This window comes from Antechinus flavipes, chromosome 3 (genome assembly GCF_016432865.1).
Source record: "Antechinus flavipes isolate AdamAnt ecotype Samford, QLD, Australia chromosome 3, AdamAnt_v2, whole genome shotgun sequence".
NCBI lineage: Eukaryota > Metazoa > Chordata > Mammalia > Dasyuromorphia > Dasyuridae > Antechinus > Antechinus flavipes.
This window is the reverse complement of record NC_067400.1, coordinates 244,002,988-244,063,935: the sequence shown is the minus strand read 5'-3', so window position 1 is coordinate 244,063,935 and position 60,948 is coordinate 244,002,988. Positions and strand designations below refer to the sequence as shown.

Genomic DNA, 60,948 nt, shown 5'->3' with positions numbered 1-60,948 from the left:
ACAGGGTGGGGTGAGCCTCTGGAGATGAGATGACACAATAGGGAGGCACCCTGGACATGGGGAGAGGCATCTTGATAAGACAATATCTGACATTCCAATAGTTTGGGATAGGGAGAGGCATTCTGACATTCTAAAACATAAGATCTTTTATCCTTATCAAATATTCTGATAAAGAGGGAAGGGAGGTTTTGCAGGACTGAGCTTTGAGAAGCAGGGAAACTGAGTACTGGGTCAGGATAATTATGGAAACTGAACTGTGTCATAACAGCATATAACACACAAAAAGAAACAAAAGTGGGAAGAGACCAGCAGCACAGTTTGGAGCTGATGGATAAGAACTGAGGTAAAGAAGCTTGGTTCTGGACAAGATAAATTGAAAATCTAATTCTCAAGGCCCAAAGTGCCATCTGAAAAAAACTGCTTCAAAAAATTAATGATTAGATTTAAATTTAAATAATTCTGAAGTTTGTTGGCAAAAAGAATAAGGCAAATGACAATTGTTGGAAGTGCCATGGGAAGATGAGCACACTAATGGATTTTTTTTTTTTTTTTGGTTTATTTAATTTTAAAACACATTGTTTTATGGATTATGTTGGGAGAGAAAATCAAAGCAAAAGATAAAAACCATGGGAGAAACTAAAAAAAAAAAAAAAAAAAAACAACAGAAAAAAGAAGTGAACATGCATGTGTTGGTTTACATTCAATTTCCTCAATTTCTGGATGCAGATGGCATTTTCTGTCCAAAATCTATTGGAATTGCTTTGAATCACTGATCCATGGAGAAGAAGCATCTGAAAATTGTCTGTTCATATCTTTGACCATTTATCATTTGGGCAATGATGTCTATTCTTATAAAATTGACATAGTTCTTTATATATTTTAGAAATGAGACCTTTATCAGAAATATTGGGTGTACAGGATGAATACAGAGAGGCTTGGAAGGATTTACATGAACTGATGCTGAGTGAAAAGAGCAGAACCAGGAGATCATTATACACTTCAACAACAATACTATATGAGGATGTATTCTGATAGAAGTGGATATCTTCGACAAAGAGAAGATCTAATTCAATTCCAATTGATTGATGATGGACAGAATCAGCTATACCCAGAGAAGGAACACTGGGAAATGAATTGCATTTTTGTTTTTCTTCCCAGGTTATTTTTACCTTCTGAATCCAATTCTTCTTGTGCAACGAGAACTGTACGGTTCTGCACACACTTACTGTATCTAGGATATACTATAACATATTTAACATGTATGCCATCTAGGGGCGTGGGTGGAGGAAGGGAAGGGAAAAGTCAGAACAGAAGTGAGTGCAAGGGATAATGTTGTAAGAAATTTGTGTTTAAATTTATCTAGTTCTGATAAAGGGAAATTGAGATTCCCCCACTGGTATAGTTTTGCTATTTCTTGCAACTCACTTAACTTCTCCTCTAAGAATTTGGATGCTTTACCACTAGGGACACATGTTTAATATAAATATTATTTAGTTGTCTATAGTATCCTTTAGCAAGATGTGGTTTCCTTTCTTATCTCTTTTAATTAGATCTATTTTTGCTTTTTCATGACCTGAGATCAGAATTGCTATCCTTGCTTTTTTTTTACTTCACCTGAAGCATAATATATATTCTGCTTCATCCCTATATCTTGTTGTGCCACAGTTCTCTTTTAATGTATTGACCCAGTTTCCCTAATTGTCCTATTCAGTTACTTTGCTTCAGGTTATAACCATTCCCTCTTAATGTTTGATAGACCTTAGGCCTCTTAATATTTGATGGGATAAAGGTCTTTATCCATTTTAGACATCATTAGAATATCAAGAGCCTTTCTGCTACCTCCCTCCATTATGTCATCCTAGATGTCTACCTCCATTATTTCATCCTTATCCTAGGTTCCTCCCCCCATTGGGTCATCCCCATCCAGGTAGCTCCCCCATTATGTCATTGGTCTTGTTGCCCTATAAAAGAATCTTGTATTCGAGATTCACTGTTGGATTTCTTTGAGATGATAGTCTCATTCAGCCCTGGGACCAAACCATGGATCCATTTGGTCCCAGTAAATCTCTCCATTAAATAAATTATTAAATTGTTCTCTAATCTCTATCTTGCTCATTTTTCCAGCATTACATTTTGGAGCTCTCCAGCAAGATGTTAGAAAATGAGCAGGATTAGAGATAAGAGACTTTCCAGTCTTTGCCTTGGGCAGGGGGCTGCGAATTTGAATTCTTGGCCTAGAGAGGCCAGGCCCTCCTGGATTATTTTTTCCAGAGCCTCTGGGAAAGAGAGCAGTTTCCAGCCACAACAGCCTGATGGTAGACACCCCCATTTCGGCCACAGGAAAGTAAGTCTGTCTGGGTATCTTTTGGGGTACCATCTGGTTATGTCTTAAGACCTGTTCTGTTCTGTCTATATGCTAGCATCTGTATTCCCAGAATTATGAAATGCTGATGGGCATAAATTCTGGGAATAATGTCTTCTGGATGCAGGGAACCCTACCTGGGTGTCTAAGACACATCTGTGTGCACTTGGTACAACTCTGGCCATTCCAGAATATAAATCTGGGTGGGTTTTTTTTAAGACATCATGTGTTTTTTTTTTTTTTTTTTAAAGGCTCCATTTGGATTATGGGAGGAAAGACTGGAGCTGACAACTTCCCTTGGGACTATTCTTTCCAGATAGCCCCTGGTCTGTGTTAAATGTTTTGACTGTGCAGTCTTTGTGTGTTCTGTTTTCTGTGTGATTTGTCTGTTTTGTTAATTTTAAGAGCTCTGTTAAATTTAAGAACAATAATCAGATTTGGTAATTGGCTATTTTAATACTGAACTCCAGCTGGAAAAAAGCATTTGATTAGGAATTTTAAGATGATTCTAAATTTGGGAAATAAATTTTACTGTTGCCTATGCAGACTAGATTTACTTATCTTTAAGTACAAGATCTTAAAAGAACAATAGCTTGTTAAAGAAGTTTTGTTAACTTTCCTGAAAGGGGTCACATGCCTCTAATTAGGTAAAGTATATAACAAAAAGGATCTAATTTTTCTGAAGGCTTCAACTCTGGCCAAGTTGGAGCTTAGGAGAAGTCCATTGGGAATAATGGCCACATGGGGTCAGAGGGAGAGAAAAACTACCTATATTATAACATTGTAAATTATACTTTAAATCTAGCTCTGCTGGACATGTGGGTTTTATGGAATCTTTCCCACCTATCCCCCCACTGATTTCTGCTACTTTAAATGTTGGATGGGGTTGGCATCTTTTGTCTTCAAAGGTGAAGATTAAACTTACCCCTCACTGCTCTCTGCTACTTCTATAGAGCATCTAGTTATCCTGGAGTGCAGCTTAGTTCACCTCCTCTCCCTCCTGCCTCTTTGGAGGTGGAGTGGGGGGTAAGGGTGACCACAAGGAATTCTTTCCTCCCTGGCCCCCCACCCCCACCCCCACCCCTACCTTTAAACTGTTCCAGACTTTTTTTTTTTTAAATCAAGTTGTAGCCCCCTGGTTTTGGATAAAAGGAGCAAACTGATTTGTATAAATATAAGGTTATGGTAAATATCTGTTTAGGATTTGTCTGAAACTTTGGTTAATGGGATTTGTTATTGGAGATAAAATTTCTTGGGTTTGTAGTTAATATGTCATTGCATTGTTTCCTCCTGTAACTGATTTCTGTAATCAGAGCAATAGTCAATAAGAAATTGTTAATGCAATTCAATTATATCATACCTTGCTGTTTTCATTCTGGATATCTGTAATCAGTAATCTGTAATTTGTAAACCCTAAATACTTGAGCAAATAAGTATTTAGTCCGGTCATCTATCAGTTACTAGATATTATGTTTGGATATTCAAGGTTTTTTTTAAGGTTTATAACTAATGAGAGGCCACATATTGTAACAGTCCTTTTGGAGCAGTCTTTCTATTCCAGACTTTTCTAACTTTTCTTTGTTAGATTTGTTTTTGTTTCTAGATTTGGTCAAATTACAGATATATTGACATGTTTTTGAGACCTAGATCTGAGCTTTGATTGTCAGCTTTGATTGATGATACACCCATCCCCCTTCTTGGACTGAGCATCTCCGCCCATCTTCATCAGGAAGCAGTTTTTGAGAAAACCATTACCCCTGCTCCTGATGTAATTTGGACTGATATGGGAGAGTAGGAAAGTGGTTGAATTGTTAAAACTGTATTACAGTGTTTAAGTAATAAGTGTTGGGATGGAAATTGTTAAACTTGTGTAACTATTGCTGTTATGTTTGAGGGATTTTTTAGTCTGTCATATATATATATATATGTATATATATATATATATATATATATACATATATACATATATATATATATATATGATTTATATGTGGGATGGTTATTTGGTAATTCCTTTCCATGAGAAAAAAAAAGGGATGAAAAAATAGGGAATTGGGGAAACTGGTGTATTTTCTTAGGCACTTCTGCCCCACCCCCTATCTTACTAGTTCAGGTTTAATTGGAAGTCCTTTAAATAGTCCTTTTCATTTTTTTACTCCTTGCTTAAATTTACTGGACTGATTTTCTGGTTATACTTTAACTTTGGAACACCTTATTCTGTTGAATTGCCCTGGCAGACTCAGTTTTTGGGATTATTTTTTAGAAACAATTAGAAATCAGACACCTGTCGTGGGACTGGCAGTCTCTCTGATCTATTTCTCCACTCCTGTTACCCCAGGTCCTTAATTAGTATTTCAGCATATTTAAAAGGACCTTGCAGTTTGGTATCAGGCCTCTAAAAGTTTGGGATTTGCCTGCCTTGGTCTAACTGCCTAATCTGCTCAGAAATCTGATCCTTTCTGCAGCCCTGTCTGTTCCTCTGGGCAGGGACAGGTAGAACTACTCCAAGCCTCACCCTTCTCCCCTGGAGTGGTTTGCCCCTCTGAATGGGCAGCCCTTGAGCCCTGCTGCTCTGTAAACAGAAGCTGAGTCATAAATGAACACAGACCTAATTCAGTGAACTGTCCATATGCTCCCCAACTGCAGAGGACTTGACATGATTGCAATAAGGAGCTTTGTGTATTGCTGATTAACTCTGGGGTTATCAGGGAGAGATTTGACCTTGCCACAAGCCCTTGCATTGTTCTAGCTTTATTTTGGTTTTTATTTGGTCTATTTACTTCACATAGTGTTGGTCAAAATTATGGTGCTAAGACCTTTCTTTCTTAATGTTTGATGGGATAAAGGTCTTTATCCATTTTCGATATCATTAGAATATCAGGAGCCTCTTTGGTACCTCCCTCTAGTATGTCATAGTAGGTGCCTGCCTCCATTATGTCATACTCATCCTAGGTTCCTTCCCCCATTAGATCAGCCATTATGTCATTGTTCTTGTTACCCTATAAAAGAATCTTGTATCTGACATTCACTGCTGGATTTCTTTGAGACAATAGTCTCATTCAGCCCTGGAACCAAACCATGGATCCATTTGGTCCAGTAAATCTCTCCATTAAATAAATTATTAAATTGTTCTCTAATCTCTATCTTGCTCAGTTTCTCTGGCATCACAACCTTTACTCTATCTCTTTGCTTCAAAATTGTTTATTGTAAACAATATATTATAGGAATCTTTTAATCCACTCTGCAATCTGTTTCTGTTTTATGGGAAAGTTCATCTCATTCACATTCACAGATAATATTACTAACTCTGTATTTCCTGCCATCCTATTTTCCCCAGATTATACTTTTCTCTCCTTTTTCTCCTTATCAGTGCTTTGTTTCAGACTACCACCTCCCTCAATCTGCCCTCCCTTTTTGCAGTCCCTCCTCCCTTTCTTATCCCTTTTCTCTTCTACTTCTATCTTCCCTTCTATTAGCCTTCCTTTTTCCTTTCCTTCTTCCCCCTCCTATTTCCCCACAAGATGACGTTGTGGCCAGCACAACACAAATGCTAGTGGTGGTTGAAAATAAGGACATGGGGTTGCTGATAATTCAACAGAGCTGTTTATTGAGAGAAATCATGTCTTTGTTATTACTGTGTGTGTTTTAAAAATATCTTAAAAATCATATGTTACTATGAAAGGTTCTATGACCAATCTTGGTTTCTGTTTTCTATGATCTAATTCTCTGAAGCATGTTGTTAGTTTCTAGGGATTCAGTCTTCTCTAAAGTTCACAATGCCCCAGTAATTTTGCCAGGACCTTATGTTTTCCATTTCAATCTTAAATGTACCCTTGATTAATCTTAGAAGGAGGGGAACATCCCAGTTACTGAAGTTTCTAGCTGCCTGGGAGTTCTCTATAGAGTGAGACACATTTCTATACCAAACTAATATGTTTTATTCCCTTTTTAAGTCTTGGTCATGTCTTTGGAGATCCTTCTGATTGTAAGCCCTTTGTATAACCTTGTACTGAGAACAGAAGAATATGCTTGCAATTATTTGATAAGACACAAGAGACCACTTTTCCTTGTGCTTGATTTAAGACCTTCCTTTGAGCCTTGGTATATTTCATCCCAGAACCCTGGCTAGTTCCCTGAGTGAAACTAGTTAGTTTAAAGAAATGAGTGAACTACTCCCCCTGGTGGAAGCCCCATATCTGAGAAGCTGTTCAGTCCAGAGGATCATATATGACATAATAAATTTGGCATAGTGCCTACTTTGTTCTCAGTCTGTGTAAACCCCATAGTGGGGTAGACACGTCAGAGTTTCACCCAAGGAGGGGACAACTTTCCTAGGATTTTTCCCTTTTTGGGTTTCACTCTGACTAGCTGTGTGATTTTGGGGCTCTCCCAGCCTGAAGAGTCAGGAAATCATGAATCAATGATGATATATATTACATGTTTGTCTGTTTGTGTTATTACTCTAATAACAATGCCTGTTGTTTATTCTTTCTCTATTACAAGTTTCCTCTTCCCTTGTGTCTTATTTGAATCAAGGTTCTGAGCAGAATTAACTTGTACTCATCTGCTTTAAATCTGTGCCAGTTAAATGCAAATTCCAAACCTACATTAACCTTACACCTTTGTAACAAATCTGATGAGATTAAGGTCCAAACCATGTTCAAGCCCTTCCCTTCTTTCCCTCAAGTTTAACAGGACTTCTGTGCTTTTTCATGTGATGTAATTTACCTACTGTATATACTCGAGTATAAGCTGACCCCAATATAAGCTGAGGCCCCTAATTTTAACCTAAAAATCTGGGAAAACTTATATCAGTAGGGTTAGGTAGTGCACCGGTGCCCGCAGAGGAGGAGAGTGGGTGCCGGTATACGTAAGTAGAGCGGTTGCCAGCATTAGTATACAGTCCGGTTACCGACTGTGATAATACAAGAAGAGCCGCATCACCGTAGCAACGGCCGACCCTGTAGTATCACAGTTGGCACTCACGCTGTATACTACACAGCAGGGGGGGCATTCAAAGGGATATTTACACATGTTTTATCTAGTGACTCGAGTATAAGCCAAGGAGGGGATTTTCTGCCCAAAAATTGGGCAGAAAAACTCGGCTTATACTCGAGTATATACGGTATTTTACCTCCTCTTTTCTCTCATCACATTAAAGTCAATTTATACCTATAGTTTCTGTCTACTATATCCCTTCTAATTGGCCTGACAAAGGTACAATTTTCAAAAGTTACAAGTATCATCTTCCCATGTAGGGGTGTAAACATTTTAACCTTTAAAAAACATAGTTGCTTTTTTTCTTCCATTTACCTTTTTATGCTTCTCTTGAGTTTTATATTTAAAGACCAAATTTGATATTTTATTTCTTTCTGACTGCTTACAGTATTTTCTCCTTAATCTGATAATTTTGGAATTTAGCTACAATATTCCTTGGAATTTTCTTTTTATTGTCTCTTTTAGGAGATGATCAGTGGATTCTTTCAATGTCTATTTTACCCTTTAGTTCTAGGATATGAGGGTAGTTTTTCTAGATGATTCTTGAAAGATGTCGTCTAGTCTCTTTTTTTCACATGGCTTTCAGAAAGTCCAATAATTCTTAAATTGTCTCCCTTGGATCTACTTTCCAGGTCAGTTGTTTTTCCAATGAGTTATTTTATATTTTCTTCTTGATGTCTCATTGAATCATTCACTTTCATTTTTAGTGAATTGTTTTCTTCAGTTGGCTTTTTTACCTTTTTTAGCATTTGGTCAATTGTACTTTTAAAGGAGTTGTTTTGTTCAATGGACTTATTTTTTTCCATTTCACCAATTCTATTTTTTAAGGAGTTGTTTTCTTCAATTTCTGTCATTCCTTTTCTAAGCTGTTGGCTTTCTCCTCACATTTTCACATTTCTCCTACATAGCTCTCATTTCTTTTCTTCATTTTTCTTCTATCTCCCTTTTAAGATCCTTTTTTGAATTCTTTCAAGAGAGCCTTTTAAACGTGAGATCAGATCATATCCCCCTTGAGGCTTGACCTATAAGCATTTTGCCTTTGCTGTCCCTTCTGTTAGTGTCCTGACGTTCCCTGTTTCCATAGTGGCTTTCTAGTGTCAGAGTTCTTTTTGTTCATTTTTAAATGAGCATTTTTAAAGGAACCTTTGTTCCTAGGGCACAGAGGAGATTGTCTTAAGCTTCTTTTGTAGGGGAACAGCACCCTCTTATTGATTGTGCTGGGACCAGTGATGCTGTAGCCTTTCCTATTGCATTAGGTGGGCTTGGCCATGTTCTGCCTGTGTGGGAAAAGGTGAACAACTTACAGATTAAGCACATATTGCTCAGAGATGAATAGCTAAAGTAGAACAAGCCTAAAGGCCTCGGTTTCTGCTTCTCCAGAGTCACGTGAGTTTAGGTAAGACCTGGACTACATTTCATTATCCAAAGAAGGAATTACATGGTTGAAGAAGCTGTACATCATCTTATCTATTGCATTCCACTGACCAAATAGGGGAACAGTAGACTTATGTGACCAATCATAACATATAGAGGGTGGGATTTGGGGCGTTCTTTGTCTGAAATGTATAAAAACTGTAATCATTTTCAAGGCTCTGAGCCTATCCTGCTATGAAATTTGGCTCACAGACCAGGATGGGGCCAGATTCTAATAAATAATTCTGCTTTCTATGAGTGATCTCTGTAGTAGTCAATTTGGGTAGGTCTTTTTGTCCCAAACATGCCTGTTATGCTAGAGTTTGAGAGCACATAATTTGCTTTCTGTGGTTGCAATGGGGGTCTCACAGCTGGATTCTGATCCACTTGCCTTCTGAATGAGGATAGAGTAGCTAATGCTGATAAGAGCCTCTTCTGGATTCCCCATGCTAGACCTGCGCTGAGCTGTGTTCCCCCTGCCCAGTTGAGACAAACCTTTTCCGAAACCCTTCCAAGATATCTTAAGCTGAAAAATTATTACACTTCAAAAGTTTGTGAGTTCTGTCATTCTAAAAATTTGTCCAGAGACTTGATCTAGCATTGATTCTGAGGTACACTGGGGAGAGTTCAGCAATGCCCTGTCTACTCTCCATAATCTTGGTTCTGCTCTCCTGCCCCCTTTTCCCCCCAAACACAGGACTAATGGAAAATTCAGCATTTAAGATCCAGGAAATATATTAAAAATATTAAAGTTCAATTTTAAGGAACTCAATAAGATCAAACTATTTACTTCTTATATGTAAAAATGTTATCGGTATTCTTAAGATTGTCATCAGTACTTGAATAGTTTGAAAGATTGTGACTGAGCCAAATATAATTGGTATGAGTCTTTAAAAAATTGGGTAGGAAAGGTAAAAAGGAGCAATTTATATAAATGAGCCCTAAGAGGAAGAATTGATACAGCAGAAGCAAATCAGGGTGGAGGGATGATAGTGCTAGAACCTTACTCTTATCAGATCTGTGTTAAAGAAGGAACTACATAAACATCTAGAAGGATATTAGTCTTTCAAATTTATAAAGAAATAAAAAAGTAGGGGCAGCTAGGTGGCGCAGTGGATAGAGCACCAGTCCTGAAATCAGGAGGACCTCAGTTCAAATCTGACCTTAGACCCTTCCTTAGCTGTGTGATCCTGGGCAAGTCACTTAATCCCCAATTGCCTCAGAAAAAGAAAAAAGAAGAAATAAGAAGGATAAGTGGGGAGGGAGTGGAACTTATAGAATGGCATGTAGATTAAAATATAGGAGGATAGCAGAAAGGGAAAAAGGAGAGACTCTTAGAGGAGTAGGTAAAATAAAGAATAGGTGGGTAAGTTGGGAGGATAAGGGAGACATTTTTTTTTTAAATAACTTTTTATTGACAGAACCCATGCCAGGGTAATTTTTTACAGCATTATCCCTTGCACTCACTTCTGTTCCGATTTTTCCCCTCCCTCCTTCCACCCTCTCCCCCAGATGGCAAACAATCCTTTACATGTTAAATAGGTTACAATATATCCTAGATACAATATATGTGTGCAGAACTGAACAGTTCTCTTGTCGCACAGGGAGAATTGGATTCAGAAGATATTAATAACCTGGGAAGAAAAACAAAAATGCAAGCAGTTTACATTCATTTCCCAGTGTTCTTTCTTTGGGTATAGCTGCTTCTGTCCATCCTTGATCAATTGAAACTGAATTAGCACTTTTTATTGAAGAGATCCACTTCCATCAGAATACATCCTCAAACAGTATCGTTGTTGAGGTATATAATGATCTCCTGGTTCTGCTCATTTCACTTAGCATCAGTTCATGTAAGTCTCGCCAGTCCTCTCTGTATTCATCCCGCTGGTTATTTCTTACAGAACAATAATATTCCATAACGTTCATATACCACAATTTACTCAACCATTCTCCAATTGATAGGTATCCATTCATTTTTCAGCTTCTAGCCACTACAAACAGGGTTGCCACAAAGATTTTGGCACATGGGTTCCTTTCCCTTCTTTAGTATCTCTTTGGGGTATAAGCCCAGTAGGAACACTGCTGGATCAAAGGGTATGCATAGTTTGATAACTTTTTGAGCATAATTCCAAATTGCTCTCCAGAATGGCTAGATGTGTTCACAATTCCACCAACAATGTATCAGTGTCCCTGTTTTCCCACATCCCCTCCAACATTCCCCATTATCTTTCCCTGTCATTCTAGCCAATCTGACAGGTGTGTAGTGGTATCTCAGAGTTGTCTTAATTTGCATTTTTCTGATTAATAATGATTTGGAGCATATTTTCATATGTCCATAAATAGTTTTAATTTCTTTGTCTGAGAATTGTCTGTTCATATCCTTTGACCATTTATCAATTGGAGAATGGCTTGATTTCTTATAAATTAGAGTCAATTCTCTATATATTTTGGAAATGAGGACTTTATCAGAACCTTTGACTGTAAAAATGTTTTCCCAGTTTATTGTTTAAGGGAGAAATTTTAAAAAGAGTATTAGGGAAGTAGTAGTTAGAAGTAAACTAGAGGAGCGTTAGGGTAAAAAGAGAGCCTGAGTAGAGGGAAATACACAAATAGTAATTATAACTCTGAGCATGAATGGGATGAGTTTGCTCACAAAATGGAAGCAAATAGCATAATGGATTTAAAAAATCAAAATCTGACAATATGTTGCTTATAACAAATATTTTTAAAAATAAGAAATACACACAGAGTTAAAATAAAAGGCTGGAGTAGAAGTTATCTTGCTTCAGCTGATCAAAAAAAAATAGGGATAGCAATCATGATTTCAGACAAAGTTAAAATGAAAATAGATTTAATTAAAAGAGATAAATAGGGAAACTACATCATAAAGCAATATCAGTATTAAACCTATGTATACCAAATCTGAAACTACATTTTTAAAAGAAAAGTTAAATAAATTATAGGTGGAATTAGATTGTAGTTTTACAATAGTGGGGACTTTTAATATTCTCTCAAAACTAGATAAATTTAAACAAAAAAAGAGAAAGAAATCAAGGAAGTGAATAGAATTTTAGATAAGATATGATAGATATCTGGAGAGAAATGAATGTGAATAGAAAAGAATATGCTTTTTTCTGAGTGGCATATGGTATCTTTACAAAGAATGAGGATACAGTAAAGCACTAAAATTTTATGACTAAAAATAAAAAAAGCAGAAATAGTATGGTTTCCTCTTCAGACCACAATGCAATTCAAACTATATTTAGTAAGGTACCATGGAAACATTAAATAACAGCAACAACAAATTCTTTAGTGAGTAATCAACCTAATCTTAAAGAATGGGTTAAAGAAGAAATCATAGATACAATCAATACTTTCATTAAAGAGAGTGACAATAATGAGGCAGCATATCACAACCTATAGGATACAGCAAAAGCAGTAATCAAAGGAAAATTTATATGTCAATAGAATGGAGAAAACAACTAGGAAAAAAACACATTTTAAATTCCTAATTAAGTATTAAATTGAAAAAATTAAACATGAAATTAATAAAAAATTAATGTAAGAAACTATTGACATTAAATAAAACAATAGGTGGCATTATGAAAATTTATTATATAATTATAAATTAAATATAATTAATAATTCTATGTAACAAATTATTAAAAAACAAAACTATAGTTGATATTAAGAAAAACAAAATAGATAAACCATTGGTTAACATAATTTTAAAAAAGAAGAAAATCAAATTGTGCGGAATAGAGAGATAAGGTGAAAAACTTACAGGAATGTTTAAATTCTTTTTCTGTATTTTATTTTCTTTATTTCTGTGTTTCCCCTATGACCTGTATAATATGTGCAGGCCCATATTTACTTGAGCGTTGGCCAGCAGTAAACATATTTACTTAACCTGAGCTGATGACATTTATTGGTATTTGACATTTATCGATATTTAGTCTATTAGCTTGACTACTATCTGCTTGATTAAGCCAGAAAGCCTGATTTTCAGTTTCTTAGAAATCAGGAAATTTTTGGGAAACAGAAACCTTCCATTCCAATCTCTCCGAATAGCAACAAGCAATTAGATGCCTCTGCATCCCCTTCTCAGTGCTCTCTTACTTGTGATGTAATCTCTTGTATAAAAGCTATGTATCTTTACTACTTCTTTAGCCCTCCTACCATGAGCTTTCTCTTATCTCATGATAGGGCAGCTCATGCTCTGGAGGTTTTCAATAAACAACTTTTCTGCTTTTTACTGAATGATCTCTGAGTAGTCATTTTGGGTAAGGGTCTTCTACATCCTTCACAAAATCATTAGTATTAAAAATGAAAAGGAGACTATATCACTAATGAAAATGAAATTGAAACAATTACAAGGATTAGTTTGCCCAATTACATGCCAATAAATTTAACAATCTAAGTGAAATGGAAGAGTATTTCCAAAAATATAAACTGCCTAGATAACAAAAGAGGAAAGGGTGTATCTAAATAGGCCTATTTTAGAAAAAGAGATTGAACAGGTCATAAATAAGCTTTCTAAGAAAAATTCATCAGGACCAGATGGATTTACAAGTGAATTCTATCAAACATGTGAAAAGCAACTTACTCTAATATTAAATAAATTATTTGCAAAAATAGGCAAAGAAGAGGTTCTCCCAAACCTTTTTATGATACAAAGATGATACTGATATCGAAATAAGGAAGAGTAAAAACAGAGAAAGAAAAATATGTACAAATTTCATTAACAAATATGAATGTAAATCCCAAATAAAATACCAGTTAACAAGATTACAACAATATGTTTCAAAGATTATACATTATGACCAAATGGAATTTATACCAAGAATGAATAAATGGTTTAACATAAGGAAAACTATTAATATAATTGAATATATCAACAGTAAGAGTAACAAAATTATATGATTATGTCAATAGATGCAGAAAAATCATTGATAAAGTACAACACTCCTATTAAAGCATATAAAGTATATAAGAGTTAAGAGATCGGGGAGGAAGACAGAATTCAAGATAGAGATCCTAGTGGCTCTCCTGCTTCCTGCATTCCCCCACTGAAATGATTCATTCCAGAGGGCCTCCAGAAAGCTAGCCCGGCCCCAGACTGTGAAGGAGGTAATAAAGACTTTGGCCATTCTTGTGGTTATTATTCTTCTGAGAACAAGGCTGGTCCTAAGACCTCCAGGAAGCCAACAGGACATAACAGTATATATGTATAAGATATGTGTATTCAGTCATTTCAGTCCTATGCAACTCTGTGATCTCATTCGGCTTTTCTTGTCAAACATACTTTTGTGTCTGGAAATGGTTTTCCATTTCTTTCTCCAGTTTATTTCACTGAGGCATACAGGGTTAAATGATTTGCTCAGTCACATAGCAATTAAGTGTCTGAGACAGATTTTGAATTCAGGAAGTTGAGTCTTTTTGATTCCAGGGCCAGCATTATATCTACTGACCTATCTAACTGCCTTATATAAGATATGTACACATACATATGTATATGTTTATATATACATACAAAAGTTACTCCACAATAGATAAGTGTGGCTTGAAGAAGAGCTATGTTAGTATTTCAAAATCTATGATCCTATGATCTGTAATCATAAAGGTCTCTCCAAGATTCAATTTAATTACTCCTTTGAAATTAATAATGGTTGATAATAGAGGATTTTTCTGAGTTTGATGAGATTAGATTCAGGGAACCAAATGATGAGATTAGGGTTCCTGGTGGTCAGGGAGTTAAATGATGACGTTAGTGGCAGGTTTGGGGTTCAGGGAACCAAATGAGGATGTTTGGCTCCCCTAATTCCCTTTGGGATTCTGCGCATAGGTAGGGAGTTTTGGGAACCCCCTTCTGGTGGCAGAGGTCCTTCATTGTAGTGTTCTTCTCTAAAATGTGATGTTCTACTGGGAAACGAATGTGAACTATCTGCATTTTTGTTTTTCTTCCCGGGTTATTTATACCTTCTGAATCCAATTCTCCCTATGCAACAAGAGAACTGTTCGGTTCTGCAAACATATATTGTATCTAGGATATACTGCAACATATCCAACATATAAAGGACTGCTTGCCATCTAGGGGAGGGGGTGGAGGGAGGGAGGGGAAAAAAAAATCGGAACAGAAACGAGTGTCAATATAAAGTAATTTTTAAATAAAAAATTAAAAAACAAAAACAAAAAACAAAACAAAAAAAAATAAAATAAAATGTGATGTTCTCTGGAGCAGGTTTCTCGGGGAGCTTCTGGGAGCAGCCTTCGTTTCAGTTCAGTGTAATAATCACCTCAAATGAAGCCAGGAGTTAAAGTCCAGATCCTTTATTTTCTCCTTCCAAATCTTGTCTCTTTTCTTGGGCCAGGTTAGCTTTCTTAGAGGCCTATCTCTCTCCTTGGTTCCAAGAGCTCTTGCCACTAATCCTTTGTCTCTTCCAGCTTCAACCTCCAACTCCCTCTGAATCCAAAGCCTCTAGCCAGAACAAAGGTGGAATATGGAATGAATTTGACTTCGCCTCTGAGAGTGGGCTTATGGGCTTCTGATTTGTGAATCTCCCAAAGTCTCTAGTGGGCCTGTCCTTTAGTGGGCTCCTAGCTTATATATGCTCTCTAAAGGTGTGAACTCTAATGTGTGAACTAATTATGAACTCTCTTAAAGGTGTGAACTCTAAAAATGTGAACTAAGTACATAAGCATTGTCTCTATCAATTCCAGTGACTTAGCACCTTGTTTCAAGTTCTGGCCCATAACACTTCGTAAAGGAATTTATGAACTCGAAAAGCTAGACTGATAAAAAGAAGTTTATTATAGGCAGTTGGAAGTCAGTCTTTGCTATGCAGGAATAGAAAGACTGACTTCCTTAGTGGCAAGGTCCTGATAGAGAAGTAAAGTTTCTAGTAAAGAAATCCCAACAGAGAGATATAAAGTCTCGTTAGGGAAATAGGTGAGGATAAAGAGAGGGTACTGCTGAAAGAGAATATTCCAGTGGGCAGAGGTTTCCTTGGCATAGCATAGTATGGCATGGCATGGCATGGCATGTTAGGTCCTCTGCAAGAAGAGGATTTAAAATTGGCTCCTTTATAATAAAAGCCTTTGGTTACAAGCCCAGGCCTGCTTCTCCTCCTGATGCGGGCTGGTGGGTGGAGTTTGAGCTGGAATTGAATAGAAAATCTTCAATTGAATAGGGTTGGAATTCTTCATCTCAGGACTCAACCAGCCCCACTTAGATAATAGAATGAAGCTGTTTGTCCTTGGGGGGCGGGGTGTCTTTACAGCGGCAGGATTCTTTTTTTTTTTTTTTTTAATAGCTTTTTATTTACAAGATATATGCATGGATAATTTTTCAGCATTGACAGATGCAAATCCTTTTGTTCCAACTTTTCCCCTCCTTCCCCCCACCCCTTCCCCCAAATGACAGGTTGACCAATACATGTTAAATATGTTGAAGTATAAGTTACATACAATATAAGTATACATGTCCAAACAGTTATTTTGCTGTATAAAAAGAGTTGGACTTTGAAATAGTGTGCAATTAGCCTGTGAAGGAAATCAAAAATGAAGGCAGACAAAAATAGAGGGATTGGGAATTCTATGTAATGGTTCTTAGTCATCTCCCAGAGTTCTTTCGCTGGGTGTAGCTGGTTCAGTTCATTATTGCTCTATTGGAACTGATTTGGTTCATCTCATTGTTGAAGATGGCCATGTCCATAAGAATTGATCATCATATAGTATCGTTGTCGAAGTGTATAATGATCTCCTGGTCCTACTTATTTCACTCAGTTTCAGTTCATGTAAGTCACTCCAAGCCTCTCTGTATTCATCCTGCTGGTCATTTCTTACAGAACAATAATATTCCATAATATTCAGCGGCAGGATTTAAGGAGAAAGTCTCCTTGAAGGAGCTTCTCAAATGCTTTACCTCATGGCTCATTCCCAAAATCAGAGAGAGAGAAAGAGAGAAAGAGTTTTGGGGATCTCCTCGTCAAGCTGGCAATAGTGCTTAGACTTTCTGAAAGGAAGCATTTGGGGTGAATTTATTAGCCAATTCAATTTAATCGACATGAATTAAGATTCTCCAGCCAACACAGCATTGTGGGAGATAGTATGGAAGCTGTGCTCCGTTTTTGCTAACGCAATATTGAGTCTGCTTTGGAATTTACGAAGCTGCCGCAGTGAGAATGGTGGTGAGAAATAAATATCGTATAACTCTTGAACTGCTCAGATACAATAAATTAGCAAGATTCTTCTTGAAAACTCAGTAGGAAATTGATCTAGATAGATCACACTATCCCACCCCCGGCGCTTCGGAGGCTGTCCAGATGGTGGCGCTCTCACTTTTTCACGTGACGTCGCGCCGCTGTGACGTCATTTCTGCATCGACCCTTTTTTGTCGCGCTTTTATCTCCCCGGTGCTTTATGAATTTTTCGGCATCATGGCCCCGGCCCCGGCTCTTCCTTCGGAAATCCAGCTGGCCCAGCGGCTGGCCGGCAACGAAAAAACTATCCGAGACCGTGCCGTCAGGAAGCTCAGAAGATACATCCGCGCCAAGACCGAAGCTGCTTCAGGTGAGGCCCCCAGAGTACTGAGCGGGGGCTGCACGTGGCCTGGGGCGCTGCGGGGAAGGCGGAGGGCTTTGGGGGTACGGGTTGTCGCGGAGGGAGCCGGAGGAACTTTCTGGTTCTGTTAGAAAGGATAGAGAGGGGAGAAAGAAAGCGGGCGGGGGAGGGAGTCGGAGCCGATAGGAGAAGAATGCTGAAGTCGTCCACGTGGAGCTGAGTGTCCTAAAGGAGAATAACCAACCCAGGTGGGCAGGGGGAGTCTGTGAGTGGTTTCGAGGCAGCGCCGGATGTCACCATCCCAGACCAGATTGGGAGTTTTCAGATCGTTTGACTATCCGTTAGGAATGCTTACCTTAAGCTTTGGTTTAAGGATTTACTGCCTCCCTCTCTTCCAGTTGTAAGGACTTACTGCCCCTTTCCCCTTTCCCCCTCTCGTCTCCTCCCCCTTCACTTCCCCCCACGTTGTAAGGATTTACTGCCTTCCTATCCCTCGGTTGTAAGGACTTACTGCCCCCTTTTCCCCTTTCGTCTCCTCCCCCCACTCCCCGTGTTAAGGATTTACTACCCCCTTACCCCGGGGTTGTAAGGATTTAGTTCCCCCCTCTTTGGCCCTAAGGGTTTAGGGCACTTATCGCTTCTTCCCCCTCCCCCAGTTTCTTGTAAAGACTCCGAAGGGCAGTGACTTCTCCAAAGTCTTTCATTTCAAAGCAGCTGAACCCGCCTTCTGACTTCTTTCCAATCAGTGTTGTTTCACCTCTAAGTCAGTGAGGTGAGAATGCCATCCTTAGATTTCTGGGAACATTTTATCTTATGACACTGATGCCATTTTCCAACTGCGGGTGGTGGAGTCACTAGCTAGCAAGATAAAAACGGGTTATTTTTTATTAGCCTTCTAATTGAAAAAAATTTGAGTTACTAAACAAAAATCCTAAAATGTCATTTATGAATCAGTCAATAAGCATTGATTAAGCCCCTATAATGTATTAGGTACTGTTCTTCAGAATACAATGAATGACCAAAAAACTCCTGATTTCTAGAAGCTTTCAAGCCAAGAGGCCAGGAGGGGGAGGTGAGGGGAGACATATAGCATGCAAACTGCTATTCGCAAAGAACATTTAATACAGTATAAATGGGAAATAATCAAAATATTATTAAACCTGTTAAGTGCTGCAGATTCAAAGAAAGGTGAACAAAACAATACGGGGATGGAAGCATTTAGATAGGTTTCTGATGGTGATAGTAGTGGTGGTGAAGATAATGTTGAAAGTAACATTTATATAATACTCCTAAGTTTTGCAAAAAGAAAATTTCATCCTCATAATAACTATTAGAAATGTCAGTGAGGAGTGAGGAACATCAGAGAAACCACCCTTATGGAATTGTAGAGTATTTGAGATGGGGAGTAAGCTATAAGAAAATTGGAAAGATAATAAGGGACCACATTATGAAAGGCTTTAAAAACCAAAGAGAACAAATAGGAAGCCTCTGGATTTTATTCACTAGGGGTGTGTGTGATGTACAAGTTGAGACATACTCTTGAAAGATCACTTTGATAGGTGAAGAGAATGGATGGGATTGGGGAGAGATATGAGGCAGGAAAACCACACAGAAGGCTATCCATTTTCATTTTATGTTTTGTATGTTGCATTGTTGTTTTCAAATTGTCTTCTCTATTAGTTCCTTGAGGACCATCTTTCTATCTGGCTTACACAGAATAAGTGCTTAATAAATGTTTCTGGAATGGCCTACTGACTGACGATTGCAGCAATTCAAATTTGAGATGATGACCTGCACCAAGAAGGTGCCAGTGTCAGAAGAGGAAAGGAGCTGCTTATATTATTAAGGCACCATATGACCTTTGTTTAGAACATAATCCCAAACTGTCATTCAAGAATTATATTTAATGGACAGTTGTTTGAACTTCCTAAGACCCCTTAGTAACTACAGCTGGCCCAGACAGTTGTAATTAGAGGGGTTTTGGGGAAATCCCCAAATGAATTTAATGAGAGACACTTCTCATCCTCTTGACCAATCATTTTGTTAAGATTTTAGTTTACTATGGACAGAGGTGAGGCATTAGTCCTAGCCTTTGTTGAAAGGAAAGGGCAATTCCACTGGTCTTCTGCAAATGAGGTTTTCCAACATCTTTGTCAGTCTAATCATAGTTTCATAGCTCCAGTTTGAAAGATTTCTTAGGAGTCACATAGGCCTCAGTTTTTCTATAGAAAATTAAAGAAAAAGATCATAGATTTGCCAAAGTTGCAAACAAAAAAAGTTAGTTTGCACCAGAGGCAGGATTTGGAATCTCCACGTTTTCTGATTTCATAGCTGTTTGATACCTCTCAGTCCATTAGGGAATATGGCTGAGATTCCCTTGATTTTTTTCTTTTCTTCTTTTTCTCCGTTGGCGTTTCAGATCCAAGGGAAAGGGATGGGAGAGAGATGTCAAGGGAGGGGGGAAGACTGTGATTTCTTTCACTCCCTACCTCTGTAGGAGCAGAAAATGGTAACTCTGGTGAAGTAGATGGCCCACAAGCTATGTTTGCTCAGGCAAACCTAGACAGGAGATAGGGTGCGGGAAGAGTGGTTCTTGCTTCTTTATTTCCTAACTGTTGCCTTCTACTGTTGCTTCCATTGCAGTAATTCATTCCTTTCGTAAATTATAATTTTATTTAGCCATCCTTCAGTTGGTGTCCAGTTCTTTGCAACAAAAAAATTGTAATCATATTTCTTATGTCTTTGATTTCCTTTGGACATGGTGTTGCTATCCTGGAGTCAAAGGAAACACACATTTTTCTGACTTTGAGCGAATAAGTCTAAATTGCTTTCCAGAATGGCTGAATTAATCAATATGCCACCAGTCCATAAGTATGCCTGTCTTTCTATAGGTCCTTCCAACAATCGCCTTTTCGGGTTTTGTTTTGTTTTGTTTTTGTTATTTTTGCCAGCCAATAGGTGTGAAGCAAACTTTAAATTACTTTAATTTGCCTTTCTCTATAATCATTCATCTTTTGGAGCATTTTTTTTTCATATGGCTTCCTGGACCCAAAAAGTTAGGTTGCCCAGAACCAAAACGCTTTATCTCATTTCCTAATCATCAGCTCCAAACTATGCTGCTAGTCTCTTCCTTCCCATTTATGTTCCCTTTTATGTGTTACATGCCTGTATTAAAATGTAAGCTCCTTAAGGCTAGAGATTATCTGACTAATTGTGTGTTTATCAAGCTTAACACAGTATGCTGTGGATCATAAACAATTATTAAATGCTTTATTTCTTTAGCTCTCTAGCTCTGTCCTTTTTTCCTATGTATGGAATACACTCTGTCCTCAATTTGGTCTTTCTGAATTGGGGTAAACAGGGTGGTTAGTGATACTGATAAAGAAGAGAGTATCACTTAAGTATTTTTTTAAGTCTCTACCATATTTTAGCTTAAATGCCACCCCTTCTGTGAAGTCTTTCCTATTTTCTCCAACTATTAGTGTTAAATCCCTCATCAGTTTTTCTTAGAGTACTAATCAGTCTTTGTGCTGCTTTATATTATAGTTTATCTGTAAATACTGTGTCCTCTTCAAAAGACTATAATCTCTTTGCTGGAACATTTTGTCTTTATATGCCAGTAAGTAGCAAAGTGCTTTGCCTGTAATAAATACTTAATTCAGTTGAATTTGAATTATCCCAAATGCATAGTGGCTATTCTGCCATATTAATGTTAAGGTCATTCTGCTATATTTAATATAGAGTCATATTGCTGTTTAATTTTTTCTAAGGAAAAAAAATTTATACTCAATGAATTTGGGATCAGCTTGGGGTTTTATTCATTTATACACATAGAGATAATAGTAAAAATTTATATTGCTTAAGGTTTTCAAATAGCTTTAGATGTATTGTTTCATATTATTGTGTGAGTTAGGTGATATTATGTAATTTTTACAAAGAAAGAAACGTTTGAAGCTAAGAAGTTAAGTGACTTATTTAGGGTAACCTAGATAGTAAGCAGCTAAAGTCAGGTTCAAATTTAAATCTTCCCAACTGTCTAAAACTGTTCACTGTGTCATTCTGATGCATATGAAACTCTGAACACAGTGTTTACCTGTTAAATTATTGCTTTTGTGGTGCATGTGTGTGTGATTCCTCAATATGTTATAGTGGTTTCTTAATTTTGTTTTTTTTTTTTTAATTTTATTTTATAATAACTTTTTATTGAAAGAACCCATGCTAGGGTAATTTTTTTTTTTACAACATTATCCCTTGCACTCGCTTCGGTTCCAATTTTTCCCTGCTCTCCCTCCACCTCCTCCCCCAGATGGCAAGCAGTCCTATACATGTTAAATAGGTTATAGTATATACTGAGATACAATATATGTGTGCAGAACCGCACAGTTCTCTTGTTGCACAGGAGAATTGGATTCAGAAGGTATAAATAACCCGGGAAGAAAAACAAAAATGCAAGCAGTTTATATTCATTTCCCAGTGTTCTTTCTTTGGGTGTAGCTGCTTCTGTCCATCTTTGGTCAATTAAAGCTCTCTTTATCGAAGAGATCCACTTCCATCAGAATACATCCTCAAACAGTATCGTTATTTAGGTATATAATGATCTCCTGGTTCTGCTCGTTTCACTTAGCATCAGTTCATGTAAGTCTCACCAGTCCTCTCTGTATTCATCCTGCTGGTCATTCCTTACAGAACAATAATATTCTATAACATTCATATACCACAATTTATTCAACCATTCTCCAATTGATGGGCATCCTTTCATTTTCCAGCTTCTAGCCACTACAAATAGGGCTGCCACAAACATTTTGGCACATACAGGTCCCTTTCCTTTCTTTAGTATCTCTTTGGGGTATAAGCCCAGTAGAAACATTGCTGGATCAAAGGGTATGCACAGTTTGATAACTTTTTGCTGCTGGTCATTTCTTATAGAACAATAATATTCCATAACATTCATATACCACAATTTACTCAACCATTCTCCAATTGATGGACCAATGAAATTTAAATGTCTTTTGTTTTTGTTTAGGTGGGTTCAGTCATGACGAATTGTTAAAAATATGGAAAGGGCTTTTTTACTGTATGTGGATGCAGGACAAACCTCTCCTACAGGTGAGTTATTTTTTAGTTTGGGTTGAGTTGGGAAATTTGAAGGAATTTACCAAGTCATTGAGGGATCTAGTGCAGACTTTCCAGGGTGATCAATGCCTGTGTTAATGCAGGGAGAAAAATTGGGTCATAGTTGTCAGCATCATTGGTTTTCTGTATGTCTGGAATAACTGGGACTTTAGAGTAGACTTACAGAATTGGTTCCAACTGTTGTTTTTAGAAGAAGAGACTGATTCTCAAAAAGCTTAACTCACTTGCCTCAGGTCATCCTGGGGAAAAAAAATCAAAGCTCAGAGTTGAACTTAGGTTTTCTGGTTTTTGTCTATTGCACCATTGATCCCATTGTGTTTAGGATTGATCCCTTTCTTAATCTACTTTTCCTATAATTTCCTTTTCTTCACTTTCTCTCTTATTTTCCTGTTGAGTGAAATGGATTATGTATTCAGTTCTTTGTATGTGAGTTTATTTATTTTTTTCCTTTGACCAGTTCAGATGAGAAAAGGGTTTATATCATTTATTTCCCCCCCAAACTCCCACCCCATCCCATTCCCTCTTTCTTATTTGTTTGTACACTATGGTTATAAAGTTTTCCCTAACCTTTCTTCCCTCTGTCTCCTTTCTCTCACCATCCCAGGTATATCCTGTTCCCCTTTCTCTAATTCCTTTGTTTAATAAGATTTCAGAGATAACACGTTTCATATCCTCATATTTCAATGTATACTCATTTTATCCTTATTGCTCATGCATGCTTGCCTTTTTATGTTTTTCTACATTCCTGTTTGAACTTCAAGATTCTGATATTTTCATCAGGAATACTTGGAAATCAAGTCAATCTAGGTTAAGTGACTTGCTCAGGGTCACATAACTAATAAGTATGTGAGATTTGATTTGGACTCAGGTTCTCCTGATTCTAGGGCCAGTGCTCTATCACTATAACACCTGGCTCTTCCTGACCATTTTAATTTTTACAGAGCTTGTTGCTTGGTCAGGGTATTATATCTCCACTGTTTCCAATTCTTTCTTCTACAATTTTAATTTCTCTTTATTTCATTAAATATTTCCCAATTACATGTAAAAAAATCGGGTTAGGGTTAGAGTCGGGAGGCATTGAAATATGTTTTTGATTTCCAAATTCTTTACTTTCTTGGTGTGCCCTTCCCTTTCTTAAAAAGTTTGATTTCAATTGTACATGTGAGGTTATGCAAACATTTTCCATTTTAGCCATGTTACAAAAGAAAACAAACAAAATAAAATAATAAAATTAAAGAAATTTCTAAAAATATGCTTCAGTTTACATTTAGAGCTCATCAGTTTTCAAGGTGGATAGCATTTTTCGTCATGGATCTGATATTGTATACATAATTTAATCCACTGATCCACCTTTTTACTTCTTAGCCAATACCAGGTTGTTTTCAGAATTACTGTTTTGTGAAATAGTTTAAAATTGGAACTGCTAAGCTGCCTTCTTTAACTTTTTAAAATTTTTTTCATTGATTCCTTTGATAATGACCTTTTGTTCTTCCAGATCAATTCTGTTACTATTTTTTCTAGCTTTAGTTTACATTTGTTAGGTTGATTGATATAACCCTGAATGAATAGAATTGTCATTTTTCTCTAATTATTTAGAACTGTTAGTTTGAAAATTTTTTTGTAATAGTGTTCAACTCTTTAGGTTTGTCTTGAGAGGTGGTCTCTCAAATATTTTATATTGCCTGCAGTTATTTTGTTTTTGTGCCTTAGATTTTTTTTTAAGTAGCTTTTTATTTGCAAAATATATGTAAAGATGGTTTTCTACATTTACCCTTGCAAAACTTTGTGTTCCAAATTTTTCTCCCTCCCTTTCCTCTATCCCCTCCCTTAAACAGCAACTAATCCAATATATGTTAAAACATGGGAAGTTCTCTACATATTTCCACGTTTATCATGTGGCTGCAGTTATTTTAAAAGGAATTTCTTCTTTCTGCTTGGTTTTGTTGATAGTATAATAGAAATGATGATGATTTAATGTGTGTTTTTTTCCCTGTCCCACTAAATTGCTTCAAGTAGATTCTCTAGGGTTTTTTAAGCATATCATCATATCATCTGCAAATGAAGTATTTGTAAAATGTTCAGCACAGTGCTGGTACATAAGCCATTGGAGGGAAAATTTTTTTGGGGGAGCTTCAATTCTAAATTCTTCCTCTACTCCCTCTTCCACACGTTGAGAGTACAAGAAATTCTGATTTTTGTCTATTATATCATAAATCACGTTGGTTTAGGATTAATCCTTTCCTTAATCTACTCTTCCTATAATTTCCCTTTATGCATATGAAAAAATGCAAATCCTATTTTCACATTAGCCATGGTGCAAAAAAAACAAGAAAAATAAAGTAAGAAAAATGCTTTGATCTGAACTCAGAGTTCTTTTTCTTTGGAACTGGATACCTTTTTTTTTTTTTTTTTTTTATCATGAATCCCTTAGAATTCTCAAGAATCATTATATTGATCAACATAGCTAAGTCTTTTATGGTTGATCATCATTACATCTTCTCAGTTTTTTCTGAAACCATCCATTTAATTGTTTTTTACAGCACTACAGTATATACATATACCATAACTTGTTTAGCCATTTCCCAATTGATGGCCTCATGGTTTCCGATTCTTTTCCACCACAAAGAGCAGCTGTAAATATTTTTGTACATATAGGCTCTTAAAAATATTTGTCCCTTCTTTCTCTCTGTTCCTCATTCCCTTTTTCCCTTCTTTCCTTCCTATTTCCATCTCTTTCTTTAGGTGTAGTCATCTGACTTACTCATGTAACCCAAGGACTCCTTAGAACTGCTAGGCTTTTCCATCTTCCCTGTAGCTGAGCTCTTTTTTGATATGTTATATCTTCCAATTAGAGTGTGAATTCCTTGAGAACAGAAACTACCTCTAGGTACAGTATTTGTCACATAGTAAGCAAATTTTTTCATTCACTAAAGTTATGTTCAGGTAGTAATCGGAGAATTTTTTTTGTTTGTTTGTTTCCTGTACAGGAGGAACTTGGAAATACAATTTCCCAGCTTATTCATGTTTTTCAGAACACAGAAACCCGTGAGTATGTTGTGGTCTTCTTTAAGAAGTATTTTAAATGCTAAGTTCTTACTTTTGTGGATCAGAATAAAAAAATAAATTACCAAATAAATTGTCTTCTGAAATTTATGCTAATCAATACACATTTGTTAGATTTTCTCCTACTGGAAAAACTTGGCCAGAACCTGTAGAATTTCTTGGGGCCAGTGGAATTTTGATCTTTCTGATTAAATTCTATTTGTGTTGCTTCTTTTTATCATGGTTGATCAGTATATGGCTGATTGACATTGAAATCCTGAGGCCTTTGCTATCAGGGTTTGTTGTTTAAACCTCAGTGATATAACAGACTTTTATTTTTTAGTGAGGTAATAGCAGGTGATATTTTATTGTCATAGGAAATAATGATTTTACTAAAGTTCTCCTTAGGTATAGTTGTCCAAAACCATAGTTACTGGTAACTAGAACCAGGACTTCAGTATAATCAAGATAATTGACTACTTAAGTCATTCAATAAGCAGTTCTCCACATTAAAACGGAACTGGGAATATTACAAAATAAAAATACAGTAGAATATAAATAATATTAATACATTTTTTTAAGTCACTATACAGCCTTTGAGGATCCTAATATAAGTAAGGTTTAGTAACTGTTTTCATTTGAGTTTAAAACCACTGACTTGTCCCGAGAGACGGTTTTTATTATTGCTTTGTGTATATATTAAATTGTTTTTTTCCCCATTACATGAAAAGATAATTCTTAATAATTCATTTAAAAATTTTTTTGAGTTCTAAATTTTTTCCCTTCCTTCATCCCTTTGTTCCCCTTTAAAACAATAAGTAATTTTATATAAGATATATGTGCAGTCATGTAAAACATTTCCATATTAGTCATTGTCAAAAAAGAAACAGACCAAAAAGAAAAAAACTATAAAAAATTAAAGTGAAAGTAATATGCTTTGATCTATATTCAGACTCCATCAATTTGTTCTCTGGATGTGGAGAGTGTTTTTCTTCGTCATTCTTTTGCAATTGTCTTAGATCATTGTATTGCTGAGAAGAGTTTAGTTATTCATAGTTGATCATAATGCCAGAATATTAGGTTCTTTGTAGGATGTATATATATTGTAATATGTCAAGTTGCATGCATTTATGATGAAGGTTCAAAATTTTCAATAGACAGTAGCATAAGGGAATAATTTTTTAAACCTTGCCTAGGCCTCTGAAATGTTATGTCACTGCTTTTCTGGTGATCTTATACTTTCCTTTGAGAACCATTGGAATTATGCTGGGAGTAGTAGGTAAATTGTTTTTTTGTCTTTCTTTTTTGGGGGGATGGGGGAATAAAAAGCATACTGTACTCCCTGTCTTTGGCCCACATATGAAAAACAGTGGTCTTAAAATCACATGTATCACAGGGAGGTTTTATTATTGATAAAATTCCTTGTTTTCTTTCCCGCTTCCTCCTGTTACTCCTTAATTATTATAAATTTATTTTTTATTCAGGAAAATAACATCAAGTTACAAGATAATAAAAGTTAGTGAATAAACCAGGATTGCAGACTATATTCACCTTTTTTTTTTTTTTTTAATAAAAATTAGGTTTTTTAAATGTTCTTTCTTTATATAATTGTTACTTTCAAGTGATTCTCCACTTAATCCCAGCCTTGGTCCCAGTCTTAGTCTAGTTAGGCAAAACAAATCAACATATTGGCCAAGTGTGAAAATGTGTTCTTGATTCTATGCTCCAGTCATGTATCATTATCATCAGTCTTCTGAAGTCATGGTTGGTCGAGGCATTATCAAAGTATTTTCTATCAATTATTTTACAGATTGTTGATAATCATTCATGTTAAAGCTTAGAAATTTTTATTCTCCTATAGAGCACCTGTTTGTTCAAACTTTTTGGCAAACCATGAACCGTGAGTGGATTGGAATAGACAGATTGCGCCTGGATAAGTTCTACATGGTAAGAGATTTGCTTATATGTGGGCTGTGGCTATGTTTGTTGGGGAGAAGATTAGCTTCCTAATATGCTATCTCGTAGTTATTTAGTTTTTTTTTTTTTTGCTGAGGCATTTGGGGTTAAGTGACTTGCCTAGAGTCACACAGCTAGGAAGTGTTAAGTGTCTAAGGTCAAATTTGAACTCTGGTCCTTCTGACTTCTGGACCAATGCTCTATCCACTGCGCCATCTAGCTGCCCCCAGTTATTTAGTTTTAATTAATTGTTAAGAAGAGAAACGAGAATTGGACTATAGCTGGTAAGAGAATTATTGAAATATAAAATGGCTAATATTGATTATTTTAAATTAAAAATTTCTTCTATAAAACCAATGTAGCCAAAAATAGAAGAAATGCAAAAAATTGGGCAAAATACTTTCATAGTCAGTCTCTCAAATGGAATATGATTGAAATTCTGCTGTGGTGTAGGAAATGATGAGCTGGTTAATTTAGAAAAACAGAACAACTTGGATATATGAAGATGTATGCTGTTCACCTTCAGAGAAAGAAGTGACAAGTGGAAATATGCATAATATGGACTTACAAATATGTTTATGAGTATATTGTATATAAGAATATGTTGATAGATATTTCTGTGTGTGCGTGTATGTTGATAGATATCTGTGTGTGTATGTGTATCTATTGTGTACATATCTATATACATATATCTCCTATGGGAGGCGGGGGAGGAGAGTGCATAACAGAGAACAAAAGAACTGAGAAGAAAGTGGGGTAGTTTGGCACAGTAAATAGAATACTAACCCTAGAGTCAAGAGGACCTAATTTCAAATACTGCCTCAGACACTTGACACCTACCAGCTGTATGATTCTGAGCAAATTCCTTAACCAGAATTGCCTTGCAAAAAAAAAGAAAGAAAGAAAGAAAAGAAAAGCTGGGTAACTTTATAAAGAATGTATAGTGTTTATTATATAGGTTTCCTTGAAATGTAAATTTATTTCTTTATATTGAATCTTATTTTGTATTTTCTGTATACATGGAAATGTTTTTTTTTTCTCATTTTAAAATGGAATTTCTTATATTTAAAATGAATAAAAAGTTTCAGAAAAAAGAAGAGAAAAGAAACTGAATGGTTCTTGCTGAGATGAGGTGACCAAAATTGATGTGTTCTGGTCTTATCTAGGAGCCTCTGGTGGTTGACCACATAGCATAAAATGGAAAAAAAAAATGCATAAAATTGATTGTAAAAGACAAATAGGGAAGTAGCTTAATAATTATCTTGCTACCATATATGAGCCCAGGTCAGGAAAAAAAATTGCTTAAGCATTTTGATTGAATTTAAGTGCTAGATAAAAAGGCATATGAGAAGTTTCCTCCCCAAGCATTAAGAGGAGCCAGTCTCCCTCCAAGAAGAAAACTGATACTTGTTACCTTAGTTATGGTATCAGTTACAAGAAAAATTTCCCCATCTGACCATGACCTTAAAGCTTTTAACATTGAGAAGATTGTAACTATTAGATAGATATTCTAATCATGTGGTGATGACTGCTCTGCTTTTTTATTTTTCTATTTAAGCTCATATTTCTATTTTTCTTATATCAATTCTTCTTTTGTATCAAAGCTAATGCGCCTGCTTCTGAACCAGTCCTTTGAGGCATTAAAAAGAAGTGGATGGGAGGAAAGGTCAGTAACTTATATTATAGATTGATTAATACTATCAGATAATGGAAACTCTAGGGTAAAACACTCCTTTAAGACTTTGCCTAATTCAAAGTTTATGTATTTTAAAGATAGGATCACAAAAATAGCTGTGAATTTTGGGTTGGATGATCTGAAATATTTTTAGAAAAACATGATCCAGTCAAATCTGAATTATGATAACTTTTCTTTCATGCCTTATGTTTTTAAAAAAGCACTGTCTTCACAATTCCTTATGAGATAAATAGTAAAAATATGATTACCACCACTTCATATGAGAAAACTGAACCTCAGATGGGTGTAATGAATGGCTCCCTCATGATCACATAATAATAGAGAAGATTTGTAGTTAGAACCAGATGTTGAAACTCTGCCATGAAATTGTATAGTTTAGGGAATGGTTAAATAAATATAGTCCATGAATATAACTGAATATTTCTGTACTATAAAAAATAATGGGGGGCAGCTATGTAGCACAGTGGATAGAGCACCAGCCTTGAAGTCAGGAGGACCCGAGTTTAGATTTGGCCTCAGACACTTAACACGTCCTAGCTGTGTGACCCTGGGCAAGTCACTTAACCCCAATTGCCTTACCAAAAACAAATGTTTGTGATGAATACAAAGAAGCATAGGTTTATATGATCTGTTGCAATCAAGAAAACAATGTATACAGTAACACAACAGTATAAATGGAAAGCATAAGTATATACTCAGAAGCAATATGAGATATTCCAACCCTATTTCTTTGCAGAGGTGGGAGGTCCATGGGTTTAGAATACTACATGTATTTTCAGATTTTTTTAGATATAATCTTTTTGATTCTGGATAGCCGAATATCCTTAGTCCCTTCTCTGTATTATCATAGTCCAATTTAAATAAACAATACAGTAACAACCAAAAAAAAAAAAAAAGATATAATCTTTCTTTGTTCTTCCCTTTTTTTTTCCTTTAAAAAAATTATAATATAGGATATCTTTGTGGGAAGGGGAAGGATGTTGGCAGAAATTTTGGTTGTTAAAAACAAAATATGTCTGTAAAAATTAATTTTTAAAAGAAAATACTTTAGCATTTAGTTTTCAGCTAACAATTCAGACTCATAAAATGAATTAAATGATTGGTTCATCAAAAAAATCTCCTTTAAATATTAAATAAGGACATTGTGAAATATGAGCGTAAGAGGCAGCCATATAAACTGGAAAGAGCATGAGTAGTCATGAGTGATCTGGGTTTGAATCCTACTTCTAAATACCATGAGCAAGTCATCTAATCTTTCTTCCTCATCTATAAAATGGAGATAATAATGTCTATCTTATAGGGTTTTTGCAAGGATTAGATGATTTATATATATAAACACTACGCAGACCTTATGGACCATATAAATGTTAGCTAATAATCTTATGAGCCTACCTCAGATTTTATTTGTAAAATTCAAATTTCCATATGTTTAACTTTGGTGAATAACCCTTTTTCTCTTTTAGTCTTTCTCTCTTTTATCTAAGTATCTGTTAATAATCACCTTACTCCCCATATTTGCTTAGTATTTTTAGAATTTGGGATTGGAAGGCTCTCTGATATCTGCAACTTCTGTTTTGAGGTATAGCAATAACAACAGCAATATAAATTGATGGCAACAGAAGGAAATTAGCTTCCCTTTCTGTTATTCTCCCCATGGTGGTGCTAAAGAGCAGTGAGGTAACAAACGGGTTGTCAGGAAAGGAATGAAATTGAGTAACCCATATTTCCCAATGGGTTCCTAAATGTTAGACATTATAGTATTATTTGTATATCAATCTTTTTCTCCTTTAAAGTTATAGAACTAGAAAGAGACTTTGATAAATATTTGAGCCTTATTGTTAATTATTTGATGGTAAAGAAAATTTTGAGTGCATTTTTGTATCTCCCACAGTATCTAATAGTAGATTCAATAAATAATTTAAAATTTTTTGATTACTTTCCAAAGAGTAATAGTAGGGTGCAAGTAAGGAAAGATGCTAAATGATTTGTCTTTCTTTAATGTAATATAGTAAGGAACTAAGAATATTCTTTATTTCATACAACAATTAAGTCAGGTAATAAAAAATAATAATAATAATTCCTGTTTTCAAGATGGAGAAACTGGGATTCCAAAAGATGAAATGACTTACCGTAATTAAGTGATAGAGGATTCAAAATTACATCTCTTCTGATGAGTTCATATGCCTGGCTTTTGTTATACTGGGAAAAGTCTCATTGAGTTAGGAAGGGATTCTTAACTTTATATTCATTTCAGCAAGTTAAGTATTGTGTTAAAATGTGTGTAAAGGACATGCTAGGCACTCTTCATATAAAAATAAAAAGGGATACCAGGAATTGCCCTCAAAAAGCTTACGTTCTTTTGGGACTGGAGGAAGGGATATGACATAATTAAATATGCCATGATAATATGCAAATTTACTGGGATAAAATTGTTCATTGCTTTATAACAATGATTAGCAATTTTTTTTTTTAAACTGCTCTTGATAGTCTTGCTTTGAACTTCAAGAAATCTAGTCCGCACTGTTAAGGAATCTATAACCCACTTGCTTTTTGAGGAATTAATCAGGCTGTTTTAAAATAATTTTTCACTTTTTTGTGTTTCTCTTTTTCAACCATGTTTTCTTTGGTGCTTTGGTTTCAGTGCTTTTTTATCTTGGACTTGAATGATTTTATTGAAAAACTTGACATATATGCTAACAGCTATTGTAATATCTCAAATAGTCTTTGAAAAGTCCTCTTTAAGAGCTACAAGTTTTACATACTTCCTTTCTTAAAAACCACAGAATTAAAACTAGAACAAGGGATATAATGAAGTACTTGTTTATGGCACAAAATCTAGAAGTGAACTGACTTAATTAACTAATGGTGGGGATAATAGTTCAATCTAGATTCATTTTGGTCAGTTTTCAGATTTCTGAGTCACCCTAATATTGGTAAAATTACACTTACACAACTATTCATTATATCACAAAATGAAATCATGACAAATATTATAGGTCATCCCAAGTAATATAACATTTTAATTGTATTCAACTCCGAGACCCTATTTTGGAGTTTTCTTGGCAAAGATACTGGAGTGGTTTGCCATCTCTTTCTCTATCTCATTTTACAGATAAGGAAACTGAGACAAATAAGTTTAAGTGATTTGCTCTGAATCACACAGCCTACTAAGTATCTGAGGCCAGATTTGAATTCAGGAAGAAAAGTCTTCTTGATTCTAGGCCTGGTATTCTATCTACTGGCTTAGTTGCCAGTTGCCTTACTAGACAGAGTACTCTGGCAACATTTGAGGAGAAATTAAACACTTTTGGCTTCAGGAATCAGGAAATGCTTCACAGAAGAGTTGGCTTTTTTTTTTTTTTTTTTTGCATTTAGTAAGTTGCACATTGCCATAATTAATATTTATACTTTTGCTGTGTGTATTTCAAGACTAAATTGAAGAAAACTCTAGCAATGATTTAAATAAGTTAATAGATGTGTTATTTTGGCATTTTCTAAATTTTAAATTAAATCTTGGAAGATAGGCAGAATAGTATTTTAATTTCTTAAATGTGTGATTCATCTAATTCAGGATTATTGTGAGGAAAGGGGCTTGTGAACCTTAAAGTGCTGAAAGTGTGAGTTCATTTAAGTATTATATTAATATGATTCTTTACAATAGAATAGAAATAAGAAATTTGATTTTTGAGTCTCTTTGTCTTGCTTTTTTGGTCTTTAGAATTTTTTTAATGATTAAATGTTACCATTTTAGTAGTGTTTTTTAAAACCTGTCTTTAATTTTATTTTAATAATTTTTTCTTGATTAACTGACTTAAGATTTGAATGCAAGGAAAGAAAATTCACTTTTCAATTTTAACAATGGGTTCTTTTTCTACCATCCTCCTTCTGCCTTCCCCAGTCAGGTTGAACTACTTCTGGATATCCTAATGAAAGAAATTTTGCACCCAGACAGTCAGGCACCTTGTGGAGTAAAGTCTCACTTTATTGACATATACTTAGAAGAACTGACTAAAGTAGGAGCAGAAGAGGTAAGAAGGACTTAGATATTGGGGCTAAGGAATTATCTCTTCTGTTTTTTAAACTTCACTTAAAGAACTTTTATTGTCTTTCTTTAATAGCTTACTGCAGATCAAAACCTGAAGTTTGTTATTCCGTTCTGCAAAATAGCATCTAGGACAAAGGAGTAAGTTTACATGTTGTCTTTGTTGGTCTTGACTATTCTTTTAGTTGCTTTTGAGCCATTCTGGACACTGTTTTTCTGAAATAATGTGAATTATTGTGGGAGGAGGGGGGAATAATGTTCATTTGTGAGGGAATGCACTAGTATAGAAAATAACCAGGACTCCATAGAGTTGTGTCATTAGTTAGGGTTTAAACAAAAGTTTACATGGGTGTGATCATATTTGAGCTTCACTTCACATTTATAGTTCATATCTCTCCTTTTTAGTTCTACTTTGCTGTATAATATAGTTGGAGGTATTTTTGATGCAATTTTGGAACAAGCTCCCTTTGCCATTGAAGATTTAATAAGAGAATTAAATGCAAACCAAGAAGACAGTGAACTGTTAGAAACTGAATCAGATGATATGACATCTATAAGATTACATGGGAAGCAAAAGAAAGGTAAGACTAGCATAAATTTAAGTACTCTCTGTCTGGCTCTCAGTCTTCCTCTCTATAAATACATATAATTACATTTTAAAATAATTTTTTCTGCCATATTTTGTTTTTATATTCCCCTTTCCTTCCCACAAAGCATATCAAAAATTTTTTTCAAAGAAAAAGAGAAAGAGAAAAAAGTAAAACTGATCAATATATCCCCAAAATATGAAAATATATGCAATATCTGTGCCTTCTCTCCTCTCGCCCCCTCCCCCCCCTCCCCAGCATATGAGGAGGTGGTGATGGATGGTAGTGGTGTTTTCTTATATCCCTGTTCTTTAAGGATGCACTTGTTCTTTATAATTTTGTAATATTCACCTTCAATTGTTTTGTAATGTGCTTCTTTCCATTTTAAATTGGTGTAGTAATTGTGCTTTCTTGACTCAGATAACTTCACTTTGTATCAGCTTATAGTTTTTTTCATGCTTCTTTGTATTTATCATGTGTTTTTTAATTTAAATATAATTGCAAATTGCTTTCTAAAATGCCTTTACTAATTCACAGCTCCATGCACATTATATAAACTTATGTAGCTAAGAACTCACAATCCCTCCAACATTGATTATTTACATCTTTTGTAATTTTTTTTCAGTTTGGTGATTTTAAAGTATTTTTTTCTTCAGGCCTTCATTATGGCCTCTTTAGGTTAGAGCATTACTAGAACTGTCAAGAACTTCTGGTTTAGTTTGTATTGTCTTGGTAAGAACTGTCCAGCAGCTGTACATTTGGATACACTGTTAAGAGATCTAATAACCTGGCTTTCAGTTAAATTTGCTTTACTGTAACAGAAAGGCCTGCCTGCCTCAACTGTTTACATATTACTTTGACTAGATTATAACAAATCCATACCTAGTTAGCCTTGTATTTTTAGCACAGTGCCAGGCACAGGTAGGCCCTTAATAAATGTTTATTATTGTACTTCATTGTAGTGGTTCCCATGTCTTCCTATTTATTTTACATTATGCATTTTAGAATATTTTGAGAAAGGTCTGGAGGCTTTTGCACACTAAGTGGTCCCATGACAAAAGAATTAAGGATCCCTTGCCTACATAATATCAAACTAGCAATATTATTGATTGTTGTATATTGCTAATGATTATTATATGAGACTTTTGAGTCAAGATGTTGTGCCCCTTACATATAACAAAAAGGCAAGAGAATTGTTGATCAGTGTGGGTTAAAATACAGGATTTACAAAGGGGAAATAAAGTAAAATAAGAAAATAGGTTAAGACAGATTGTAGAAAGTACTAAATGCTAGGTTGTTGAAGAAACTTATTGAAGTTTTTTTTTTTTTTTTTTTTTAATTAGGACAGAGCAGTCACATAATCAGTCTTTTTGATTTAGAATTATTTTTGCTGCTGTGCAGAAGAATACATCGGAGAGAGGAGATCCTTATGAAAGAACAGGGAGCCCTTATAATATGTAGGTTAAGAAATGTTAATGGGTTGAATTAGATTAAAGTTAATGTAAATGGAGCGAAGGGCATAGATACAAGATGTTGCAACAAAATTAGTAGGACTTGACAACTGACTGGATGCTGGATGTGAGGAAGGAGAAAGAGTTAATAATGATAAAATTTTGAAACTAGACAGCTCAGCTTATAATGACAAATTTAATTTGGATATATACTGAGTCTGAAATGAATTTGGGTCATTCAGATAGAGATGCTCTGGAATTAATCAGGAGAGGAGGTAAGGCCAGTAATAAGAGATAGGCATTGAGGTGATAGGGGATAAAGTATTGGACTTGTAATTAAGAAGATCTGAATTTGAATCGTGTCTTAGGCACTTTGCAATTGTGTGAAGCTGTGTATTAAGTCACTTGATCTTAGTCTCAGTTTCTTTATTTGTATAACAGCACTTGCCTCATATGGTTGTTGTGAGGATTGTATAAGATAACATGTAAAGCATTTTGCAAACTTTAGAGCTCTGTGATTATTGCTTGCTATTAGTCTAACCTCAAAGTTGTCTTCCCAAAACACTTTTAGCCATCTCATTTCCTCTTTCAGAAACTTAAAGGATAAAGTCTAACAATCCTTAACCTGAAATTAATGACCATTCTCATTCCCATTCACAAAGCTTATCTTCTCAAATGTATTGTCCATCAATCCCCTCTGTGCAGCCTTTTATCCAAAAGCAATGGCCTACTTGATGTTCCCTGAACGTGATGTTTTTAATCACTCTTCAATAGCTGGTATTTAATCTTTCTTCTTGCTTGCTTTGTTTTAATTCCCAATTTTCCCCTTACCTGGCTATTTGAATTTCACTTGAAAAACATTTTAGGTCAGCTTGCATGTCCATAAGCATTCTTTTACAACATTTCAGTAATCTCTCTACTTTGAAAATCTTGTAGCCTTTACCATTTAGCTGCGGCATTTATGTAATGCCTTTGTATGTTCTCATAGATAGTGTACTTAGTTAATATCCTCTCAATAAACCATTGTTGAGGACACATATATCTATATTTTCAGGAAAGAAAGGCAAGGATTCCTTCTCAAGCGAAGATAAACCAAAAGTGAAAAAGCAGAGTAATGGAAAGGGACACATCGGGCTTGTCCTTCAGGTACATGTTGGGAGGGTCAGCTTTTGTGCCACTGAGGTCTCATTACCCAGACAGGTGCCAAGAATAGAATCCTTTGCCTCACCTTTGCAAGTAAAGGAATGTCAATATGAGAATTTATTTTTCACATTTTATTACCTGTATAGTTTTCAATATTTCCCTGCTATTTATTTCTCTGGACACTATAGAAAAGGTGTGGGTGGGTGAGGAGTGGGGTTGTAGGTTTCAGTTTTTGTTTGTTTATTCTTAAGTTGAAGCAGGTTAATTAGAACAAGCTGGAGATGATAATATGGTCCTGGTATATGAATTTTCAGTGGCTTCTGAGAAATGGAATCTTCTATCAAAGCTCAATTTAAGGCAGAATTAAAAATCAGAAAATGGTTGTTGTTTTCTTTTTTCTTTTTAAAATTCTTCTCCTATTACCTTTCTGTACTCCATGTTCCTGCCTTGGGCTCTTGGGGCTACCTCAAAGTTAGTATTTCCTTTACTACACCCCACTAATTTCTCTGAGGAGTCACCTTAAGATCATATTCCAGAAAGTCCTGACATGTAAAGAGACCCTTTTGAATCAGAGGTCTTGTAGTCTTCTCCTTTCCAGTTCTTCCCATATCAAGAACAGTATTTGGTGGTTATTTTTGTTGAGGCAGAGAATAATGTTTGAAAGACTCCATCATAGGAGAAATTTAATAGGGAAATAGGATTCTTTTGACGGAAACTAAGCTTCTATAAAACTTTCTAACCATAAATATTGGCACACTTTGTCCTATTTCTTTTTCCAAACAGTAGAGATACAAAAAGTTATCAAACTCTGCATACCCTTTGATCCAGCAGTGTTTCTATCACGCTTATATGCCAAAGAAATCTTAAAGAAAGGAAAAGGACCCACATATACAAAAATGTGGCAGCCGTTTTTGTAGTGGCTAGAAACTGGAAACTGAGTGGATGCCCATCAGTTGGAGATTGGCTGAATAAGTTATGACATATGAATGTTATGGAATATTATTGTTGTATAAGAAATGATCAGCAGGATGATTTCAGAGAAACCTGGAGAGATTTACATGAACTGATGCTAAGTGAAATGAGCAGAACCAGGAGATCATTGTACAAAGCAACAAGAAGATTATACAATGATCAATTCTGATGGTCATGACTCTTTGCAACAATGAAATGATTGATGGCAGTTCTAATGATGTGATGAAGAGAGCTGTCTACACCCAGAGAAAGGATGTAGGAACTGAATGTGGATCACAACATAACATTCTTACTTTTTTTGTTGGTTGCTTCATTTTGTTTTCTTACTCATTTTCTTTCCTTTTTGATCTGATATTGTACAGAAAGAGAATTGTATAAATATGTTTACATATATTGGATTTAACATATGTTTTAACATCTATAATATATATTGGATTACTTACCATCTAGGGGAGGGTTTGGGGGGAAGAAGGGGAAAATCTGAGACAAAAGACTATGCAAGGATCAATGTTGAAAAATTATCCGTGCATATGTTTTGAAAATAAAAAGCTTTTAAAAAATAAATTTAAAAAATAGCAAAGTGGAGATAACTAGGACTTAGCCAAATGCGTTGGATTTCTTTTTTAGTGTTTCTCTAATGAAAAATTGAATTACTATTTTTTAGAAATAAACTCATTGAACTGTTGTAGTTAGATAAAGGGTGACTCAGTTGCACGAATTTTCAATGAATAAGTAGAAGAAGAGGGAGAATACTCTGAGGTAGGTGTAATAAAACTTGTTTCCTGTGGAAGAAGACATTGCTTGCCCTTCCACTAAGTAAGATAATGGGAGAAAGTAGATTTGCTACTCAACATGAAGTGAATGTGCACAGCTTATCATGTTAATGTGGGCACATGAGTCAGAGATTGTCCAGAGAAGTTAGCATTCCTGACTAAACAAATTTGTAAAATTAAGTGCTCACTGGTTTAAACAAAACTTACTTTTTGTTATTTTTTAACTTTGATTTTCTTTATCTTTCCTTTTCCTTGCCACAACCAAAAAGAAAAAAGAAAACCCATCTTAACAAATGTACATAATCTAGCAAGCAAATTCCCACATTGGCCATGTTCAAAAATTTTATCTTCTTTCTCCATCTTGAGTTTGTTACATTTCTTTCAGAAGGTAGTTGTTTTTCTGTATAATATTATTAAATAAAATATTCTTCCAATTCTACTTTATTCTGTATTAGTTGAAATACGATCTTGTCTATTTTCTCTGAAAATGCCTATTTCTCATTTCTTATGATGCAATGATATTCCATTATATTTATGTCTCATTTGTTTAGCCATTCTGTAATAAATAAGTAAATCCTTCATTTCCAGTTTTTTGCTGCTATACAAAAGCTTGATATACATATTTTTTATACGTAAGGGTCTTTTTTTAATCTTTGGGGTATCGTTAGTGTTATTTCTGGATTATATTGGTATACACTGTAGTAAAACTCCCATTGTGCTATGAATAGTTTCTTTCACATTAGTAATTTCACACCTGGGGGTGGGGGGAGGCAGAAAAAAGTAATTGACTTGTTTTAAGTAAAAAAAATTTTTTTTAATAGTTTAACTATGAGGAAATTGCTGATAGACTGTTTGAAATGGCCAGCAGGCAAAGCACTCCTTCCTTGAATAGGAAGCATCTCTACAAATTGGTCAGAAAGTAAGTACTTTTTGGAAACAGGTTAGAATTCTCTTCTGCAATCTTCCTGACTATATGTGTACTTTGGGACCATTCTTTTTACCCCTCCTTATTAAAAGCTTTATATTTGTAGTGAGTGAAACCCATTCTCTGAATTGACTAACTTGCTTTGAAGGTAGAGAGGATTTTTGACATTATTTTCTTCTTGTCTTACTGCTCCTTCTCGGTCTTCTTTTCTGAATCATCTCTATGTCTGTCCCCTATGTGTGGGTTTATCCCAGATCTGTGTCCTTTGAACAACTTTCTCTATATTCTCTTATGTCAACTCCTATGAATTCATTCAACCATTATCACTATATTGATGACTCTTAGATTGACCAATTCGTTTTTCTCTCTGTCTGCCTTCCTCAGTCAGAAAGCATTTGTGCAAATACACAAGTAGATATTCTATCTGGGTTTTAAAACTTAGCTACAGATAAGAAAATGCAGGTTATATACCAAATAAAAACATAGTGAATGAGGGAAGGAGTTACTAACAATTGGGGGAATTGATCCTTGCGTGGAGCTATTCATAAGGAGAGGAGGGAGAAAATTTTAGCAGTGCTGGCTAATTTATTCAAAGGCATGGAGATAGGAGATGGAATAGTGTACTGGATATAAGCCATTTTGGCTGGGTAGAGTGTAGTGCTTGATGAGGCTAGTTATGTTGACATATGTCTGGAATCTGTTACTAGAGGAGGCAGGGACAAGTTGGTAGATTGGGAATTCTTAGGAGCAAATTTAGGGATTTGCACTAAGTCTTGAATCAAATTATTGAGCCCTCTGAGAGTAGGGTGTGGGTGGGAGTGCGGAGGACCAAGAGGGATGGACCCAGGAGGTTGAAAAACAGGTCAAAGCTTTCATACTGATCAGGATTGGGTCAGGCTATTACATTTCTAGCCTGGGTGAGATAGGGAGAATCCAATCTCTTAAATTTTTAAAAATTGCTTGTTTTGAAATAAAACTTACAGTTTTTGATATTTTTCCATAGACAGTATAGTTAAATAATGAGAATTCTAGGAAGGGCTATCTGGATAATGGTTTGAGATGCTATTTTATGTGACAATGTAGTGCTGTTTCACTATTCTGAAGATAATGACTTTTTTTTTCTTTTTCAGGTTCCAGAGCCTAGCTGAAGGTAAGGATTAAATGGTGCAGAAGTAATAGATCCCTTCTTTGAGAAGTAATACTTTAAGGAAAAAAAAAAAAGAAAGATTGCTGCTACTCTCTAAATTGCTTTTTTTGTGGAAAAAAATACTTTTTGTCTTTGCAAAAGTATCTAATAACACTTCATGTAAAAAAGGCATATTCCTTGGATCTGAATATCATGTGTGCTGTCCTTTTTGTGGATGACACTACTGACCTGTAAATAAGGAAGAGTTAATTGAATTGTTTTTAAGTTTGTGGGATCACAATTCTTTCACTCTATCTCTTGTATAAGATAACATATATATCTAAATCAATTGATCAGAATTAGGAAAGTGGTGTTCTCCTCTTTTGTATAATATAATCATTCTCTCTGGGAGCATCCAACAGGAAAGAGCTAAAATAATTTCAAGTGAAGTTAACCTGGAAGTGGAAAGATATTGACAGAAGTTTTGAGCTTGTCCTTTTGGACATTTCCTTGGCAAAGCGTTTAGTTCTTATTTCTAGGTCAAGATAGAAATATACTCTGGAATCCATTAGTACTGAAAAAACTATTGGATTTAGAGTTTGTGAGTGGTAAGCACAAGTGTTGAAGTTTGCCTATCACAGCTCACTATCCGTTTAGATTTTAGAATTTCCTTGTTTTTCTGTGGCCTGTAAAGGTAGATATGGATGTGTGGATTTATATTGTTTTAGACTTGGTTATCTGTCCTGAATTTGTTTCTAAAACAAAATATTAATTAGAACAAGCTAGAGACAATAATTTGGTCCTAGCAAGGAACCTAGGTTCTTTTCAATGCTACTGTGATGGGTATCCCCTTCATTTCCACTTAGTAGTGCTTTAAATTTTGCAGCCCTGGGAGAGATGGATGTTATTTTATAGATGAGGAAACTGAAGTTGAGATATTAAGTTGGCCACTGATATAGTTACCACCATGATTTAGGTCTTTATCACTTCTCACTTGGACTATTTCATTAACCTTCTAAACAGTCTCTTTCCCTTAAATTTTTCCCCACTCTGTGCCATTCTCCACTCAACTGGAAAAGTTGAGTTCAAGTGAAAAAGTATATTATCAAATATAAAGTTTTCTGTTTGGCATTGAAAATTCTATGCTGAAAAAAAAAAAATAAAATTCTACACTTCCTGGCCCCTTCCTACTTTTCCCAGTTCTCTTAAACCTACTGCTCTCTATCTACCTTGATTTCATAGAATCATTACTACTAGGATTCTTCTCCCCTTCTTCCCCTTCCTAAACTTGGTTAGACTGGGTTTTTTTCCTGAAAAGAGCCAAGGCCATCCTTGGAACTTGATTGGTCTAAATTCAAGTGGTACCTCTCTTGACACAGCTTCCTGACAATCTCTGGCTGTATAAAATGGCTTTGAGATTACTTAAGGACATAAAAGGCCCACCATCATGGAGTCAGAGCATTTCATATTTGGTGGCTGCTCTAAGGCCATACAAGTAACCATACCCTACCTTGGTTAAAGTATTTCCATATGGAATCCAGGGGTGCCTTGTTTTAATTTAATCTTTTTTATGCAATAGCTTAATAAGCCTCCTTTCATTGACTATTGAACAACCCAATAGTACTTCATTTTGGGTTTCAATCTGAACTACTGGGCTAATGGGTTGAGTCAGATCTACCAACATAATCTAATTTACTTGATATTCCTTTAAAATGATACTACATTTCACAATTCCACAAGTCTTGACACTTGCTGTACTCTAGGCTTAGGAATACTCTGCCCCTTTGCCCTCCAATTTTTAGTTAACCTTGACTCAATTATCTTAACTTCTTCAAGAGGCCTTTTCAAATTTCCACAGTTGCCAATTAGTTACTTCCACTTTCAGATTACTTTTGTCTCTCTCTGCTTCTCTGTGTATACCTTCCTAATTATATGTTGTTTCTCCTGTTATTATGTGGAATCCATAGACAAGGACTGTTGCTTTTTTCTTTGTGGTTTCTGTACTTAACCAAGTGCCTGGGGCAAAGTAAGCATTTATTTAATAAGTGTTTGGTGACTGACTGACTTAACTGTATAATGAGTAAAATACCCTACAGACTGCAGTTGGTGCAACTACAGACTATATTTTAGTGATCAATATAGCATTAATGCTATAAGTTGCAAAAACTATCATAATTTTTCAAACCCAGTGATTTTATTGATAGAAATTTTTAGCATCTTTCATCCTTTACCCTCACCTTCCTCAAAAAACCACCAAAGAAATAGGAAAACAAACTATCTGCAAAAATATTCATAATTACTTTAATTATATTGGAATCATTCTGTATATGTAATAAGTGCATAGTAGATAAAAGAACTAAGATTGTTTACTGAATTGGAGCACTTCAAAGTCACCAAAAATAAAGGCAAATAAATAATTAAATGCATGAATGAGTAAATAAGGGGTAATCAAAACGTAATATGGACAAATCTATGTGTGGTGTTAGTGAAACCCACAAATTTAAAACTATAGACATATTTCATGCAACTAAACAAAAAAGGTGCAAAAATTTTGAAATTTTTAAGTCTTTCAATGAGATGTTGAACAAAACATTTTCTTTGTTGGTTCTGCCTTTTTCAAGACTTAGTGTTTTATATAAGATTTACTTCTTGTTTGTTAAGTATTTGATTATTTTTTGTAAATATTAAAAAAAGATCTAATTTTTTTCTCAGTAGCTTAATTTGAATCTCTAGATCCTCTAGATTATTTTTCAAAACTGAGCTTTTAAAAATCTTATGGTTTAAGTATAAATCTTTTTCAGTGCTTCAGAAATATCACTTTATGACTGTAGTCCCAGTTCTATTTGACATATCTTGCCTTAGATTTTGAAGATTTGAATGTAAACGTTTGTATATACAAATATATTAAAATTGTACTTGAAAAGCTACATAAACTACCATATAAGTGGTTTTCTATTATTGATAGTATCTTTAGAGAGGTTGTTATTTTATTATAGGACATAATTATGTAGAAGGTTTTAGATTAAGATGGGAGAGATAAGGTGAATAGAAAGCAATCTGCTGAACTTGACTTCTGATCTAACAGGCATATTCCCTCAAGATGGCCTTCCTCGGCGGAAAAAGTTGAATAAGAACAGACTTCAACAAAAGAAGACTCGTCTACCAAAATCAAAATTGAAAAGAGAGAAAGGTAGGAGGCCAACTCCAAAAATTGGAGATAAGCTATTTGTGGTTAGAGATGGCCTTAAGCTTCTGGCTTTTAAGTTCCTGGGTTAGCAAACAAAGGGAAATCTGAGATTTCACTGTCAAGGCCATTAGCCTATGATTCGGTTGAAAAAGCTTGGAGAATTGCACCTTAACTTTCATTTTCATGATATTGGCAGCTTATATAAAGGAAGGATTTCTTACCAGAATCTCCAAATACCAAATGTTACTAAAACACTTATTAGGTAGTGAAATATTACATTTATAGGGGGAAGCTACAAAAAGATTGTAATAAATATCAAGGTGCAGAGAAGTAGCAGATGAGAGTTGAGGTGACTGCTATTTAAAATTTTCTCATTGATTATAGGTATGATAATGTGCATTAGATAGTTGCAATTAAGTCTGACCTATTGAGATAGTTGATTACCATAGAGCTTCCAGATTCCTAGTTTGGTTTTTTTTCCCCCTTAATAGTATTTTATTTTTCTAAATACACATAGTTTCTAAATATTCATTTTAAAAAGATTTTGTATTCCATATTTTTCTCCCTCCCCAAGACAGCAGGATATCTGATATAGGTTAGACATTTACAAACCTTTTGAACATATTTCTATATGTGTCTTGTTGTACAAGAAAAATCAGACCAAAAGGGGAAAAAACATGACAAAGAAAAAGCAAACAACAAACAGAAAGTGAAAATACAGTGTTTTGATTCACATTCTGTCTGGATGCAGATGGCATTTTCCATCTCAAGTCTATTGGAATTGCTGTGAATCACCTCATTACTGAGAAGAGCCAAGTCCATCACAGTTAATCGTCACATAATCTTGCTGTTACTGTGTACAGTGTTCACTTGGTTCTGTTCTCTTCACTCTGCATCAGTTCATGCAAGTCTTTCCAGGCTTTTCCGAAATCAACCTCTCATTTCTTATAGAACAGTAATATTCTATTACATTCATATATCATAACTTATTCAGCCATTCCCCAACTGATCAATATCCACTCAATTTGTACTCTAGATATTTTTGCACATGTGGATCCTTTTTCCTCTTTTATTATCTCTTTGGGATACAGACCCACTAATGTATGTCCTTAATTTTGAAGGTCTATGACTTGACTTTTAAATTATCAGTACTTTCTTCTATGGAAAAGAAATTCTTATTAACCAGATTCACATTAGCCTAACATAATAGGTCAGCAATGATATATATATGTACGTGTCTCAAAAGTCTTAGTGCAATTTTCAGCTATTATTAGAGCTTAAAATTGTATTTGTCACATAGACAATAAAGCTGGTGGAAAATTTTTGTTGTCCTGGTACCTGAGAAGCCTAATTAAAATAAAGTTATTTTGTTTAGTAGAATAATAGCAGGAATAGTTTTCAGGATATTAAAGTTTAGCTTGATAAATATTTCCTGTTCTTCACTAAAGTGTAAATCAACTGAGTACTAACATCCTTTCTTAATACTAGATATTAACAAATTAATATGTCAGATCACCTTTTTCTAAATCCTCAATATCATTTATGAAGACCTAGCACTAATTCCTGATAAACTCATCTCTTTTTACCCCTCATTGCTTTTTACTTAATAGGTAATCTCTTAATAAAATGCTTGCTGAGTTGATGATTTAACTGATTCTAAGCCAGGTCCCTATTCTCAGTGGCATCCTCAAAACTATGGTGACTTAAGTTTTTACAATCTTGATTATATGATCTCTTTAAAATATCCATATGGAGCAGCTAGGTGGCGCAGTGGATAGAGCACCAGCCCTGAAGTCAGGAAGACCTGAGTTCAAATTTGACCTCAGACACTTACACTTCCTAGCTGTGTGACCCTGGGCAAGTGGCTTAACCCCAATTGCCTCAGTTAAAAAAAAAAATGTATATATAAAATCCATATGGTGATTCAGTGTTATGTTGATGCAGAAATCTTTTTACCTTGTACTTAACCGTGTTTTTTTTCCTTTAGCTACACTTTTTAGTCTTCCTTTACCCTCATACTTTTATTGTGCCCTCTGCAATCTCTGCTGCATCACTAACAAATTTCTTCTTGAAGTTGAACCTGGTTTAATATAGTGATGCCAAATTCAAGTTTATTTATTACTGATTTTGCTCCAGACTATCATCTTCAAGAGCTAGGTGACTGGAGACATTCTTCTTTCTTTTTGTCTAACTTACTGGCTACTTAGGGCTTTGATGAAAACGAAAGTCAATAATTCTATTCCATCTGATAAAATGGTTCACATTGTCATTTGTTCTACTTTTGTAACTTAAGGAATTTTAAGTCCTTGATTTCTGCTCCATAGCTACACCCTTAGGATTCTTGAAACTTGACATCTGCTCTGCACTATTGTGGAGAGCAGGAACTATTTCCTGTTTATATTCTCAGTTAATGCTTTGTACATATTAAGTGTCTAATAAATGTTTTTTCATTCAGTCACACTCTGACATGATGTTATATAACCAACATATAAATAAATAGTTGTTGATTTGAAATGATATATAATCACTAGATATATTTTTGTCTTCTTTCTTTTCATTTTTGCAGGGAAAAAAGATGAAAAGCAGAATATAGAGACAGATGTGCCTTTTGAGAAAGACAAGTCAAGAACTACAAAGAGAAAAGAGATGAAAAAAAGGAAGCATATGAGTACAGATTCTTCTTTTCCATATGAGAAAGATATATCTGATACAGCTATTCCCTTAAATCCTCAAAATGATAGCTCAGGGAGACCATGTAAAAGAAAAAAGATTCAAGGACCAAAAGTTGGAAAAGTATCAGATGGCTTCCAGGAGAATAAGAATGATGAAACAGAGACCCAAAAACATGAAAAAAAACAAGAATTGACAGACCTTGAAGTGGTGATGCCAGCCATCCGCAAAAACAGGAAAAAAGATGCTTGTAAGAAGATAGAAACCAAGAAACAGCAAAAGAAAAACTTGGACACCCCACTTCAGACAGCTTTTATAGAAACTCCTGCTGTCAAAAGATTGCCAGCACATCCTCTTGTTTCCCCCAAACCAGAAAGTAATGTCATAGGAACCTCTAAATTGGTCACAAAGCATAGGAAGAAAGGTGTTCATGGAAGCAACCACATTGCCTCCCAGAAAGCCTTAAAGGTTTCTTCAAATGTGGTTCATCGGAAAGAGTTAAGTAGAAACAGTGACCTAACGGTAGAGTGTCAGGATATAGATAACACTAGGATGATAAAAAAGAAACATAAGTGGATTAGTAGAGACAGTGTTGTTCCTCCCCAACAAGATATGGCTAAATTATCTGAGAAGGAATTGGCAACGAGTACAGAAAATCTAACAGATTGTGATTTTCTTCCCCCTTCCAAAAGGCCAAATAGGAATGTCAGTAGATCAGCAGGTTCTTTAAATAGGAAAACTAAACGAATTTTGTGGTCTCTAGGACCAAGAATGCTTTTCAGATCTCCAGGTAGAAGAGTGAAAAGAAACACGAGGAAAGATCTTTAATGCTTTTTAAAGTGTTAGGACTGGCTTTCTGGGTAATCCTTGAGGATTTTGACTTTTAAAAACCAGTAGGTAGAAGAAATAATTCCCATCACAAGATAAATGTTTATGCAATCCAGGATGTCATTAGCAAAGAATCATGTTAAAAATATTATTTTTTCAGCAATAAAAGTTTAATTGTGGCATAAGAACTAGTTCAGAAGCATGGTTTCTTTTTATTTGACAAATTCATAAGGGTTAGAAATAAAGTGAAAAATATTTAATGAAAATGACTGTAGAAGGGACCAGACTTTGAAAACAAAAATCTTTTAGCCTTGCTATATTTATTTTTATATATATATATATTTCATAAAGTATTATTTGTTTACAGATTGGGACTAGCTCATGAAATATGTTAGCTATCCTGGACTTCTTGCAATTGTGAGTCACTTAAAAAATGTGAATAATAATTTTCTAATTACATGTAAAGATAGTTTTCAACATTTAATAAAATTTTGAATTCTAATTTTTTCCCTCCATCCTCTCCCTTCCCCCAAGATAGCAAGTAACCTGATATATAAATTGTACATATGCAATTATGTTAAACATTTCCACTTTATTAAATACACAAAAAAAGTGAAAATACTACTTTGCTCTGCATTCAGACTCCTTCAGTTCTTTCTGTGAGTCACTTTCAAAGATTAAGATTGTATGGCTAATCTTGGAAAGCTCTGAGCCTTTTAGTTTTTTCATTCCAGAAAAATGTGGGTGTAAGAACTGGTGAGGGGCAAATTAGAGAAATATAGGACACTCTCATTAGAGTTGGAAAAAATATAAGGCAGGCAGCTAGGTGATATAGTGGATAGGGAATTGGGTTTGGAATCGGGAAAATTCATCCTCACACTTAGCTGTGCAAATCACTTAACCCTTTTTGTCTCAGTTGCTCATCTGTAAAACTAGCTAGGGAAGGATATGGCAAACCACGTAATATTATTGCCAAGAAAACCCCAAAATGGGGTCATGAAGAATTGGATATAACCGAAATGACTCAGCAAGAAGACATTGTCAATTTTTTTCCTTTTTCTTATGGCTCTTTTCAAAACTGTATAGTTTTCAACATTCACCCTTGCAAAGTCTTGTGTTCCAAATTTATCTCCCCACCTTTCCTCTCCTCTAGATAGCAAGTAATTCAATATACACATGTACAATTTTCTAAACATTCTCATATATATCACGCTGTGCAAGAAAAATCAGATGAAAAGGGGAAAAAAAAACCCCAAAGGTTTTTTGTGATCCACATTTGGTTTCCACAGTCCTCTCTCTACTTGCAATTGGCTCTTTCCATCACAAGTTGTTGGAATTGTTTTGAATCACATTAATGAAAAGAGCCACGTTTATCAGAATCGATCATTATATAATCTTGTTACCATGTATAAGGATCTGGTTTTGCTCACTTTTCTTAGCATCAGTTCATGTAGGTCTCTCAAAGGCTCCCTGAAATCATCCTGCTCATCAATTTTTACAAAACAATAGTATTCCATAACATTCATGTACCATAACTTAGCCATTCTCCAACTGATGGGCATCCACTCAGTTTCCAGTTTCTTGCCACAACAAAAAGGGCTGCTACGAACATTTTTGAACATGTGGATCCCTTTCCCTACTTTAAGATCTCTTTGGGATACAGACCTAGTAGTGACAAGGCTGGATCAAAGAGTAAACACAGTTTGATAACCTTTTGAGCATAGTTCCAAATTGCTCTCCAGAATGGTTGGATCTGTTCACACCCCCACCAACAAACATTGTCACTTAAAATTTTCAACCCTAATAACTGTGATATGTCATCCAGTAGTGGTGATAAGTAGCCATGAACATTTTAATAGTTTGGGAACCATAAGACTATGCTCTTAAGTGTGAGGACAGCATACATAAATAATCATGATTAATTTTTTTTAACCTGTGTCATTTTCTATTGTCTCAATCCAATAAAAGACAAGAGTAAAATGGTTCTTGCCCTCAGGGGAGACAATATGTCTATGGGTGTATTTGATTTTGTTGTACTATAACATCTGCTTTCCTAAATAAGACAGGAAAAATGAAGTCCAGCGCAATGTTCAAGAAAAGATAAGTGACCTGTTCAAAACAGCATAATTTCATTTATTTTAAATGGTCCTCTGAAGAGCATGCTGGCAATGTTGGTCAGGGTTCAACTTAAGGCCTTGGAGTTGGAAGCCATGGAGGAAGATGAGTTTGGTACAGAGTAGCTACTATTGCATCAACAGATATACAATAAATATTTCACTTTATCTTGAAAAAGAACATATTCAAGGACAGCTAGGTGGTGCAGTGGATAGGGATGACAAACTCATGGAAATTAAGGAAGTCACCAAAGTGAAGACTTAGCATGAGGTGGTTAATGAAGCAAGAAAGATGAAGGCAGGTAGAAGAAATGAGAAAACCCAGTAGTCAACAGTGCCAAACACAGTGGAAAAACCAAAGAGAGTTCAGAAAAGCCATTGAATTTGGCAATGAAAAGTTCTGGTAACTTTGTGGATTTATTTTATATCCTGCATCTTTGCTAAAGTTGTAAATTATTTCTAGTTCTAGTTTCAGTTGATTCTCTGGCATTCTCTAAAAATACCATCATATCATCTGCAGAGTGATAATTTGATTTCCTCATTACCTACTATATAATTCCTTTAATCCCTTTTTCTTCTCTTACTACCAAAGCTAGCATTTCTAATACAATATGAATAGTAGTGGTGATAGCGGGCAACCTTGTTTCACCCATGTTCTTACTGGGGATGGTTCCAGTTTATCCCCATTACATATGATGCTTACTGATGGTTTTAAATAGATGCTACTGATCATTTTAAGGAAAAGTCCATTTATTACTATACTCTCGAGTGTTTTTAATAGGAATAGGTGTTGGATTTTGTCAAATGCTTTTTCTGTATTCATTGAGATAATCATATGGTTTTTGTTAATTTGGTTATTGATATAGTCAATTATGCTAATAGTTTTCCTAATATTGAACCAACCCTGCATTCCTGATATAAATCCTACTTGGTTGTGATGTATTAATTATCCTGGGGATGATTATCTGTAATCTCTTTGCCAATATTTTATTTTAAGATTTTTGCTTCAATATTCATTAGGGAAATTGGTCTATAATTTTCTTTCTCTGTTTTTGCCCTACCTGGTTTAATTATCAGTGCTATATCTGTGTCATAAAAGGAATTTGGTAGAACTCCTTCTTTCCCTATTTTTTCAAATAATTTGTATAGTACTGGAATTAATTGTTCTTTGAATGTTTGGTAGAATTCATATGTAAATCCATCTGGCCCTGGAGATTTTTTTCTTAGGGAGTTGATTAATAGCTTGTTCTATTTCTTTTTCTAAAATGGGTCTAAAGTAATTTATTTCCTCTTCTTTTAATCTGGAAAATCTATATTTTTATAAGTATTCCTTCATTTCACTTAGATTATCAAATTTACTGGCATATATTTTTTTTGTGTGATTTTGTGAAGTCAATAAATATAGATGGATTTTTCTAGGAATTTGGCTTTGAAAGGGAAGAGAGGATATCAGAGGGATAACTTTAAGATCATAAATCTAAGAAAGGTTTTTAATTTTGGGGGGAAATGTTATTTTTTGTTACATTTAAAAAAATATTTTCTTTTCCTCTAATTACATATAAAAACATTTTTTAACATTCTTTAAAAAAAATTTAAAATTCCAAATTTTCTCCTTCCTACATTATTGAGAAGGCAGACAATTTAATATAAGTTATATATGTGTAGTCATGCAAAATATATTCCATATTAGTCATGTTGTGAAAGAAAATATAGAGCAAAAAAAAATTTAAGGAAAACAGTTTTAAATATACTTCAATCTGCATTCAGACTCTATCAGTTATTTTTCTGGAAGTGAATAGTGTTTTTCTTCCTATATCCTTCAGTATTGTCTTGGATCATTGTCTTCCTGATATTAGTTGTACAAAATTGCTCTTACTATGCACAGTTTTCCTCATTCTGCTCATTTCATTTTACATCACCTCATGTCTTTCCAGGTTTTTCTGACCTTAACGTGCTCATCATTTCTTATAGTACAATAGTATTCCATCACAAGGATATACCACAACTTGTTCAGCCATTCCCCAATTATGGACAGCCTTTAAATTTCTAATTCTTTGTTATCACTAAAAGAGCTGCTGTAAATATTTGGGTAAATATAGGTAATTTTCCTTTTAAAAATTTTAATGTTCTATCTTTTTGAGATACAGACGTAGTAGAAGTATTACTGGGTCAAAGGTTATGTATAATTTTATGGCCTTTTGGGAATAGTCCCAAATTGCTTGCCAGAAATGGTTGAATCAGTTCATAACTCCACCAATAATGCATTGTCTCAATTTTCCTATAATCCTACTAACATTTGTCATTTTCTTTTTCTGACATATAGTAGGCCAATCTAATCTGTGTTGAGGAGTAGTATTTCAGTTATTTTAATTTAGATTTCTGTAGTCAATAATGATTTAGAGCATTTTTAGTATTTTTTTTCTACAACTTCTGCAGATCTTTTATTGTAGAACATTTTTTCATATGACTTTATATAGCTTTGATTACTTCATCTGAAAACTGCCTGGTCAGATTATTACCCATTTATCAATTGGGGGATGGTTCCTGTTTTTGTAAATTTAAAAATTATATATTTGAGAAATGAGGCCTTTATCAATGAAATTGGGTGTAAAACTTTTTTTTTCAGTTATTACTAATTGTATATGGATTTCTTCCATTCTATTTCCCCTTTTTTCTTTTTTTCACTTTGTAAATCCTCAAGTGTTTTAATTCTTACTACTGCCTCCATCAATCTGCTCTCTTTTCTACCAGCACCACTTTCTCTACAGGATAATTTCAGTGCCCTACTGAGTGTGTATGCTATTCTCAATTTGAGCCAATCCCAATGAGAGTAAGGTTCACAGTCTCTCTTCTCCCTCATTTTTCCCTTCCATTGTAAAAACTTTCACACCTCTTTTTTTTTTTTTGTGAGATAATACCTCTCACCTTCTTCTCTCAGTGCACTTTTCTTTTCCACCTCTTTATTTTTTAGATATCTTTCTCTCATATTAATCTCACACCTGTGTCCTCTGTCTATACATATTCCTTTTAACTGCCCTAATAATGAGAAAGTTTTTAGGAGTTACAAGTATCTTTTCCCCTTGTAAGAATATAAAAGTTTTAACTTTATTGAATCCCTTTTGATTCCTCTTTCTTATTAACCTTTTTATATTTCTCTTGAATTTTTTGTTTGAATGTCGTTTTCTTTCAGACAGCCCTGGTCTTTTCATGAGGAATGTGTAAAATTCCTCTATTTCATTGAATATCCATTTTTGGTTCTTTTTGGGGATACAGACTTAATATTATCACTGGGCTAAAGGGTACATACCCACTTGAATAGCTTTTTGATGTATTTCCAAAATGGTTGGACCAGTTCATGCCACTACCACCAGTACATCAAAATATCTGGTTTTGGATAACCTGTCTAACATTTGTCATGTTTGTTTTGATCAGATTTCCAGGTTTGCCTCAGTTACTCTAATTTACATTTCTCTATTAGTTATTTTTTTCCTCCATAATAATGTATTATTTAGCATTTTTTTCATGTGACTATTAGTAGCATGGCTTTCTTCCCCTGAAAACGGTCTAGTCATATCATTTGACCCATTTATCAATTAGAAAATGACTTTTATAAATTTGAAATCTGTTTCCATATATATCATAGGAATGAGATTTTTATTAGAAATTTCCCCCCCTTTATTTTCCTACTTCTCATTTTAACTGAATTGGTTTTGTTTTTGTACTCATTTTTAAATTATATATGATAATATATATATATATATGAAAAAATTATTTGACTGTTTCTTGTGTGCGCATGAATTCTTTCTCTAATCATGGATTTGACAGTTTCTTCTACGTTTCTCTAATTTGTTAATGATATCACCCTTTATCAATAAAATACATCCTATTTGGAACTTATCATGGTATATAGTATAAGATCTTGGTCTATACCTAGTTTCTACCAGACTGGTTACAAGTTTTTCCAACAGTTTTCGTCAAATATTGGATTCTTTATTTTCCAAAGGCTCAAAACTATTTATACCTTTTGACTTAGTATCTTTGTATACCTTTGATCTAGTAGTATAGCAGATGAGTATTCTAAACAGACTTTTTTAAAAAAGGAAAAGGATTTGTATACTCAAAAATATTTATAGCAGCATTTTTTTTGTGGTAACAAAGAATTGGAAACTGAGGGGTTGTCCATCAGTTGGGGAACAGCCAAACAAGTTGTGGTACGGTTGTGATGGAATACTGTTACACTACAAGAAATGACAAGTAGGATGATTTCAGAAAACTTATGAAAACTTATATGAATTGATAGGAAGTAAAGTGAGCAGAACTTGGTAACTATTGTACACAGTAGCAACAATATTATAAGGATGATCAATTGTGAATGACTTAACCATTCTTATCAACACATTGATCTGAGATAGTTCAAAAGTTTCCTTATGATAAAAAATATGAACACATCCAGAGGGGGGAAAAAAATTATGGAATCTGAATACAGATTGAAGTATACTTTAAAAAATTTTTCCTTGCTTTTTTTTTCCTCAATTATATGTACACAATAATTTTTAAAGCTTTTTTTTTGACTTGCAAATTTTCTCTTTCCCTTCCAACCACCCTCTGCCTTGAGAAAACAAGCAATTTGTTATAAATTATACATGTGCAGTCATGTAAAATATTTTCATATTACCTGTATTGCAAAAGAAAGAACTTGTTCTGTTTGTTTTTTTTTTTTTTTGGCAACATAACTAATATGGAGATATTTTGCATACCTGTACATTTATGTGTTTCACAATATGAAATTGCTTGCTTTCTCAAAGAGAGGGGTGAGGAGGAAGGGAGGAAATTTTTTTTTTTAATAACTTTTTATTGACAGAACCCATGCTGTTCCGATTTTTCCCCTCCCTCCCTCCACCCCTTCCCCCAGATGGCAAGAGTCCTTTACATGTTGAATGGGTTGCAGTATATCCTAGATACAATATATGTGTGCAGAACCGAACAGTTTTCTTGTTGCACAGGGAGAATTGAATTCAGAAGGTATAAATAACCTGGGAAGAAAAACAAAAATGCAAGCAGTTTATATTCATTTCCCAGTGTTCTTTCTCTGGGTATAGCTGCTTCTATCCATCTTTGATCAATTAAGGCTCTCTTTATCGAAGAGGTCCACTTCCATCAGAATACATCCTCAAACAGTATCGTTGTTGAGGTATATAATGATCTCCTGATTCTGCTCATTTCACTCAGCATCAGTTCATGTAAGTCTCATCAGTCCTCTCTGTATTCATCCTGCTGGTCATTCCTTACAGAACAATAATATTCCATAACGGTCATATACCACAATTTACTCAACCATTCTCCAATTGATGGACATCCTTTCATTTTCCAGCTTCTAGCCACTACAAACAGGGCTGCCACAAACATTTTGGCACATACAGGTCCCTTTCCTTTCTTTAGTATCTCTTTGGGGTATAAGCCCAGTAGAAACACTGCTGGATCAAAGGGTATGCACAGTTTGATAACTTTTTGAGCATAGTTCCAAATTGCTCTCCAGAATGGCTGGATGTGTTCACAATTCCACCAACAATGTATCAGTGTCCCTGTTTTCCCATATCCCCTCCAACATTCCCCATTATCTTTCCCTGTCATTCTAGCCAATCTGACAGGTGTGTAGTGGTATCTCAGAGTTGTCTTAATTTGCATTTCTCTGATTAATAATGATTTGGAGCATATTTTCATATGTCTATAAATAGTTTCAATTTCTTCATCTGAGAATTGTCTGTTCATATCCTTTGATCATTTATCAATTGGAGAATGGTTTGATTTCTTATAGATTTGAGTCAATTCTCTATATATTTTGGAAATGAGGCCTTTATCAGAATCTTTGATTGTAAAAATGTTTTCCCAGTTTATTGTTTCCCTTCTAATCTTGTTTGCATTTGTTTTGTTTGTACAAAAACTTTTCAATTTGATATAATCAAAATTTTCTATGTTGTGGTCAGTAGTGATCTCTAGTTCTTCTTTGGTCATAAATTCCTCCCTCTTCCACAGGTCTGAGAGGTAAACTATCCTATGCTCTTCCAATTTATTTATCATCTCATTCTTTATGCCTAGATCATGAACCCATTTTGACCTTATCTTGGTGTACGGTGTTAAGTGTGGGTCAATGCCTAGTTTCTACCATACTGATTTCCAATTTTCCCAGCAATTTTTGTCAAATAATGCATACTTATCCCAGAAACTGGTGTCTTTGGGTTTGTCAAACACTATATTATTAAAATTATTGGCTGTTTTGTCCTTTGAACCTAACCTATTCCATTGATCAACTAGTCTATTTCTTAGCCAATACCAGATGGTTTTAGTAACTGCTGCTTTATAATATAATTTTAGATCTGGTACAGCTAGGCCACCTTCATTTGATTTTTTTTTCATTAATTCCCTTGAAATTCTTGACCTTTTGTTTTTCCATATGAACTTTGTTGTTATTTTTTCTAATTCATCAAAGTAGTTTTTTGGGAGTCTGATTGGTATAGCACTAAATAAGTAGATTAATTTAGGTAGTATTGTCATCTTTATTATATTTGCTCGCCCAATCCAAGAGCATTTAGTATTTTTCCAGTTGGTTAGATCAGACTTAATTTGTGTGGAAAGTGTTTTGTAGTTTTGCTCATAAAGTTTAACACAAATTTTTAATTCATAAATTTTAACCCAAAATTTTAAAAATTTAAAAAAGTGAATGTTTATATTGTTTTTACATACAATTGGAAAAATAGATATATAATTTTTTAAAATAGTGATTTCTTGCCCCAATAATTGGGATCTTTTCTAGGTAGTTGTGTTTATTGGTTCCTGTGTATTGTCAACCCAATCTATTCCACTGATCAATCTCTGTCCTACCTAGCAACCAAGTTGTTTTGATTATTATGTAATTTGTAATATAGTTTGAGATCTGATACTGCTAGGCATCTTTCCCATTTTTTCCTGCGATTAATTACATTTATATTCTTGATCTTTTATAACATCAGATGAATTTTGTCACAGTTTTTCTACCTCTGTAAATTAATCCTTTGATAGTTTCATCAGGATGAGATTGAATAAGTGAATTTATTTAAGAAGTATTGTTATTTTTATTATATTGACTTGACTTTCCCATGATCAATTAATATTTCTGCAATTTTTTAGAGCAGTATTTACTTAAAAGTGTTTTGTAATTGTATGCATATAGTTTCTATGTGTGTGTTGACAGGTAAATTCACAAATATACTATCTCTAGTTATTTTTTAAGTGGAATTTCTCTGTCTTCTTGCTGGATTTTATTGGTATTCAAAATAATGATAATTTATGTGGGTTTACTTATATTTTGTAACAGTGCTGAAATTGTTTCAATTTTTAAAAATCGACACTCTTTTTGCATCTATTGATACAATCATGATTTTTAGTTTTGGTATTAAACAAAATGTTCAATTATATTTACAATTTACTAAGTCTTGAACTTGTGTTGCATTCCCAATAAAAATTCAGCTTGGTTAGAATACATAATCTTTGTGATTATTTGCTATAGTCTTCTTGCCAATATTTTATTTCAGATTTAGAGCAGAACCAGGAGGTCATTATACATGGCAACAAGATTATACAATGATCAATTCTGATGGGCTTGGCTCTCTTCAACAAGATGATTCAAACCAGTTCCAATTGTTCAGTGATGAAGAGAGCCATCTACACCCAGAGCAAGCACTGTGGGAACTGAGTGTGATTCCCAACATAGCATTTTTACTTTTTGCTGTTGTTATTTGCTTGCATTTTATTTTGCTTCTTCCTTTTTAAAAATTTTACTGGTTTGATTTGATTTTTTTTTTTTTTGTGCAGCACGATAATTGTAAAAATATGTAGGCATATATTAGATTTAACATAGTTCTACCATGTTTAACATATATTGGACTACTTGCCATCTAGGGGAGGATGTGGGGGAAGAGAGAGGAAATTGGAACACAAAGTTTTGTAATGGCAAATGCTGAAGAATTGTCCATGCATATATTTTGAAAAATGAAAAGCTTTAATTAAAAAAAAAAGATATTGGCCTATGCAGGTAATTTTCTTTCTCTATTTTGAATCTCCCTGGTTTAGGTATCAAAACCTAATTTTTTTTTCAAACACATTATGGTAGTATTATAATTAATTGCTTTTTGAACATTTGCTAGAATTTGCTTGTAAATCCATCTAGCTGGAGTTTTTTTTTTTTCCTATTTGGAAGTTCATTTATTGCTTGTTTAGTTTCTTTTTCTAAGGTTAAACTTTTAAAAATATTCTATTTCCTATTCTGTTTATCTGGGAAATTTATGTTTATTTGAATATTCATCTGTTTCAAATTTATTGTTAATTTTAATGGCATAAAATTGGATAAAATAGTGCCCTTGTATTTCTTTTTCATTGGCTGTGAATTCGTTTCTCCTCCCAGAATTTTGTGATGCTATTAATTTGATTTTTTTCTTTCTTTTTAAAAATCTAGTTAGTTGATGCCTTATCTATTTTATTTTTTTAAAAAACTCTGTCTCAGTTTATTTTATTTTTTTCTTCCAGTTTTGATAATGTCTCCATGATTTTCATGATTTCTACTTTGGTGTCTAATTGAAGTTTCTAAATTTGTCAGTTTTCTGGGTTCTGTGGTTCTATTGTAATTCATCAATCTATTCTTTTTTACTTTTATTGATTAAAGTATTTAGATAGAAATTTTTCCTTATATGATGCTTTTGCTGAATCCCAAAAGTTTTCCTTCTCTAATTTAATTATTTCTCATTTATCTTGTATATAATTTGTTTGTTTAGTATTTGCTTGTTGCTTCCCTCAGTAGATTGTGAGGTCTTTGAGGGGAAATACTGTTTTTTGCTTCTTTTTTATAGCCCCAATTCTTCTTTAGTAAAGTATTTAGGATATAGGAGGCATTTAATAAATGATTATTGACTTACTATGTTTCAAGTGTGTTTCTCATAAACAACATACTCCTATTTCTTTTGTTTTCTCAGTTTTGCTATTATATAACTGCATAGTATCTTTTGATTATTCCTTTTATTTTTCTTGCTGTTTGGAATATTTTCTCCTTAACTTAGATGGTTTGAAACTTGACTGTAATATTTCTGTAAATTTTCCTCCTAAGATCTCCTTTGATGTTGATTCAATGGATTTCTTCTACTTTTGCTTTGCCTTTTTTTTTTTTAATTCTAAAATTTCAGGGCAATTTTCCTATTTCTTGCAAAATTATATCCAGATTTTTTTTTGGGGGGGGGGAATCATCTCTGTCAGGTAGCCCAACAATTCTTATATTGTCTCTCCTTAATCCATTCTCCAAATCAGTTGTTTTGTTTTATTTTGTTTTTGATGAGATGTTTCACATTTTATTATATTTTTTCATTCTTTTGAATGAACAACAAATCAGTTGTTTTGTTTTATTTTGTTTTTGATGAGATGTTTCACATTTTATTATATTTTTTCATTCTTTTGATTTTGTTATATTATTTATTGACTAACATATTTCGCTTCCCCTTGCTCAATTCTAGTTTTTCTTTAAATTTTGATTCTCTTCTAGTTGGTTGATTTTCTTTTCATAATTTTCTTTGGTTGCTTTTTAATTTTTTTCCTAATTTTTCCTCAATTTTTCTTATTTGGTTTTAAAAGTCCCTTTTAAATTCTTGCAAGAATTCTTTTTGGACCTATGATGATTTGATCTTTCTCATTAAAAAGTGAGTGGATTTTTTTAGCTCTACTATTTTCTCTGAATATGAATCCAGATTTTTTTCTGTCTCCATAGTAGAGAACACAACTCCATTGGATAGGCCACATTATTTGAATGTCAAATGTATTCTTACTAAAAAGATTATTTTATGGAGAACTCACACAGGGCAAGTGCTCATAAGATCATCAGAAAAAAGTATTGTATTATGGGAGATACTGGCACAGGACTGCCCAGCATGGCCTGCAGTCATCAGAGAAGGTGCTGTATAAGCAAAAGCAGATTTGCATTAGCCCTGAAGAAATGTGAGATGCACAAAGTTAGAGAATCTACCCCAAATGTTCATAGGAACTATCTGTGTCTGACTTGTGCCAGAGCATTCTGAGCTCATGATCATCCACAGTCAGACACTGTACCTCCACTCTAACATAGTGATGTCATTTTGGTTCTTTAAAACAGAAAATCAGGCCTTTAGGTTTTAGATAATTAAACAGACAGTGGTCAGCTAATAGACTAAATATCGGTAAATGTCAAATACTGATAAATGTCATTAGCTCAGGTTAAGTAAATATATTTATAGCTGGCTAAGGCTCAAGTAAATATGAGCTTGCACATATTATACAGGTCATAGGGGAAACACAGAAATAATGAAAATAAAATATAGAAAAAGAATTCACATATTCCTGTAAGTTCTTCACCTTATCTCTCTATTCCACACATCTCTGTGTCTTGATATATGATATCTCCTCCTGACTTCCACTTTCATTCCTGTCTCTTTGTATACTTTTAGAAAGAAGCCTCTTACCAGTCTGTCTCTGTGCTATTACATTGTTCCTGTTACTGTCTTTGGCTGCTGCATTTTTGCTATCTGGATTGTTTGAGAGGTAAATAATCCCTTTCACTCTGGTTTTCTTTCTAAGAATGTTTCAGATTTCTAATATTGAATGGTTACCTTTTTTCATTTATGGTTAAACTTAAATTTGCAGGGTAGGTCACCCTGGACTGTATTCTGTGCTCCATTGTTTTTTAGAACAAAGTAGTTTATTCCCTTCTTTGTTAATAATGGTTACAGAATAATCTTCTGTCATTAAAATTAACTTTCTTTTGTATTTAAAGATCTTTTTCCTGATTGAAAAATTAGTTTCTGAATCAGAAACTAATTACCTTTCGTTACATTTAAGCACAAAGTGTTTTGGAGTTTACAATCTTTGTTGTTTTGTTTTTGTTCTGTTTTCCTTTTCTATGATCAGGAGTTCTTCATTATTCAGGGTTTTTTTACTCGTATTTTTTTAGGAGATCTGTAATACATAGGTTATCTTTATGTATTCTTTCTTCAAGATCAGTATATTTTGCTTGGAAGGAGAACATAATTTTTTTTTTTAGTCTCACTGTTTTTTTGCTTCTCTTCTCCTAGACTGTACTTTCTGTATGTTTGTTTTTTTTGTTTTTAACATACATTGCTTTATGAATCATATTGGGGGAGAAAAATCAGAAGGAAAAACTATGGGAGAGAGAAAAACAGAAAAAATAAATGAACATAGCATGTATTGATTTACATTGTCTCCTTAGTTCTTTTTTTGTATGCAGATGGCATTTTCTGTCCAAAGTATATTGGGATTGCTTTAGATCACTCAAGCATAGAGCAGAACCAAGTCTTTCATAGCTGATCATTGCACATTCTTGCTGATATTGTGTACAATGTATTCCTGGTTTTGCATGTTTCACTCTTTCTGCTCTTTCTGTATATTTGTATTCTCAATCTACTGTTCTTTCTTTTGTTTCTTAGTTAAGACTTGACACCACTGATTCAAAGTTTTCTATTTTGCCCGATATTTTTGCTGCGCAAGACATAAATGCTGCTCTAATAATTCTCTTTTAAAACACTTAAGAACATGTTGTATTTTCATGTAATGAGGTGTGAGAATGGAATCAGAGGTAGATGCAGGTCCAATGTGAAAAGAATTCAGGAACTGAGAGACTGGGAAAAGGAAAGTTTTGTTTTTCACTAAGAAAGAATTCTCTTAGGGGACAAACCCCTAATAAAATCAGATTTGTTCGGTGGGTATTGACATATTATCAGACCAAGATCTCCAATTGAATAAGCTACTAGGAGTGATCCTGGACTAATTTTCAATTTAATAGAGTGTACAGCTGTTTAATAGAGGGTGTAGTTAATCAATAGAGGCTGTTGCCAGTCCCAGTGAAAATAACAGAATGAAATTACTTATCTTGATTCCCTGGGGCAGGTCTCTCCCAGAGGAG

At 34.4% G+C, this 60,948-nt stretch overlaps 1 protein-coding gene across 2 annotated transcripts; it reads left to right on the top strand.

Annotated features, from left to right (window-relative positions):
* Positions 1–17,169: 17,169 nt before the first annotated feature.
* RRP1 (ribosomal RNA processing 1) lies at positions 17,170–47,054 on the top strand. 2 transcript variants are annotated; one of them, XM_051984790.1, is made up of 13 exons: positions 17,170–17,344; positions 22,359–22,441; positions 25,456–25,513; positions 27,372–27,457; positions 29,071–29,132; positions 33,061–33,190; positions 33,281–33,345; positions 33,610–33,785; positions 36,297–36,388; positions 38,952–39,049; positions 40,186–40,205; positions 43,267–43,371; positions 45,935–47,054. In XM_051984790.1, the coding sequence occupies exons 1-13, from the start codon at positions 17,212–17,214 to the stop codon at positions 46,864–46,866; spliced, it is 2,040 nt and encodes a 679-aa protein (XP_051840750.1). In that variant the 5' UTR covers positions 17,170–17,211; the 3' UTR covers positions 46,867–47,054. The 2 variants fall into 2 exon arrangements, with proteins under 2 accessions (XP_051840750.1, XP_051840752.1); XM_051984792.1 differs by lacking the exons at positions 17,170–17,344; positions 22,359–22,441 and adding an exon at positions 25,246–25,355.
* The last annotated feature ends 13,894 nt before the right edge of the window (positions 47,055–60,948 follow it).

What these genes read in the sequence shown, in the direction of transcription:
- RRP1 (XM_051984790.1), top strand. Translation starts at nt 17,212, where the DNA reads ATGGCCCCGGCCCCGGCTCTTCCTTCGGAAATCCAGCTGGCCCAGCGG. An exon ending in GCCTGGATAAGTTCTACATG is followed by an intron (nt 27,458 to 29,070) that starts GTAAGAGATTTG and finishes TTTGTATCAAAG; the next exon opens with CTAATGCGCCTGCTTCTGAA. An exon ending in CTCTACAAATTGGTCAGAAA is followed by an intron (nt 39,050 to 40,185) that starts GTAAGTACTTTT and finishes TTTCTTTTTCAG; the next exon opens with GTTCCAGAGCCTAGCTGAAG.